The 72,089-nt window shown below is 41.4% G+C and overlaps 1 protein-coding gene and 1 pseudogene across 3 annotated transcripts; one reads left to right on the forward strand and one right to left on the reverse strand.

Annotated features, from left to right (window-relative positions):
• The window catches only part of LOC132115064 (selenoprotein K-like), a 21,435-nt pseudogene extending 17,675 nt beyond the window's left edge, over window positions 1–3,760 (forward strand).
• A 27,967-nt stretch (window positions 3,761–31,727) lies between these two features.
• LOC132115308 (interleukin-17 receptor B) lies at window positions 31,728–42,971 on the reverse strand. Of its 3 annotated transcripts, XM_059523701.1 has the most exons (11): window positions 42,611–42,969; window positions 42,497–42,518; window positions 42,268–42,393; window positions 40,758–40,879; window positions 40,074–40,200; window positions 39,251–39,399; window positions 34,302–34,379; window positions 33,559–33,625; window positions 33,400–33,471; window positions 32,847–33,110; window positions 31,728–32,748 (listed from the first exon to the last, which is right to left on the reverse strand). In XM_059523701.1, exons 1-11 carry the CDS (start codon window positions 42,695–42,697, stop codon window positions 32,381–32,383), a joined length of 1,482 nt encoding a protein of 493 aa, XP_059379684.1. In that variant the 5' UTR covers window positions 42,698–42,969; the 3' UTR covers window positions 31,728–32,380. The 3 variants fall into 3 exon arrangements, with proteins under 3 accessions (XP_059379684.1, XP_059379683.1, XP_059379685.1); XM_059523700.1 differs by having other exon boundaries at window positions 33,400–33,625; window positions 42,611–42,971; XM_059523702.1 differs by lacking the exon at window positions 42,268–42,393 and having other exon boundaries at window positions 33,400–33,625; window positions 42,611–42,971.
• Between the last annotated feature and the right edge of the window lie 29,118 nt (window positions 42,972–72,089).

Consider the following 72,089-nt stretch of genomic DNA (forward strand, 5'->3'; position numbering starts at 1 on the left):
TCAGGTGCGTGATTTCACATAGAGCACCTGTTACTACACAGAGCCGTTGTTAACTGAGAAGATGCGCAAATAAACGCTGAAAATGAAGGTGGATTTGCGCATCTTCTCAGTTAACAATGGCTCTGTGTAGTAACAGCTGCTCTATGATCGGAGCAGCCCTAATTATGACATGTAGGCATTTATAAATGTATATGTATATGTATGTATGTATTAGGGATGGGCGTTTTCCACAAATATCACATTCGAATATGAGCTCACAAAAAACGAATATTCGTATATTCGTTTATTTAAATTAAGTTTAATGAGTCAGACGTTATTTTTCAGCAACATTTGTTTCCGTCATTTTGAACAAGCTTACACACAATAAGCTTGAACATTACACATCGTGTTTTGTAGCGGAAAAACATTTAACAATGCGTGCAAACAAACAAAAGTACAGATTAAAAGCAAAAAAAAAAAAAGTGAACAAATAAAAAACGTAAAGCAGCCTGCAGCAATTAGGCTATTGTACAGAATGTAGCTTACACTTAACTTTTAAACTGTCAGCAAATCTTTTTTGCTTTTTTTCTATTGTTTCAAATGTTCTTGTTAAGAAATATGGGCATGTAAACATGATCGGGGAAAGTCGGCTCCTTAGTCTGTTAACAATAAGGCCGGCCGCGGAGAAAACGCGCTCAGCTGACGGCACAGACATGGCGGGACTCACAAATAACGGTGTGCTAAGCGAATAAGTTTTGTGAAGCGCTTCGTGTTTTCGTTTCACCACTGAATGGGATCCTCATCTGGTGGAATACATGGAATACATGGCTCCAGCAAGAACTGTTCCCACTCGTCTCGGCTGGACTCTCTGTAATCATCGCTGGAGAACTGGCTCAGCCTTTTCCAACGAGTGGGCATTGCATCCTCTTCATCATTGGTGACGCACCACTCGCATCAAGGAAAATGTTCTGATAGTGTTCAAATAAATTTTTCTTTTCTTACTTCTCTCATGTTTTCATCGAGAAACCTGAGATGTTTGTGCCGAGGGTCTAGGGCAGACGCGAGAAGAGGAGTTTTCACTGCATTCTCCAAGTTAGCGGTGTTTATGCGTTGCTTGAGGGATGCCGAAACAATGTTCTTGAATTCGGCCACTTTCTGTGATTCTCCACGCCATATTTGAAGAACTGTAGAAGGCCGCAGTTCTTAAGGGCCGTTCACATATCGCGTCTTTTGCATGCTCAAGTTCGTTATTTCCAATGTAGGCGCGCGGTATGCGCGCTTATAATGGAAGCAACGCGGTCCCGTTTTTTCCAGGCGCGTCCGCACTGCATCGAGTCTAAAAAAAAAAATCTAAACTTTTCAGAATGCCGCAAGCGCACCACAGGTCATGTGACAAGAACTAAACATTCATCCTTTCCCGTAACAACGTTGAAAGCTCAGCCAAGATGAAGGAACAGCTGCTCATAGCTGTATGTGGATTGCCATTTTGAAATAAATTTAGTAGCAGAGCTACTGAAAGCGATTTTTTTTTGTGCTGCAAATCCATTTATCCTTTGCTGAAATTTCCGCATCTTCATGGAGAGAGCGCGTCATTGTTGCTTAGAATGGAGGCTTCTGCCCGAGCGCTTTGGAAAGAAGGAGAAAGCGGCGCGCATAGCCTTTTCCACGCGTTATTAGGCGTGATATGTGAATGGCCCCTTTTATTCATTCATTAATATTTTTTTGCTTGCATAGACCTTCAAATGTGCAGTGGAGAATCACAGAAAGTGACCAAATTAGGTTTTATTGTGAACTTTTTTTTTTTTTTTTTTTTTTTTTTTTTTGCGAAATTCGAATATCATTTTTATTTATCGATTAATTAGAGCAGAACGAATATTCAAATGTTCGACTATCCGTGCACACCCCTAGTATGTATATTTAATTAGCCTACAAAAAATTCTTATGCATTGCAATCCTTTAATTTTTTTATATTTGGCATGTTTGTGTGCTGCGTCCCTGTGTTTAATAAGCAGTGTGTAGGCCTACGCTCGTTGCGGACCTGCCTATAATAACATGCTCTTTAAATAACAAAACAAAAAAAAGCATTGTGCCAGACTTTAGACCAGGTTTGAGTTGGTCTATGGCGCAGTCTATTTTCAGCTCCTTAAAACAGCATTGCGCCAGCAGTGCGCCGGAACACACCTCTTTTTACACCCCATGGGCGTACAAATGAGCGCAAATGCATTTGCTAATTACACGATGTGGCGCTGGATGGGGAAATGCGAACGCACCAGACTGAAACTAGCAAACACACTTGTGCTGCTCCTTGCGTCGCATTGCGCCGGGAGTATGATAGGGCCCCATGTGTTCAATGTCCCATTTTGATTTTGTCATTCCATGCACCTGTTCAGGAATTATCTCTAGTACTGTATTTTCCGGACTGTAAGTCGCACTTTTTTTCATAGTTTGGCTGGTCCTGCGACTTAAAGTCAGGTGCGACTTATTTATTAAAATTTATTTGACATGAACCGAGAGAAATTAACCAAGAGAAAACATTACAGTCTACAGCCGGCTGGAGACGGTAATGTTTTCTCTTGGTTCTTGGTTCTAAATAAATGCGACTTATAGTCCAGTGCGACTATATGTTTTTTTCCTCCTCATGACATATTTTTGGAATGATGCGACTTATACTCATGTGCGGCTTATATTCCGAAAAATACGGTATTTAAGTTCCTGTCTATGCGCCTCTCCTTTTTCGGGTCTACATGTTGGATGTTCTGTGTTCTCTGATGAGGATATAAAGAATGGTTTTACTGTGAAAATGTTATAATTTGTGTCATATTAAACTGAAAGGTTTTATACAGTTTATTTTTTATAATGTATTATTACAGTTTAATATTTTTACTGTAAATATATATCCATTGATGCTGATATGGCATTTAAAGGAATAGTTTGCTTGAATTGAAAATTTGCTGAAAATGTACTTACACCCAGGCCATCTGAAATATATCTGAGTTTGTTTCTTCATAAGCAATTCTTTTTTTTAGCAGCCTTGTACCTTACATGTGCAATGACAATAAAGTTTAATCTGTCTGTCTGTCTCCACAGCTTCCAGACTATCGTTCAGCCAGATCGGTCTAAAGATGGACACACCAGTGCGTCGTCTCGCTTCAGTGATGGCAGAGGGTACGTTTCAACTCTTCATCTGCAGAACCACTTCTTGTTTAATCATGATGTGATCAGGTTTTCTGTTTTGACACTATGATCTTGTTGCAGTCCTCCCGGATTCCCTGGGCGCAGACGAATGGGTAGAATAAACCACGGTGCAGGTCCCACCCCTCCTCCTATGGGCGGAGGAGGATGAGGAAGGTTAGTACGAGCGAAGAACCTGTGGAACAACCTGAGACAAACTTACTGAGAGGAATTCATTGTGAATAACCATTTGTCTGTCTTCTGCAGGTAAACGCCTGCACAACGATGCAGGCGCACAGGGGTGAGACATGCTGGTTTTAGGCTGCATACCGCTCAGATAGGGCTCCGTTGCAGACATGCACTCAGTACGTCACACTCCTCTTCCCACGGCTGCCGCTGCTTTCAAGCAGTTTCTTGACGTTACTCTGGGAATTCCTCGTCTGAGGGGCCAGACTGACTGATCATGGCAGCCAAACCCCAGCCGCCATCATAAAAAAAAAACAGGACTCTCTCACACTTTTATTATTTTTATTATTAATATATCTTCTGAAATATATGTTGTAGTGGATGTTGTATGTACACTTTGCATCAATAAAATAAGTTATGATGATGCTTTGTGTTCTGTCGAGATTTGTGGCTTTTATTACTTGAATTAATTGATCACTGATCTGTTTATTAAAATGTAACGATTTATCCAAGATTACCCCTAGACTCAAAATTATCGTCAAGCTTTGCGAACAGGGAGTCTAGCTGACCAGCAAGATTCAAGAGCTTTATTGTCATATGTACTAGTACAATGAAGTTCTTACTTTGTTCTTTGTACTTTGTTCATCATGAGAATGATAGAGTAGAAGGGGAACAAACATAACTTATCAGGACAAAACAAATTGTATAACATAAAGATAATAATATACAGTAAAGCATAAACCAGAAAAAATAATAACAATAGCATAACAATGAAAGAGAGCCTGTGTGCCAATTAGAAAATCAATTGACAATCAAAATACTTAACAGTAAAAAGATGGTGCAAGTAACAATAAAGTGAACAATGTTAAAGTGTCAAGTATTGATAAGGTGTCAGTGTAATGTCCAGTGTTTAAATTGTCCATGATTATCAGTCTAAGGCATGAGGTGAGTGTACGACGGTCCAGCAGGTAAAGTGCAGAGTGCCATTGAACAGGCTGATTTCATCCTGATGATAAAGGTGGAAGTGCCAGTGGGTTTTGACTATTTATCAGTCTAATGGACTGGACATGTAAACTGTTCTGGAGTCTGGCCTTTCTGGCCACAGTTATCCGGAACTGCTTGCCAGACTTCATGAGAGTGAATAAATTGTGGATGGGATGGGTGGGGTCCTTAATTATGTTTGAAGCACATTGGCAGAGCCTTTTATTGAATATTACCTGAAGTGAGGAGAGATTTGTCCCTGTGCATTTTATGAAGACGTTGTTTTCCCTCAATTTTTACTGGTTGATTCAAATGTTGTTCCAGGATCAACAAGGATGTTGATTCAGGAACACGTTGTACTTTGTGAAATCACGTTCACCGGGTAGCAGCACAGTCATGCGTGAAAAAGTGTAGGGCTGAGTACACAGCCCTGAGGAATTCCTGTGTTCATTATGATGGTGCTGGAGGAGTGTTTTCCAAGGCGGACATGTTGAGGTCTACTGGTGAGGAAGCTCAGTATCCAGTTACACAGTGCAGAAGGCAGACCCAGGGAAGTCGTGGCCTACTGGTTAGAGAGTCGGACTCCCAATCGAAAGGTTGTGAGTTCGAGTCCCGGGTCGGCAGGAATTGTGGGTGGGGGGAGTGCATGTACAGTTCTCTCTCCACCTTCAATACCACGACTTAGGTGCCCTTGAGCAAGGCATCGAACCCCCAACTGCTCCCCGGGCGCCGCAGCATAAATGGCTGCCCACTGCTCTGGGTGTGTGCTCACAGTGTGTGTGTATGTTCACTGCTCTGTGTGTGTGCATTTCGGATGGGTTAAATGCAGAGCACAAATTCTGAGTATGGGTCACCATACTTGGCTGAATGTCACGTCACTTTTTTTTTTTTTTTTTTTTAAGAATCTTGTTTGTGAGTTTTGAAGGGATGCTAGTGTTGAATGCCTAACTGTAATCGATATATAACAGACTGTCCTTATTTTCCAGGTGAGTTATAATTTTGTGAAGGGCAAATTAAATCGCATCCTCTCTTTATCTATTATTATTCTTGTACACAGGCTGTAAAGAGTCCAGGGTGGCTGGTATCATGCTTATAATGTACTGTATTTATTGATGAGAAAAAAAACAATTCACGAGAACTGGTGTAAGAACCACTGGTCTGTAGTCATTGAGACTTGAAACTGGCTTTTTTTTATTTTTATGGATGATGGTGGACTTGAAACAGATGGGGACTGTGGACATTGTGAGGGAAATATTGAAGATGTCATTGGTTAAGCTTGTCGGCTCTGAAGCACATAGCCTGGGTACACGTCCTGGGATGTTGTCCAGACCTGCCGCCTTTACGCAGTGACCTTTGTGGAGGTTAGCGTCTGTGTCCTTTCCCCCTCATCAGGAGTCACTTCCAGTGTTGTTCAGGGCTTCAAAACATGCATAAAAGAGGTTGAGCTCATTGGGCAGAGATGCAGAGCTGTGATCTGATGCCTTGCCACATTTTCAGTAATTGTACGTTTCCAGTCACTGAATGTAGGATTTTATGACCTCCATCATAAAAGACCCTTTCCATCCTTTACAAGGCATGTTTTCTTTTTTGCCATCTAAGAGGCACAGGAGTATTTGCTGCATATCCAGCAAGCACTTTATAAAGGACATTAAAATGAACTTTCCTATAGAGTAATAAATAACTGAGTGTGGATATTTTTGGGCCGCTTAACATTGGAAGCTGTAATGTCTTCGTATGTATTTCTTTTGCACTACAGTATGCTGGTGAGGTACGGTATTTCGTTACTGTATGTAAATACTCAAGGAAATGACAATAAAATTAAACCGAAACTGAAAAACTGAAATAGTCCTCTGTGGTATGATACTGTCTATGCGCAGGGATGGGCAGTATTTCAGATACATGTATGTAAAATTAGTATTTGAAATACAAAATAATTTTGTATAAATAAAAATATTAAGCTAACTTGTGCGCACAATTTATTTATTTTTTCTTGCATGTCATGTGCGGGGCTCCGTAGAAATTAAAGGGTTAGTTCACCCAAAAATCAAAATTATGTCATTAATAACTCACCCTCACGTCGTTCCAAACCTGTGAGACCTCCGTTCATCTTCAGAACACAATTTAAGATATTTTAGATTTAGTCAGTCCCTCCATTGAATCATCATCAAAGTAAAGAAGTTACTAAATCAGTTAGAATTTTTTGAAGCATCGAAAATACATTTTGGTCCAAAAATAGCAAGACCTCTTCCGGGTCTGTTGTGAGATAATAATAATAATAATAATAATAATAATAAAAAGGAGATTAGAGATGGGTCGAAAATTTGTTAGATTCTCAAAGTCACTGCTATTTGTTTTTGGAACAGGGTTACAGCGGCAAATTTAAGTGCTGATGGCACAACACCAGTAGACAGAGAGTCATTTATAATACTCAAAACTGCCGGACACAATGAAGAGAAGCATGACTGAAACAACCTAGATGGTATGGGATCAACATTGGAGGTGGTAGCTTTCATTTTTAAAACCACATTACACAGGGATTGAGCATCTAACGTGGAGAATTCTGAAAGATAAACACCAGAGATTTTGGGGTAACACGTATTTGTAGTAGTAATCTGATCTCTTATCCCCTCAATCTTATTACCAAAAAACACAAGAAACCTGTTACATAATTGAACAGAAGCAGAAACATTGGAAATATTATTTTTGTTTAAAAGATTGTTGGTTGAATTAAATTTTTTAGGGTTATCTTGATTACTTAAAATAATCTGGGAAAAGTGAGTAGACCTTGTCGATACAATTTCAGTCCTATATTCACCCAAGCTTTCTTTCCAGGCCTGATGATACACAGTTAAACCAGTAGAGCACCATCTGCGCTCCATTTTGCGACACTGAGTTTTCATTGCACGCAGATTACCGTTATACCATGGGGCAGATTGTTTAAAAGAGACAGCACATGACTTCAGAGGAGCAAAAGTGTCCAGGCTGGATGAAAGAATTTTGTACAGCCTTTTTACTTTGTCAATGCATCAGATGGTAAAATACCATCTGATCAGGTAGCTCAAAAATTGAATAGTATAGCTAAGTGATCGGATAGCCCAAAATCAGATACTGACAACTGTATAAACAGTGTCAATAATGCAAAAATGATAGTTAAAGGCAGTTCATCATTGGATTCAGTTATGCCATCTCTGTTCAGTTAAATAGTGTCTGTGCATTTATTTGCAATCAAGTCAACGATATCGCTGTAGATGAAGAATTAGAATTCTCTGAAATTTTAAAACCAACACAGACAGTAATTCAGCAAAGTCAGGTGTAAATTATTTGTTACCCTTGGGATGCCTGTACACAGTCAAGTCAAGTCACCTTTATTTATATAGCGCTTAAACAAAATACATTGCATCAAAGCAACTGAACAACATTCATTAGGAAAACAGTGTCAATAATGCAAAATGACAGTTGATGGCAGTTCATCGTTGAATTCAGTGATGTCATCTCTGTTCAGTTTAAATAGTGTCTGTGCATTTATTTGCAATCAAGTCAACGATATCGCTGTAGATGAAGTGACCCCAACTAAGCAAGCCAGAGGTGACGGCGGCAAGGAACCGAAACTCCATCGGTGACAGGATGGAGAAAAAAAACCTTGTGAGAAACCAGGCTCAGTTGGGGGGCCAGTTCTCCTCTGACCAGATGAAACCAGCAGTTCAATTCCAGGCTGCAGCAAAGTCAGATTGTGCAGAAGAATCATCTGTTTCTTGTGGTCTTGTCCTGGTGGTCATCTGAGACAAGGTCTTTACAGGGGATCTGTATCTGGGGCTCTAGATGTCCTGGTCACAGCTGTCTTTCAGGGATGTAGAGGTCCTTTCTAGGTGCTGATCCAGCATCTGGTCTGGATACGTACTGGATCCGGGTGACTGCAGTGACCCTCTGATCTGGATACAAACTGGATCTGGTGGCTACGGTGACCTCGGAATAAGAGAGAAACAAATATTAGCGTAGATGCCATTCTTCTAATGATGTAGCAAGTACATCGGGTGTTATGGGAAGTGTTCCCGGTTCCGGTTTACCTAATTAATGCAGCCTAAAAATCCTTTAATGGATTTGGATATTAGAAGCATATTAGTGTTAGTGTTATGTGTAAGCCAGGTTAAAGAGATGGGTCTTTAATCTAGATTTAAACGGCAGGAGTGTGTCTGCCTCCCGAACAATGTTAGGTAGGTTATTCCAGAGTTTAGGCGCCAAATAGGAAAAGGATCCACCGCCCGCAGTTGATTTTGATATTCTAGGTATTATAAAATTGCCTGAGTTTTGAGAACGTAGCGGACATAGAGGATTATAATGTAAAAGGAGCTCATTCAAATACTGAGGTGCTAAACCATTCAGGGCTTTAAAAGAAATAAGCAATATTTTAAAATCTATACAATGTTTGATAGGGAGCCCGTGCAGTGTTGACAGGACCGGGCTAATATGGTCATACTTCCTGGTTCTAGTAAGAACTCTTGCTGCTGCATTTTGGACTAGCTTTAGTTTGTTTACTAAGCGTGCAGTTGTTTACTAACCACCCAATAAAGCATTACAATAATCTAACCTTGAGGTCATAAATGCATGGATTAACATTTCTGCATTTGACATTGAGAGCATAGGCCGTAATTTAGATATATTTTTGAGATGGAAAAATGCAGTTTTACAAATGCTAGAAACGTGGCTTTTTCATGAAAGATTGCGATCAAATAGCACACCTAGGTTCCTAACTGATGATGAAGAATTGACAGAGCAGCCATCAAGTCTTAGACAGTGTTCTAAGGTTTTTACATGCAGAGTTTTTAGGTCCTATAATTAGCACCTCAGAATTTAGCAGTAAGAAATTACTCGTCATCCAGTTTTTTATATCGACTATGCATTCCATTACTTTTTCAAATTGGTGTGTTTCACCGGGCCGCAAAGAAATATAGAGCTGAGAATCATCAGCATAACAGTGAAAGCTAACACCATGTTTCCTGATGATATGTCCCAAGGGTAACATAAAGCGTAAAGAGTAGCGGCCCTAGTACTGAGCCTTAAGGTACTCCGTACTGCACTTGTGATCGATATGATACCTCTTCATTCACTTCTACGAACTGATGGTGGTCATATAAATACGATTTAAACCATGCTAATGCACTTCCATTAATGCCAACAAAGTGTTCAAGTCTATGCAAAATAATGTTGTGGTCAATTGTACGCAGCACTAAGATATAACTAATAGAGAGATACAACCACGATCAGATGATAAGAGCAGGTCATTTGTAACTCTAAGGAGAGCAGTCTCAGTACTATGATATGGTCTAAATCCTGACTGGAAATCCTCACATATACCATTTTTCTTTAAGAAGGAATATAATGCGGAAGTCTTGGCCTAATGGTAAGAGAGTCAGACTTGCAACTGAAAGGTTGTGAGTTCGAATCTTGGGCCGGCAGGAATTGTAGGTGGGGGGAGTTCATGTACAGTGCTCTCTCCACCTTCAACACCATGACTGAGGTGCCCTTGAGCAAGGCATCAAACCCCCAACTGCTCCCTTGGCACTGCAGCATAAATGGCTGCCCACTGTTCTCGGTGTGTGTTCACTTTGGATGGGTTAAGAGGAGAGCAAGAATTCTGAGTATGGGTCACCATACTTGGCTGTATGTCATGTCACTTTAAATAATTGTGAGGATACCACCTTTTCTAGTATCTTGGACAGAAAAGGGAGATTTGAGATTGGTCTATAATTAACTAGTTCTTTGGGGTCAAGTTGTGTTTTTTTGATGAGAGGCTTAATAACAGCCAGTTTGAAGGTTTTGGGAACATATCCTAATGAAAAATGAGGAATTAATAATAGTCAGAAGAGGATCTATGACTTCTTGAAGCATCTCTTTTAAGAGCTTAAGGAAGATCTATTAAGATGTAATTGGGAAAATGTTTATGTTAATGATGCAAATGAAGCGTATAGCTCTTTTCTGAATAGTTATTCAAAGTTATATGAAATGAATTGTCCTTTAAAAATGTACGTTGAGAAAAAGAGGGAACAAAAACCTTGGATGACAAAAGGGTTACTTAATGCATGTAAAAAGAAAAACACACTATATAGGGTCTTCTTAAGACAAAGAACAGAAAAAGCTGAGATGAAATATAAGGCATATAAAAATAAACTAACGAAAATACGTAGGTTAAGGAAAGAGACATATTATAGCAGTTGTTTAGAGGAAAATATAGGAAATATGAAAGGAATGTGGAAAATTATAAATGGTTTAACAAGAAATAAATTTAAAGAAGCTACATATCCTAAATTTATAATAAAAGATAATATGTGCATAGACAAGAAACAAGATGTGGCAGAAGAATTTAATGATTTTTTTGTTAATGTGGGACTGAATCTCGCAAGGGATATTGTTGAACCAAAAGAGAAAAATGGATTGGATTAATTAATTGAAAACAATTTGCAAAGTTTGTATCTAAGTGAGGTTAGTGAATCTGAAGTGAGGGGAACGGTTTTAAACCATAAAAGTAAGAGATCACAAGATTGTAATAACATAGATATGTCCTTAGTGAAAGAAACCATAGAAGAGATTATTAAACCATTGACACACATATGTAATGTTTCATTTAGGACGGGAATATTCCCTGACCAGATGAAGGTAGCAAAGGTCATACCTTTGTTTAAAATGATTTATCAAATTATAGACCTGTATCCCTTCTTCCACAGTTTTCTAAAATATTGGAAAAACTTTTTGTTAAAAGGCTGGATAGTTTTATTAATAAATATAATATTTTGTGTGAGCAGCAGTATGGATTTCAGGCCAAGCAGTCGACCGGACTTGCAATAATGAAATTAGTGGATGAGTTAAGCAAGGCAATTGATGATAAGAGAGTGAGTCTGGGTGTCTTTATTGACCTGAAAAAGGCATTTGACACTATTAATCACGATATTCTTCTGAAGAAGCTGTTTAAGTATGGGGTCAGAGGGGTTGCATATTCTTGGATTTGTTCATATATAAATAACAGAACACAATTTGTTTCAGTTGATGGAATTATGTCAAGTCCCCTGAAAATTCTTTGTGGAGTTCCACAGGGCTCCGTCCTGGGACCAAAATTGTTTATTTTATATTTAAATGATCTCTGTAGGGTCTCAAGTGTTCTTAAGCCTATTCTTTTTGCGGATGATACCAATTTTTGTTATTCTGGGAAAGAGTTAAAGGACATTGTGAGAAATGTGGAAAGGGAGATGGAATGGGTTAAGAAATGGTTTGATATTAATAAGCTGTCACTGAATATGTATATATATAATATATAATAGAAAGAGTTAATGAAATAAAATATTTGGGCGTTATATTAGACTGTAAATTGGGGTGGAAAAAGCATATTGATTATGTAAATCTAAAATCTCAAAGACAGTTGCGATATTAAATAGGATTGGGAATTTGTTAAATAAGAAGGCATTATTTATGTTATATGCATCATTATTTGTTCCATATTTAACGTATTGTCTGGAGATTTGGGGTAATACGTATAAGACATACACCCAACCACTTTTTACTTTACAAAAGAGAGCTTTACGTATCATAACAAGATCACAATATAGGGATCATACAAATGATTTATTTTTTAAATTAAACATTCTAAAATTCTATGATTTAGTGGATTACAAGGTTACATTGATAATGTATAAAGTATACTATAAAATGCTGCCTGATAAAATTTTGAGTATGTTTGAGAAACGTTATTGTAAGTATGAGTTAAAAGGAACATGTTTGTTTAAAAAACTGAAGGTAAGAACAAATATTAGATGTAGAACTATCTCTGTAAGAAGAGTGAATTTATGGAATTGTTTGCATATAGATCTTAAATTGACACAAACAATAAGTGGATTTAAACGGCTCCTAAGAAACAAGATAATACTTTCATATAGATAGGTTTTTTGGGTAATTAATGTCTATGACTTTGTTGTTTCAAGTGTTTGCACGAAGAGAATTGAGTACTGCTTGACTGTTTGTAAAAATTGAGAGGGATAGGCGTCAATAAGCCTTGAGCTTCAGCCTATACCCTTTGGTTTAATCAAAAGTTATGTATATGATGAATTGAATATTTGTTATTGTATATTTGTTAGTGATAAACCAAATAAACGAAATGAAAAAAAAAAAAAAAAAAGATGTGTCCTGGAGGGGCTTAGATGGCAAGGAGGGAGATTTAAGAGAAGACATCTCCCCCACAGAGAGATAGCTAGCCAGCGTCTCTTTTACAAGGGCATCCTCTCATAGCTGCCTTCGTGCATCTCCTTGATGTCGGCATAACTCGTATGCTGAAACTGATAGATGCGAGAAGAAAAGCAGCAGAGCACTAACTTCCGTATCAGAAAGTGTTAAAGATAAAACATCCTCCTCCTGAAGTTCAAGGGAAAGTCTCTCTAAACTTCTCAGCGAGATCCACCTGTGATCCCCATGAGCTCACTCTCCTCCGTGCCTCAGCAGTGGCGGGTCCTGAACCACGGTAAGCAGATGGGTGCCCCTCTTTCCTCGAAAAGAGAGACAAACGAGAGCAGAGCTTTTTCATAGAAAAACACTCACAATACACGCAGATTGCCCCCTCAAGGACATCGCGTGCATGCTTTTCGCCCCAAACAAATGACGCAAAGTCTGTGAGTGTCATCGGGTGTCAAATAACACCGACACGGATGCACACAATGTCTAAATGCCTTGCTAGTGGTCACCATGATAAACAGAGAAAGCTCACTCTTACCGTGTTTGTTCAGATGCACGCTTCAAACAAAACAGCCAGTGAAGACGAAGAAGAGAATGATGCCTATTTATGATGCCTGGTGCCTATTTATCCATAGTCGCGCAATGGACATTAATATCCAAAGTATAGTGAAAACATTATTTATTAACACAGTAACAAGATGGTTAAGACATTTACTTCTAAGCACAAACCACAAAGTACTCCTCTATTCAATATAGATATTGACTAATCTAACACACAAATTGCAGAAAGAGATAAAGTAAGTGTAGCAAGGTTTCAGTGATCAAAGAGGAAGGAGACCGGGGTCAGCGTTCTGAGGCTAGTGGGTATTTATTGAACAACATAAAATGACATAGAAAATAAAGTCGCGCCACGTGCACACACGTTCAAACGTCTTTCCACTCTACATTACTGCTGTCTGCTTCGAGGCTTCTCCAGCTCGTCTCTGCACTGATTCCCCACGAGTCCTCAGCTCTCTCGCCCTTCTCCGGGTGTCGTGCGGCTTAAATGCCGGTTCCCCACGCCAATCACTGCAACAAGATCCAGCTGTCACTTGTCTCTCACCTGAACCACTTACCACCGCTCGTCTCTTCATTCGCTCTGCCGTTGCAGACTTCGCTAAACCACACTTCCCCCGCCACATACCCCCACTGCCCGACTCAGGCCGGGGAGCCATCCGGCCTGTAACACCCCCCCACCCCCCCCCCCCATTCCTGGAGAGGAAGTCGGCTACAGCCATCTGCGCCCCCGGCCTGTGAATCACCTTGAACTTAAATGGCTGTAAAGCTAGATACCAACGGGTGATTCGCGCGTTGGTATCCTTCATGCGGTGGAGCCACTGGAGGGGTGCGTGGTCCGAGCAGAGGGTGAACTCCCGTCCCAGGAGGTAATAGCGAAGGGTGAGAACCTCCCACCTGATGGCCAAACACTCCTTCTCTATGGTGCTGTACTTAGTCTCTCTCTTCGAGAGCTTCCGACTAATGTACGGCACCGGGCGGTCAACCCCCTCCACCTCCTGGGACAGGACCGCGCCCAGCCCCGTCCGACGCGTCCGTCTGCAAGAAAAAAGGGAGAGAAAAGTAAGGAGAGTGTAGGAGCGGCCCGCCACACAGGGCAGCCTTAACTCGGGTTAAGGCCTGTTGGCAATGCTCCGTCCACTGGACCATATCCGATACCTCCTTTTTAGTGAGGTCAGTCAACGGGCTGGTGAGGTCCGAATAACGAGGAATAAACCTCCTATAATATCCCGCCAGCCCCAAGAACTGCCTCACCTCCTTTTTGGTCTTGGGCCTGGGGCAGGTCGCAATTGCTGCCGTCTTATCGATTTGGGGACGCACCTGCCCGTGGCCCAAGTGGAAGCCCAGATACTTTACCTCCACCCGCCCAACCGCACACTTCTTCGGGTTGGCCATCAGCCCCGCCCGTCTCAGCGCCCTGAGGACTGTCCTCACATGCTCCATATGCCGCGGCCAGTCCCCACTATAGATGATAATATCATCCAGGTAGGCCGCGGCATATGCAGCATGGGGCCGCAACACTCGATCCATGAGGCGCTGAAACGTAGCTGGGGCCCCGAACAAGCCAAACGGAAGCGTAACAAATTGGTGTAATCCGAACGGCGTGGTGAAGGCTGTCTTTTCTTTGGACATAGGAGATAAGGGGATCTGCCAATATCCCTTTGTTAAGTCCAATGTCGAGTAAAAACGAGCCGTGCCTAACCGATCGAGCAACTCGTCAATTCGCGGCATTGGATAAGCATCAAATTTAGATACTGCATTCACCCTGTGATAGTCTACAGAAAACCGCACAGAGCCGTCCGTTTTAGGTACCAAAACTATCGGGCTCGCCCAATCACTGTGTGACTCCTCGATTACTCCCATCCCCAGCATGGCCTCTAATTCAGTCTGAACTAGTTTTTTCTTGTGTTCAGGCAACCTATATGGCCGGCTGCGAACCACGACACCCGGTTCTGTCTCAATGTGGTGCTGAATCAGGTCAGTACGACCAGGTAGGGGTGAAAACACGTCCGCAAATTCCACCTGCAAACGCGCAATGTCAGTGAGCTGCGAGGGCGAGAGGTAATCTCCCCCTAGGGCCAGTGCGAGGGATTTCTCTTTAGTAACCGCCTCTGGCCCGAGATCCTCCTCCCCACTCACTGCCATCGCTAGCAGCACTGACTCCTCCCCGCTCCATTTTTTAAGGAGGTTGAGGTGGTAGATTTGCCGTGAGTCGCCTCTATCTGTTCGTACTACCTCATAATTGAGATCTCCTATCCGCCGTGTGACCTCAAAGGGTCCTTGCCACTTCGCTAGTAATTTGGAGCTAGAGGTTGGCAGTAACACGAGCACTTTATCTCGCGGTGCAAATTCTTGCAGCTTAGTCCCCCGGTTATACAGCTGGCTTTGTCTGTCCTGGGCCTGAAGCAAATTCTCCATAGAGAGCCGCCCCAGTGTATGGAGTTTTGCTCGAAGGTCCAGGACATATTGAATTTCATTCTTGCTATCCGAGCGTCCGTCCTCCCAAGTTTCTTTCAGGATGTCTAACACCCCTCGGGGCTGACATCCTTAAAGAAGCTCGAAGGGGGAATACCCCGTGGAGGCTAGGGGGACCTCGCGCACAGCAAATAAGAGGGGTTCTAGCCACCGGTCCCAATTTTTCGCGTCTTCCTTTACGAACTCCCGGATCATGGTTTTCAATGTGCAATTAAACCGTTTGACCAGGCATTCTGTTTGTGGGTGATTGACGCTGGTACGCACCGCTTTAATGCCCAACAATCCGTACAATTCGTTTAACGTGCGTGACATAAACGCAGTGCCCTGATCCGTGAGAATCTCCTTCGGGATTCCCACACGGGAGATTAAACGAAACAGGGCGTCCGCCACACTCTTTGCCGAGATGTTGCGGAGCGCCACTGCCTCAGGATATCGTGTCGTGTAATCCACTAAGATCAACTCGAAGCGATGTCCCCGTGCCGATCGTTCTAACGGCCCGATGAGGTCCATATCAATTCGCTCGAAGGGGACCTGCACTAGGGGAATAGGGCGCAATGGCACTTTTGGGGTGGCCGGTGGGTTTACCAACTGACACTCCCGACAAGACGCGCACTACCTGCGCACGTTCTCGTGAATGCCCGGCCAAAAGAATCGGGTTGTTAGTCGATTCAGTGTTGCCGTTACTCCTAAGTGTCCTGCCATAGGATTACAGTGCGCCGTCTGGAAAAGAATTTACCGACGGCTCCGAGGTACTAATAATTGGGTTGTATCTACTTTTGTCCGAGCGTCGCGATTCACTCGATACAAACGATCCTTGATAATGGCAAAATACGGATGGGCTAGCGGGCGCTCAGGGTGGAGGACCTGCCCATCGATAGAACGGACCTGCTTGAACGCATGTTTGAGTGTTTTGTCTTGGGATTGTTCCAGGGGAAAGTCATCGGGACTGGAAAGGTTTAGCCTCGCCACGCCGCTCGGATCCCCTGAGACCACCCCGCTAGGTCCTGGTACAGATTCTCCCACCTGAGCGCTCGCCCCGCCCTCCGGACGGTTCTTCCCCCCGACGGCATCCACTGTAAACACCCCAATATTTGCTGAAACGCTGGCCAATTAGTCCCCAAGATTAGCGGATGCCGGAGGCGCGGACTAACGGCCACCTCCACATTATGCTTTTGGCCCCTAAATTTAATGGCTATGGCCTAGTATTCCACTATATCCCCGTGCACACACCTCACCTTAACCATGCGGCCCGTATCCAATGCCCCGGATTGTATCAGGCTTTGATGGATGGAGGTCTGGTTACAACCTGAATCCACCAAAGCCTGATAGGTACCCCCCTTAATACTCATGGGTATTTGGTACAGCCCGGCTTGATCGGGGACGGCCTGCGGGTCGTCCGGAATCCGGACCAGTGTCCCCACCTCCATGACTGGGCACCTATCCACAAAGTGGCCCGGATCCCCGCAACGCCAGCAGGCCGGCCCAGGCCTCCCCGCCACCCTAGTGGCCGGAAGTGCCAAGGAAGGGAGGGAGACAGGGGAAGAGAGAGAGAGTGAGACAGATGGAAGGGGCTCGCCGACCCCGGAGCACGACGCCAGCTGGTCTTCCGCCAGTTGGATGGCCAGATCCAACTACGCCGGGCGGTGGCACTGGACCCACTGGGCGGTCTTCTTTGGAAGGCGGGAGATGAACTGCTCCAGCACCACCGCGTTGATGATGGTCTCGTCGTCGCTGCCTCCGGCCAGCAGCCACTTGCGGCACGAGTCCCAGAGCTGCTGTGCCAACACAAAGGGCCGGCCCGCTTCGCTCAGCTCCAGCGACCGGAAGCGCTGCCTGTGTTGTTCGGGGCTGAGGCCGACCCTCTGGAGGATGGCTCTTCTTAGGTCGGCATAGACCAGGAGGTTTGGGACAGGCAGTTGTTGTGCCGCCTTCTGGGCCTCCCCCGACAGCAGTGGGATCACCCAGACGGGCCAGCTGTCCACCGGCCAACCACACGCCTCGGCCGTCCTCTCAAATAGGTCCAGGAACGCCTCTGGGACATCTGTGGGCCCCATTTTTGTGAGCGGCATGTGGGGGGCGGGCCGGCGCTGGGGGAGGCCGCACCCATCCAACCCTCCCGGGCCAGCAAGCTCCGGAACAGCTCGCGGTCCTCCTGTTGGACCTGCATCATGGCCTGGAAGCAATGGTCATGGTCGGCTCGCAGATCCAGCAGGGCCTTGTGATGTTCCTGATGCAGGCCCGCGAGCGATGTTATAATGTCCGCAAATGGCGTAGGCGATGGTCCTGACGGAGACTGCATGGCGGAGGTGTTCTCCTTTCTCCCGGGTTTCGGCACCAGTGTAGCAAGGTTCAGTGATCAAAGAGGAAGGAGACCGGGGTCGGCATTCTGAGGCTCGTGGGTATTTATTGAACAAAATAAAATGACATAGAAAATAAAGTCACGCCGCACACGTTCAAATGTATTTCCACTCTACGTTACTGCTGTCTGCTTCGAGGCTTCTCCAGCTCGTCTCTGCACTGATTCCCCACGAGTCCTCAGCTCTCTCGCCCTTCTCCGGATGTCGTGCGGCTTAAATACCTGTTCCCCACGCCAATCACTGCAACGAGATCCAGCTGTTACTTGTCTCTCACCTGAACCACTTACCACCGCTCGTCTCTTCATTCGCTCTCCCATTGCAGACTTCGCTAAACCACGCTTCCCGCGCCACATTAAGTAAAAATGTTAAAAATCCCATGTTAAAGCAAAATATGCAATTTCATAGATCTGGATAACCATCAATTATTTATTTTTTTAAATCAATTATTCAATTATTTTTATTTATTACGTTTTTCAATGAGGCTATTGAACTTCATATGAAATGCACCAGTTCAGCTAGAATCTGGAGGTTCACTTGCGTTTCTTGTGTTAGGTGATTTAATCTGTGGATTAAATCTGTTGGGGTTCCCTTCAGTGGCATCTTCCGCTGAAAGGGGGTTTCCCAAGGTTGTTGATTGGCTGGATGTTCAGTAGTCATTTGAAGTGACTTCTTGGGGAGCCAATCGTTGGGTGTTAGCTGAAGAATGACGTGGAGTTGTTGGCTGGTTGAAGTTTTGGTGGCAGACACCGGCAAGTTTTAACTTGGAGACACAGCTTTGCGGCAAAACTTAACTCAGAACACGAAAAGAAAAGAAAATAAACTTCAGTAAAAGAAAGAAAGAAGAAAAGTGTGACGAGACTGGATGGCTTATCTCCTTATGATGGTTGAGGTAAGCCAGAGCACGCTCAAAGAGCACTTAAAACCTTATGGCAAAAAGCATTGGCAAAAGCAAAATCCTGAATTATTATCTTAGCTCGGGGTGTTATTATGTTTTTCCTCCCAACACATAAATCAACATTTTATCTTATTCATTCTAACTTATTAATATTCAGTAAAGTAGTTGTTAAGTTATGGGGTTGGATTGATGATATTTTTCTGGCTCACTTTATGTGTACTAATAAAGACCCCATACGCTAGTAATATGCATGCAAGTAAGTGACTGGTTAATAGTGAGAATTGGTCCAAAAACTGAAGGGTTTCCATTGTTTTTAATAAAAACACAATAACAATAAAACAAATGTAGAAATATTTTCAAATAGGCCATCGTCATCAAACAGATAATTTGCCATTGTCTTGTCAGTCTTGCCTCTCCTTACTCTATCCACATGATGGTGAGCTCCTGCTGCAATGAATAGACCCTTTGAGTCTAAAACATTTTTTTAAAAAGACAAAACAACAGTGGGGACTGTGTGCAAAAGTAGTGGCAAATTGTGTAAGAGCCTAACTTGATCTCCTGATCGGGTTTGTAGCTGTGGTGGTGCATCAGGACTCGGTGTGTGTGCGTTTGGCAGCAGCCTGAGTAGTTCATGTGTGGAGGATGTCAGTGACCAGAAGACAATATGAGCTGTGTTTCCTGTGTAAAACCACAACAGCTCATCTCTCCTCAACAAAACACACTGAAGCACAGACACTGAACAAATTAATGTTAGAGAGCTTTGATCAGATTGTTGAATGTAGTTAAATTGTAATAGTGCAGGTTGCCTTAGCTCATGCTGGTAGTTAAGAAGTTTGAGATGTGAGTAAAAAGTTGAGATGTTGATGAGATGCCTCAAACAGGACTATCAGGATTTGTTCTCTTGAGGACCCAGATTTATTTTCTTAAACTCCAGGGACTGTCCTAGTGTTAATTTGTATTAAAACAAATGGTTTTATTATTGTTGTTAGTAGTATGTGTTACATTATGCTGTCGTAAGGAACATGGAGCTGAAGATAAGCGAAATAAGACTCTTTATTAATCCAACATAGGGTATATCCAACATGGAACACTGAGGAAGACACACTAATGTAACTGGTATGAGGTTGTAGACCCGAAAAACACAGACTGAACAGACACGGGTGATTAAAGACAGGATAACGAAGGGCAGACAGGTGCCTGAAATGACTTAATTAACGGGGACATGGAACACATGGGGAAGAAACTAGACACACCTGGAATCAAATTAACCAAACACGAGAGACAGAAACTGGGTCACAGAGAACATGGGGAATGGAAAACACAACATAATGATTCCAGGGGTGTGATATTACTCCCCTCTCCCAGAAGGTGCATCCTCACACCGTGGAAACAACAGAGGGAGACATGGGAACTTGGGAGGAGGTTCTGGACAGACAGAGACCACTGAGGAAGGAGCCAGGGAGGAGACAGTGGAGGGAGGAGCCAGGGAGGAGACAGAAGGGATCTGGAGCAGGAGGAGCCCAGCAGGACCCAGGCCACAGCCATAATTGCCCAAGGTGGAGCCGATGGTGGGAGGAGCCATGGAGAAGGAATGTCCACCGGAGACAGAGAGCCAGGGTGACGGGGAGGACCCAGAGGACCTAGGCAGAACTGATGGATCTGGCAACCGACGTGGAGATGTGGATCCAGAAGGCCACGGTGGAAGTGAGAGAGACGTTGGCCATGCTGGAGGCTGGCAGTCCCGCGGAGCTCGCACTGCAATTTGGAGCAGGAGGGCATATTCTAGGAGCAGGTAATGGAGGACACCTTCTAGTACCATACACTGGAGGACACCTTCTAGGAGCCTGGGCTGAACTGGGGCTCAGAAGTCCATCCTGGGCTTAGCTGGGGATCAGGAGCCCATCCTGGGCTTAACCCTCTGAAGTTGATTTATGCGTATACACGTTATGAGGCATTTTCTCCTGATAACCCCTAAAAGAACTTAAATTACACTTTCAGTTTTGATCATACAGATAAGAGCAATACATCAATCGAATCTGTAAAGGGTCTACTTTTTTTGTATACAGACATAATAACAACAAAACTTTGTGCACTTATAAAATAAAGATAACAAACAAGGTGTGCTATTGTCACCGGGTGAAAACCTGGTGAATCTAAAAAGATTCCTCATTGGTCTTAAATCTGGCTCTGTTGAGTGTTGGCCATAACGAGCGCCAGCTGAAGCAAATCAGCTGCGCTTCATTGAAGCACGTGCTCAGGAAAAGGAGCATAAAAAGGGAGTGTTTGAGCAGTGTGTACAGATGGGCAGGCAGTAGTGTGTGTGCTGACAACGGCGGTGAAGTAAGAAGGCTGAAGGTTTAATGCCAGATCAGGAGTTCTACTGTGAGATTTCCCGAGGCATGCTCACTTGGTGAGTTTTCTGAAGAAACCACGAACAGCAACGCAATGAAGTAAGTGAGAGAGGAAACCACTGCAGGATATTGAGTGACTCACCGAGGAAAAGTTAAGTGCACCCTTCCATTGATTACCTGTTGAGAAAACCACATTTGAAGATTGACCATCACCAGTGTGCAACTAACCTTTGTTTGCGGGCAGTGTGTGTGATTTTGTTGACAGAACGAAGCGTAGTAATTGGAACAGCTGGGAGGATCGCTGATGTGTTCATGCTGATCTTTTGAAACCATTATTCCTCGAGTCATCCACCCTACAGAGAGAAGAGAAACGAGTTGATTAATCACTGTGGAGATGAAGTGAGTCTGCAGTGTCTGAAAGAGTGAAGTGCACAAGTGTGAAGATTTACAAGAGTGATTTATGCACAAGTGTGGTGAGATCAAACGACTGCGTTTGTGACTGTGAAGATTCCTTCAAATTGATCTGTCTAAGCTGTGTCCAGGTTCCCACTCGAGTGGACGGTGTGGAGGGAAAGAGCTCAACGCACTCCGAGTATCACACTCCACGAGCACTGTCTCTCACGTCCACGAAAGTCCAGTCTCACAAACTCTTTAAACGACGCCGCTCCGCTACGCACGGAACGAGAGCAAAGGCAGGTAAATTACCAAAGTCCTGTATCACTTGTTATTGCCTGATCCACCGTTATTGTCTGTCCCTCAGAAGAGGTGAGAAAGCTGCTGTCATTCGATCGGCTGTTCTATGAACATGTCCACAAGCCGAGTCTGAGCACCGTCACTGTCTGTCCCTCAGAAGAAGTGAGTTTGCAGTGTCTGAAAGAGTGAAGTGCACAAGTGTGGTGAGATCAAACGACTGCGTTTGTGACTGTGAAGATTCCTTCAAATTGATCTGTCTAAGCTGTGTCCAGGTTCCCACTCGAGTGGACGGTGTGGAGGGAAAGAGCTCAACACACTCCGAGTATCACGCTCCACGAGCACTGTCTCTCACGTCCTCGAAAGTCCAGTCTCACAAACTCCCCAAACGACGCCGCTCTGCTACGCACGGAATGAGAGCAAAGGCAGGTAAATTACCATAGTCCTGTCTCACTTGTCATTTCCTGATCCACCGTTATTGTCTGTCCCTCAGAAGAAGTGAGGAAGCTGCTGTCATTCGATCGGCTGTTCCATGAACACGTACACAAGCCGAGTCTGAGCCCCGTCACTGTCTGTCCCTCAGAATAGAGGTGGGGGAAGCTGCTGTTCATTCGATCGGCTGTCCTAAGAACATCTTCACGTGCCGAATACTTACCTGCTCTGTCCGTGGGGAAAGCTGAAGGCGAGAAGAAGCCTCTGTCCATCCTACAAGCACTTTCTGAAAAGACAAGAAGAAGCCATTGTCCCACCCACGAGCCAGTAGAGAAGAGAAATATCCCTTGCCCCCTCAGTTCCTCTTCCCAAACCGGGTTCCAGCCACAAACGTTCTCAGCACTGTTTTTATTGTTTTAAATTAATAAAAGCTTACCTTTTAAAAGTCATTCTGTTGTCTGCCTCTTGGTGCCCTCTGGTGTCTGCTCCTCCGGAGTGTGGTAATTGTCCCTCGGCCCTAACATCGGTTACACTATCTGCAGCCTTTGTCTGCACTGATCTTCATTTAGACACGCATCGTTAAAATGAAATGTAACTCAGTGAATACTCAGCGAAGAGACATGAGAGAGACATCTATAGAAAGATGTCATGACATGTCTACTTTTAAACTAAACAAGCGCTGTGAAAACAAATATTCTGTGATAAAGTAATCCATATGAAAACAACGCAATGTCCGTTTTTCACATCTCCCTTCAGTATCTTCTATGCGACCACGCTGCCGCGCTGAACGCTCTATTCAGATTCTAATGTTTCACTGAAGCTCGCGGCTTGAATACGCCCACAGAACAGAAGACAACGTAGCGAGACTGTTCTTCAAGTTTTTTTTATTTCAATGTTTGCTTCACGATGAGAGGAATAAGACATAATTCACCCCAAAAAGATGTGATGTGGTTGAGGATTTGAGATTTGGATTTCCTCAGAAAAAAAGAATGCACTTTATTCAGCAGAGATCATAAACATGAGTAAGTCTCTTTTTATTTATTTATATACTTGTACTAGTTTTCACATAACGTGTAAACATTCTACTAGTTAGAATTTTTCCAAAGACTTTTTCCAAACTAGAACTCCTGACTAAATGTATAATCAAGTGAAATATTATGAAGTTTCAATAACAGTATACAATACTACACAATTCAAAAGCTTGATGTTAAAAATATAAAGTCATAGATCCTCTTCTGACTATTATTGATTCCTCATTGTCTTTAGGATATGTCCCTAAAACCTTCAAACTGGCTGTTATTAAGCCTCTCATCAAAAAACCACAACTTGACCCAAAGAACTAGTTAATTATAGTCCAATCTTGAATCTCCCTTTTCTGTCCAAGATACTAGAAAAGGTGGTATCCTCACAATTATATTCCTTCTTAGAGAAAATGGTATATGTGAGGATTTCCAGTCAGGATTTAGACTGTATCATAGTACTGAGACTGCTCTCCTTAGAGTTACAAATGACCTGTGTGACTAGTGGGGCGGGGCCGAGGGACATGGGAGCGAGGCCGGTGGAGTGATTGGAGATGAGCTACACCTGTTCGACCCACCGGTCTCGAGGCCCACGGAGGAGATGGAAGGATATAAAACTGGAGCGACGACAGTGAAGGACGAGAGAGGACCAGGCCTGGGCTTTTAGTTGTGTTTTGGTTTTTATTTGCGCGCACCAGTCGTCCGTGAGGGGCTGGTGCGCTGTTTTGTGTTTGTTTTGTAATTAAAGTTTAATTTTGATTGTCCGCCGGTTCCCGCCTCCTTCTTCCCGATGACTAGGAAGTCTTTTATCATTACAACCTGCTTTTATCATCTGATCATGGTTGTATCTCTCTATTAGTTTTATTGGATCTTAGTGCTGCGTTTGACACAATTGACCACAACATTCTTTTGCATAGACTTGAACACTTTGTTGGCATTAATGGAAGTGCATTAGCATGGTTTAAATCGTACTTATATGACCACCATCAGTTCGTAGCAGTGAATGAAGATGTATCATATCGATCACAAGTGCAGTATGGAGTACCTCAAGGCTCAGTACTAGGGCCGCTACTCTTCACGCTTTATATGTTACCCTTGGGAGATATCATCAGGAAACATGATGTTAGCTTTCAATGTTATGTTGATGATACTCAGCTCTATATTTCTTTGTGGCCCGGTGAAACACACCAATTTGAAAAACTAACGGAATGCATAGTCGATATAAAAACTGGATGACGAATAATTTCTTACTGCTAAATTATGAAAAAACAGAGGTGTTAATTATAGGACCTAAAAACTCTGCATGTAATAACCTAGAACACTGTCTAAGACTTGATGGCTGCTCTACCAATTCTTCGTCATCAGTTAGGAACCTAGGTGTGCTATTTGATCGCAATCTTTCCTTAGAAAGCCACGTTTCTAGCATTTGTAAAACTGCATTAGCACCTCAGTATTTGAATGAGCTCCTTTTACATTATAATCCTCTATGTCCGCTACGTTCTCAAAACTCAGGCAATTTGATAATACCTAGAATATCAAAATCAACTGCGGGGGGCAGATCCTTTTCCTATTTGGCGCCTAAACTCTGGAATAACCTACCTAAAATTGTTCGGGAGGCAGACACACTCTTGCAGTTTAAATCTAGATTAAAGACCCATCTCTTTAACCTGGCTTACACATAATATACTAATATGCTTTTAAAATCCAAATCCGTTAAAGGATTTTTATAGGCATTAATTAGGTAAGCCGGAACCGGGAACCCTTCCCATAACACCCGATGTACTTGCTACAGCATTAGAAGAATGGCATCTACGCTAATATTAGTCTGTTTCTCTCTTATTCCGAGGTCACCCTAGCCACCAGATCCAGTCTGTTTCCAGATCATAGGGTCACTGCAGTACGTATCCAGACCAGATGGTGGATCAGCACCTAGAAAGGACCTCTACATCCCTGAAAGACAGCGGAGACCAGGACAACTAGAGCCCAAGATACAGATCCCCTGTAAAGACCTTGTCTCAGATGACCATCAGGACAAGACCAAAGGAAACAGATGATTCTTCTGCACAATCTGACTTTACTGCAGCCTGGAATTGAACTACTGGTTTCATCTGGTCAGAGGAGAACTGGCCCCCCAACTGAGCCTGGTTTCTCCCAAGGTTTTTTTCTCCATTCTGTCACCGATGGAGTTTCGGTTCCTTGCCGCTGTCGCCTCTGGCTTGCATAGTTGGGGTCACTTCATCTACAGCGATATTGTTGACTTGATTACAAAAAAATGCACAGACACTATTTAAACTGAACAGAGATGACATCACTGAATTCAATGATGAACTGGGGGGGGGCAGTTCTCCTCTGACCAGACTGCAATTCCAGGCTGCAGCAAAGTCAGATTGTGCAGAAGAATCATCTGTTTCCTGTGGTCTTGTCCCGGTGGTCGTCTGAGACAAGGTCTTTACAGGGGATCTGTATCTGAGGGCTCTAGTTGTCCTGGACTCTGCTGTCTTTCAGGGCTGTAGAGGTCCTTTCTAGGTGCTGATCCACCATCTAAAAGCAAGTTAAAAGGTGTCCTGAGTATTTAAACTGGCCTTTTGGCCACACCTTAATTGTTGTCTTGACCAATTAGCGTACGTTTCCCGCTTTTGCAGGGTATAATTCAGGACAAGATTCCTATAACAAGAATATGATACATTTGACAAATAACTGATGGTCAGAAACGTTTCAAGCAACCAGATTCAAACACATACATACTAAACATGAATATGCATTAAGTAATGTAAAGTAAAGTAATTTTATTACTCTCATGGCTTTACATGTGATGGTCAGACTGTGCATCTCTTTGATTACTTGCCCCAAATTTGACAATCTCTTTTCCGAATTGAAATTGTAAATAATTGTTCTAATGGTGTTAATGTTAAAAGCTGTTCAGTGAAAGAGTTGGTTGGTTGGTTATCTTGCCTCTGATTTGTGGCACTAGGAATTGATTTATAACATCCTGTTGCCTTTCTGAGGAGTTCGGCTCATGTTTCAACCATGGTCCTTTAATTTGTCTGGTTTGGCTCTGATATGCTAGTGACTTGACAGTCAAGTTATTAGAAAGAAAAGAGCAAGAATTTAATTTCGGCGCGGGATTGCATCTATTAATAATAATTATTTTCATTCCCGCAGGTTCCACATTTATAACGCGATGATAGATGAATGTATCATTTGCCTGTGCTTTTGAGTCATGAGAGCTCACTCGCCCGATCTCATTTTCTGTGTGCCCACACATCGCGATAAGGAGAGTGACAGCTTTTAATAATTATTAAAAGAGTTTGCAAATATGATATTGATTTAATACAACAGTTCAATAAACAAGTACTGCATGATTTTGCTCCATTTCATCAATGAAAATAGTTCAAAATAAAATAACAGCTCAGCTGCTGCGCATCTCTAAAGGCAAGCACAGCAGTTTCATTCATGAATGAAAGTGCGTTTAGAACAAATCTAGTTAGTCAGTGAGTCATGATTACTGATTCATAAAGACTTGTTTCATTGCTAAATAATAATCAGCTGTTCAAATGAATCAATTGAATGAATGATTCAGTGCTAAAATCAGTGACATACCGCCACCTACTGGCGGTTTCAGTTTTTTTAAGGTATAATTTCAGTTATTTAAATCATTTAATATTTTTGCATTCATTAAATGTTTGAAAATGTCCCTACAATTCAGTTTTGTGTTTTTCTGTGCAGTCTCTGAAGTACAAATTATTATTTTAATAATACTAATTTCATATGATTTGTAACTTATTTGTCTTATTCTACTTCATATTAAATTGTTTTAAACAGTCAATACTCAACAACACTGCAGTGACGCTGCTGACGTGTTATCTTTCTTATTGGGCACACCAGAAAACACGCCAGCAGCGTCACTACAGTGCTGTGAACGCGCTCACAACAGACCCGGAAGAGAAGATAAAGCGGAGTAAAGTCATAATTTCTGTTATTTTTGGACCAAAATGTATTTTTAATACTTCAAGAAATTCTAACTGACCCTCTGATGTCACATGGACTACTTTGATGATGTTTTTATTAACTTTCTGGACATCTCTCGGAATAAATCTAAAATATCTTAAACTGTGTTCCGAAGATGAACGGAGGTGAACTAAACCTTTAAGGAGTCACATTTCACCTCATATTAGAAAGGTAAATTTTTTGATTATTGATCAGAAGGTGCTCCTTTTTTTATTATTATTATTATTAGGACAAGTGTTCCTAATTACAAGAATAAAAACAATGCTCTTAAACTGGGTGTGTGATGGTTATGGCTGTGGAATGGGGTTCGGCCGAGGAAAGTAATTCAGTCAAAAGATTTATTACATTATTACAACTTTTGTTTAAAAGAATAATCACAGAATACGCTATTGTATTGTACTGTAAATTAAAATTAACTGAAATTTCTAGGGTCACAGGCCAAGATTAGGATGACATAAATTTTGACATTTCAATAGGATATTGAACTAAGTGTGCCTGTAAAGGGCTATTAGTTTGAAAGTTTCTTGTAAATAGTTGCAGTCTTTTTAACAACAACTACTATATAGCTATGAAGACAATTGAATTATTTACACTTATTATATAATTTTCTTAAGTTAATCCGTTGATGTAGATTAGATGACCAAACTGAAAAGTCATCTCTTGTAGATTATGATTTAGTCATCAGAAAATAATTAATGTGGAGTTATGAGAGGTTATGCTATTACACATACATTTCTAACATGTAAATTAGTGCAGCCAAATACTTACATTTCCCTAAGCTGTTTAGCTGTAGTACAGTATTCATACTTCATAGGCTTAATCATGAAGCATACACTGGCCCCACGGTGCATACAGATAACATTAACAGTAGAGCCTAAAGAATCTAGATCAAATATAAAATGTAGATACAACTATACAATAAGGGGATGTAAAAAGACATATAATAAATTTAAAAATAAAGTTAAATAAAGAAGCGCAAGGCAAACGGCAGATAGAGTGCAAATCAATGAAGTGAACAACAGTGCAGATAAAATATTTTTAGTGCAAAAAAAGCTTATTTATTCTGATTAAAGTGACAAAGGGCTCAAGAGCAGTTATTTTAGTTAAATGACTGATGAGGTAATGGAATGACGTCAGTTCCATGCTGAATGAGGTAATGAGCATGACCAATGCTGCACAAAGTGACTGGTGCATGTCATCGTATATTAATGGGGTGGGGGGGGGGGGGTGGAAGGACCTGGACATGTGGGATCTTGGGGGGGGGGGTGGTTCATAATTCAGTGGTGCCTGGGGCAGAAGAGGGAAGGGGGGGCAAGTTTGGGAGGGAGTTCAGCTTCCTGACAGCCTGGTGGATGAAGCTGTCCTTCAGTCTGCTGGTCCAGGCCTGGAGACTCCTCAGTCCTCTGTGATGTGCACACCCAGGAACTTACCACTGCTCACTCTCTCCACAGTCGTACCATTGATGGTTAGAGGAACGTGCTGAGTGTGCGCTTTCCTGAAGTCAACAACAATCTCCTTCGTCTTCTCCACGTTCAGAGAGAGATTGTTGTTACTGCACCACACGGCCAGGTGGCTCACCTTGTTCCTGTAGTTTGTCTCATCTTTGTTGCTAATGAGACCCACCACAGTCGTGTCATCCGCAAACTTAATGAAGAGGTTGGAGTTGTGTGACGGTGTGCAGTCATGGGTCAGCAGAGTGAAGAGGAGGGTGCTCAACACACATCCTTGGGGGACCCCAGTGTTCAGTGTGATGGTGATGGATGTGTTGCTGCCGACCCGTACTGCCTGAGGTCTTCCAGTCAGAAAGTCCAACAGCCAGTTGCACAGCGAATTGTTGAGCCCCAGCTGGATCAGTTTGTAAATTAGCTGTTGAGGGATGATTGTGTTGAATGCTGAACTGAAGTCTATGAACAGCATTCTGACATATGAGTCCTTTTTTTCCAGATGTGTGAGTGCTGAGTGGACAGCAGTGGCGATGGCATCATCGGTCGACCGGTTGGACCGATATGCAAACTGGAAGGGGTCCAGGGAGGCGGACTTGATGTGGTGCATGACTAGCAGTTCAAAGCACTTCATGAGAATGGGGGTAAGTGCCACAAGTGGTAGTCATTGAAGCAGGATGGAGATGGCTTCTTCGGAACTGGAATCATGGTGGTAGTTTTGAAACATGTGGGAACAACAGCCTGACTCAGTGAGATGTTGAAAATGTCTGTGAAGACATCAGTGAGTTCTGCTGCACAGTCTCTCAGTACACGCCCAGGGATGTTGTCTTCTGTGGAGTCTTCTTTGCAGTGGTGCTGTTTTGTTGCTCAAACTGAGTGAAGAAGATGTTCAGCTCGTTCAGCAGAGAGATGTTGTTGTCACAGGTCCGTGGTGGGGGCTTGTAGCCCGTAATGGTCTGTATCCCCTGCCACAGGTTCCTAGTGTCTCTGCTGTCGCTGAATTGATGGGCTATCCTCCTGGAGTACTGTCTCTTAGCCTCTCTGATGCCGCGGGACAGGTTGGCCCTGGCTGTTCTCAGGCCCACCTCATCTCCAGCTCTGAAGGCAGCGTTCCATGTCTTCAGGAGTCTGTAGACCTCCCCTGTCATCCACGGCTTCTGATTGGCCCGGACAGTGATGGTTTTTGTGACTGTTACATCATTAATACACTTGTTGATGTAAGCAGTGACAGCCTCTGAGTTCTCCTGGAGGTCAGTGGTGTTATTGCATGTGGCAGCCTGCTTAAACATGTCCCAGTCAGTTGTGTTGAAGCATTCTTGAAGAACCGCTGATGATCCTTCTGGCCATACTTTAATCTGTTTGTGAACTGGTTTGGCGACTTTAATGAGCGGTCTGTATGCAGGCATTAGCATGACAGTGATGTGGTCTGAGGCTCCGAGGTGGGGGAGGGCTTTGTAAGCTTCTCTCTGTGTGGTGTAAACAAAGTCCAAAATGTTATTACCTCATGTTGGAAAGTTAATGTGTTGGTGTATTTTTGGAAACATACTCTTTATGTCAGCATGGTTGAAATCCCCAGCTATGATGAGAAAAGCATTGGGGTGTGCTGTCTGCTGCTCACTGATGTGCTGGTACATTTCATTAAGTGCGTCGTTCCTGTTGCTGATGATGTTGATCGGGGGAATGTAAACCGAAATGAGCAGTATAGCAGTATATTCCTCGGCAGATAGAATGGCCGGCACTTAATAATCATAAACTCCACCAGGGGTGAGCAGTGTTTGCAGATCACAACAGTATCGCGGCACCACGCGTCATTGATGTAAACACAAAGCCCGCCGCGTCGTCTGGAACGCTGTTTCTGAGCCATGTTTCCGTGAACACAAAAACACAACAGTCTCTTACAGTCCTCTGAGTTGAACGTAGTAATTGAATGTAGTCCAGTTTATTGTCCAACGAGCGTACGTTAGCCAGTACGAGGGTGGGGATAGATGGCTTGTGTGGGTTAGCCGTTAGCCTAGCCCGGATACCTCCGCGCTTACCCCTCTTCTGCTTCCTCTCACACCGCTTGTGGCGCCTCCGCTGTGCATGAGATGCAGTAGTGTGGGTCGGTGATGGTGAACGCCTCCGTAGCAGACTGTGATCCCGCAGCTGTTTCGAGTGCACAGAGCTTAACTGTAAAAATGCAGTTCTGCCGACATCGAGCAGAAACTTGCGCTATGCCCGCTTACAGACAGGTAGACGAGATGATGACGTACAAAAACACTGCGACTCACTAGACAAAAAACAAGAAAAACTGTTCTGTCGGGACAGAGAGTAGCCGCTGCGTGTGGACGCGCCACCATCTTGGTTCACCACTTGTTCACCTACTCACACACACACATCTGTTGCCCATCCTGTTGGCTATTTACAGTAGTTGTTTATATGTGGCTGATGCAAGCACTAGTTTGCCATAGTTGTGTCATATCCCTGTTTCTGTTTTTGAGGCTGTTTTTGACATTTATTCAACCATGCCATCATGGTCAAAAACCCTCTTATATTAGTGTTCATGCTGGCACATACAGCACCAAACAGGAAGTCAGTTTAGTGCTGCTCCCAAATGGAGTAAATCCTCAGAGACATTCACAAAACAGTATGTTTGTTTATTTCAAATTTTTTTTGCTGCTGATGAAATTCGGACACTGAACAGTGCTGGGGGTAATGCATTACAAGTGAGTTATGTAAATTAGTAACTAGTAAAGTAATACATTATTTTTAAGAGTTACTTAAAAATAAGTAATGGCAGTTACTTTGTTTTCTCTTGCATTGACTGACAGCTCTCTTGTCCCCATGCTGAGAGAAATCAGGGGTGAGAGTAGAAGTGTGAACATTCTGTTACACTAGTTCTAAACTAAATGTGAACTTCTGTTTTATTAACCAGGGCCTTTGCTGCTGACTTTCAATGACCCAATTCAACCATACTAATAAGCAAAAATGACACATTTGCCAAAAATATAACTTTTTAATATTAAAAACTAACAAGCAAGCCCATCCAGATTACAAAAAGTAACACATAAGTGATATAACGCATTAATTAGTAAAACAATTAGTTAGTTTTTTTACGGAGTAACACAGTGTAATGCAAAACTAACTTTCTCTAACACTGACCCTGAGTAAGTCAGAAGAAATGCAAGCCAGAATCCAAGGAGAAAAAGAAACAATTTCAGCTGTTCATTTGTGACACAAACAGTGTTTGCTCAAAGCAGAGGTGTTAAAGTTAGCAGCCTGAACTTTAGCCTACAGTGGGAGGCGGCTGTGAGCGGTATGTGATGTTTTACATGAGTTAGTAGACCATCATTAGGATTCTCTATTTCAGCATAAGAACACTTCCATAGGCACAGCTGAAGAAAAATGAAAAGCTATCCTTTATTAGACCATAAAGAGATGGATCAGTTATTCTATCACAGCATTTGCAGGAGATCACATGCGTTGAAGTGGTCAGAGTCCACGCTTCACAATAAACAAATGCAACACAAGAACTGCAAACAGGACACTGCAAACCAGATAAACTAGCTCAGAGTACAACCCCCCTCCCCCACACCATGTTTGAAAAATAAACACAAAGTCACAAAGACAAAAGAAAATGATTTTTGGCCTATTCATCTGATTCAGCCAGGCTGACACGCTTTGCACAAGACGGGAAGTCTGTATTCACTTCCAGCTGCTCCAGGGTGTTTTTGCAGTAGAAGCACCTCAGCAGCACCGGGCTCTGGACCGCTCCACTCAACAGCTGCAGATGGAGCTTCTTCAAGTCTCTCGGCAGAACGAACATCCTGTAGCCTCTGAGCTCAGTCTGCACACTCTTCTCATCATGCTCCAGGCTGATGACCCAGAACTTGTCCCGGCTGTGTGGGTCATGGGCAGCACTGGTAACAAGGTTGAGCGCCAGAGCAAAGAGATTACTGGCAGAAGCTGAAACTGTGTCACCTGGCACGCCAGGAACTAGTTTGGATTTAAGGTCATCTGCAAAGAGAAGTATTACAAAAAAAAATATATATATATATATATATATAGATTCTTGAGTGTGAGCCAAATACACTGATGCTGGCATGAAACACAACCTGTGTATGTGCGTTGAGGTGGTGAGATGAGGAGGACTCTGTCTGAGAGGTCAGCCTGTGTGTTGAGCCAGCGGAGCGGCCCTTGTTCTGCTAGACTTCTTCTCTCCCACACATCGATGACGACATGTACTCCACCACGACTCTGCAGACTTTCAGCCAGGAGCATCACAGAGCGCTGAAACACACTGTCTACTGCAGGGTACACGAGCAGCACACGCACGGACGCAGAGCGCCTCGACCCACGAACCCAGCGGAAGGTTTGACCTGAGAGAGTGAACAGAGGAACATAGTAACACACTACTGACACTCTCATTGTTTAGTGTGATTAGCTTTTTACTGTAGATGTTACACTTTCACACACAGAAGCTCCAGAGTTCATCAAAGGCAGAAAGATAAGAAATTGTCTAAACTGTGTCACCTCTAAGCCTACTCTGAAACAGGCTGCTGGAGATATGTTCATAAGATCTCATATTTCAACTATTATCGACCACTTCCCCGTGTGTAGAGGTGTAACATTTGAAAGCAAGTTTTAAATCCTTTTCTTCTCACTTACAGATGATGAAGCAGCAGAGAAGCACGAAGAGAAGCGCCAGCACACATCCAACAATGTCAAAAGCAGATCTGTCTGGAATAAAACACCCCGAGAGTAAGCACAGAATTGTTCTGAACAGAGAAACCAGTGAAACGAGAAGATGAGTTACAGGATACTCACTAGTACAGCTCACTTTTTGAACCTTCCATTCACTTTCTTCCTGACAGTCTGTGAAGTGAGGCAGTATCTGCCATTATGTAAATCCAGATCAGTGTTAGTAAAATCCTTTTTTATTATATTTTTATAGCTATTGTCTATTTTAGGCAGGACAGGTCAGGTAGAGACGGGAAGTAAAAGTATACAAAAGGGATGTAAATACAGAGAATATTTTATAACAGGAAGTTAAATTGTTCTTATTCCAATGGAATTTATGTTTTCAGCAACATTTGGTGAGGTTTCTGATTTACCAGATATTTGTTTAGATTTTTGGATTGGAAAACAAACCTACTGACTGAGAAAAGGACTGAACATGTGTTACAATGCACAGAATTGCCACATATTTTGACCAGTGAGATTGGATAATGTTTAATTAACACTACATTAGGGAACACATGTTTACTATTAATTAAGAATTTTCCCTCAATAAACTCCTAAATAATGCAGTTGATGTAGTGGTTATGTTTAGGTATGGGATGGATCTAGAATATTGTCATGCAGTAAAACATGCATTTTTAAATACTAATAAACAACCAGTACACTAGTAATATGCATGCTAATAAACAACTAGTTAATAGTGAAGACTGAAGAGTGTCCTCTAATTCATAATAAAAAACTGAATAACCCTGCATGCATTCTAATAAAGCATATATTATTTTGAGGCTGTATGATGTACAAGTAAAGATTAGGTCTTATTTTATAGTTACCAATATCTCAAGGTCTTCACAGGGACCCATGTATTCCATGTATTCTAGTTCCACTTCACATTTTTCTACTTTACATTCCTGCAAGACACACACAAAAAAAAAAAAAAAAAAATATATATATATATATATATATATAAGACTTCACTTGTTTTTCACTTGTCTATACTTAAAACAAGTGAATATAATCTGCCTGGGCAGTGTATACAATATACACAAGTAAATGTATGTATTGTGTTTATGTATTATTGTGATGAGTGGGGCGGGGCCGAGAGCCGTGGGAACAGAGCGAGGCTGGTGGAGTGATTGGAAATGAGCAACACCTGCTCGACCCACCGATCTCGAGTCCCACGGAGGAGATGGAGGGATATAAAACCAGAGCGACGACAGTGACAGACGAGAGAGGACCAGGCCTGGGCTTTAGTTTGTGTTTGCTTTTTATTTCTGTTTTGTCTTTATTTTGATTATTAAAGTTTCATTCTGATTGTCCGCCGGTTCCAGCCTCCTTCTTCCCATAATTATGGAGTTTTAATTGTTACAGTGGTGCCGAAGCCCGGGAGAAGGAGGGACGTGGAGTGTGTCGCCATGAATGCTCGAGGCGGTGGGCTGGAGTGAGTTGCCGGGGACGGGCGAGCTCGCTGCCGGCCGCCCGTGAGGTGGAGGGGTGGCTGCCGTCCATGAGCGAGCGGAGGAGTCGGCGCCGTTCGCCAGGGGGCCGGAGCCTGCTGCCTCCGTGAAGGAATCCGGAGGAGCAGGGAACGGGGGACTCCTGACGGCTGCCCAAAACCGGAGGAGCCGACGCCGTCCACTGGGCAGCAGAGGAGTGTCGTGCCGTCCGCCGAGGGCCGTCCAGTGCCACCGCCAGGCACCGCGGAGGAGATCACCCAGCGGGTGGAGGGCCGAGCAGCAGTGCGTCTGGGAACCAGAATTTTTATTTTCTCCTCTTTCCCCTCTCTGGTCTCTGTCGCTCCTCCTTCCATCTCCTTTTCTCTCGCCTCGTCTGTCCTACCCCCAGGTTCCCGCAGGTCCCTGTGAGCGGTCCCCCCCAGAGGGAGGGGGGGGGGGGGTAGAGCGCAGTCTCGAGGGTACCCCCCAGGCCTGCGAGGGGCGATGTGGGTATGTGACGAGTGGGGCGGGGCCGAGAGACGTGGGAACAGGAGCGAGGCTGGTGGAGTGATTGGAAATGAGCAACACCTGCTCGACCCACCGGTCTCGAGTCCCACGGAGGAGATGGAAGGATATAAAACAAGAGCGACGACAGTGACGGATGAGAGAGGACCAGGCCTGGGTTTTAGTTGTGTTTGGTTTTTATTTGTATAAACTTTAATAACAAAATAAAGACAAAACAGCGCGTCAGCCCCTCACGGACGACTGACGTGCTGTTTTGTCTTTATTTTGTAATTAAAGTTTATATTTCATTGTCCGCCGGTTCCCGCCTCCTTCTTTCCGTGATCATGGAGTTTTAATCGTTACAATTATGTATGTATTTAAAAAAAAATCTCAGTGACACGTTGCTGCCACACATTTTTTCCACTCAATTATGTCAGAATAACGAGTGCTATGTCATTAAAATGACAACTTTTTCTTATTAAAGGACATATTTTCTCATAATAACGTTATGCTGTTAAAACGGCATAACTATCTTGTTGACACTCAAGCATCCTTCTTATAGCAGCCCTTAATAGCGCCTTAGTGGACAAATTTGGCCGTATCACTATCTTACATAAAATAAAGACTCAATTAATGCCATTTTTGTGCTTTATTTATTTCATTATTTATTTATTTGTCATAAATAATATTTCTTGTACTTCAGTAAAAAGTTAAGATAGTCAAAATCGTAAAACCTAGTGACTTTGGTGACATATGATGGTATAAAAATATCGAAATATCAAAATTATCATTAGCCACAATTTGGCTGTAGTACTCAATTACTGCATGAACTGTAGGCTTTATAAATTAATTTGTAGATTTAATATATATATATATATATATATATATATATATATATATATATATATACTGTATATATACAGTTGTGGCCAAAAGTTTTGAGAATTACATAAATATTAGTTTTAAAAAAGTTTGCTGCTAAACTGCTTTTAGATCTTTGTTTCAGTTGTTTCTGTGATGTACTGAAATATAATTACAAGCACTTCATATGTTTCAAAGGCTTTTATCGCCAATTACATGACATTTATGCAAAGAGTCAGTATTTGCAGTGTTGGCCCTTCTTTTTCAGGACCTCTGCAATTCGACTGGGCATGCTCTCAATCAACTTCTGGGCCAAATCCTGACTGATAGCAACCCATTCTTTCATAATCACTTCTTGGAGTTTGTCAGGATTAGTGGGTTTTTGTTTGTCCACCCGCCTCTTGAGGATTGACCGCAACTTCTCAATGGGATTAATATCTGGGGAGTTTCCAGGCCATGGACCCAAAATTTCAACATTCTGGTCCCCGAGCCACTTAGTTATCACTTTTGCCTTATGGCACGGTGCTCCATCGTGCTGGAAAATGCATTGTTCTTCACCAAACTGTTGTTGGATTGTTGGAAGAAGTTGCTGTTGGAGGGTGTTTTGGTACCATTCTTTATTCATGGCTGTGTTTTTGGGCAGAGTTGTGAGTGAGCCCTGGATGAGAAGCAACCCCACACATGAATGGTGTCAGGATGCTTTACTGTTGGCATGACACAGGACTGATGGTAGCACTCACCTTTTCTTCTCCGGACAAGCCTTTTTCCAGATGCCCCAAACAATCGGAAAGGGGCTTCATCGGAGAATATGACTTTGCCCCAGTCCTCAGCGGTTGTTCTGCATGCTACAGCTAGTCCAAAATGCAGCAGCAAGAGTTCTTACTAGAACCAGGAAGTATGACCATATTAGCCCGGTCCTGTCAACACTGCACTGGCTCCCTATTAAGCATCGTATAGATTTTAAAATATTGCTTATTACTTATAAAGCCCTGAATGGTTTTGCACCTCAGTATTTGAATGAGCTCCTTTTACATTATAATCCTCTACGTCCGCTACGTTCTCAAAACTCAGGCAATTTGATAATACCTAGAATATCAAAATCAACTGCGGGCGGCAGATCCTTTTCCTATTTGGCGCCTAAACTCTGGAATAACCTACCTAACATTGTTCGGGAGGCAGACACACTCTTGCAGTTTAAATCTAGATTAAAGACCCATCTCTTTAACCTGGCATACACATAACATACTAATATGCTTTTATTATCCAAATCCGTTAAAGGATTTTTAGTCTGCATTAATTAGGTAAACCGGAACCGGGAACACTTCCCATAACACCCTATGTACTTGCTACATCATTAGAAGAATGGCATCTATGCTAATATTTGTCTGTTTCTCTCTTGTTCCGAGGTCAACGTGGCCACCAGATCCAGTCTGTGTCCAGATCAGAGGGTCACTGCAGTCACCAGATGGTGGATCAGCACCTAGAAAGGACCTCTACATCCCTGAAAGACAGCGGAGAGCAGGACAACTAGAGCCCCAGATACAGATCCCCTGTAAAGACCTTGTCTCAGAGGACCACCAGGACAAGACCACAGGAAACAGATGATTCTTCTGCACAATCTGACTTTGCTGCAGCCTGGAATTGAACTACTGGTTTCGTCTGGTCAGAGGAGAACTGGCCCCCCAACTGAGCCTGGTTTCTCCCAAGGTTTTTTTCTCCATTCTGTCACCGATGGAGTTTTGGTTCCTTGCCGCTGTCGCCTCTGGCTTGCTTAGTTGGGGACACTGATAAATAAATGCACAGACACTATTTAACTGAACAGAGATGACATAACTGAATCCAATGATAAACTGCCTTTAACAATAATTTTTGCATTATTGACACTGTTTTCCTAATGAATGTTGTTCAGTTGCTTTGACGCAATGTATTTGTTTAAAGCGCTATATAAATAAAGGTGACTTTGACTTTGACTCAGCAGTCCATTCACTATACTTTCTGCAGAAGATCAATCTGTCCCTGATGTTTTTTTTGGAGAGAAGTAGCTTCTTTGCTGCCCTTCTTGACACCAGGCCATCTTCCAAAAGTCTTGGCCTCACTGTGCGTGCAGATGCGCTCACACCGGCCTGCTGCCATTCCTGAGCAAGCTCTGCACTGGTGGCACTCCGATCCCGCAGCTGAATCCTCTTTAGGAGACGATCCTGGCGCTTGCTGGACTTTCTTGGACGCCCTGAAGCCTTCTTTACAAGAATTGAACCTCTTTCCTTGAAGTGCTTGACGATCCTATAAATTGTTGATTTAGGTGCAATCTTAGTAGCCACAATATCCTTGCCTGTGAAGCCATTTTTATGCAACGCAATGATGGCTGCATGCATTTCTTTGCAGGTCACCATGGTTAACAATGGAAGAACAATGATTTCAAGCATCACCCTCCTTTTAACATGTCAAGTCTGCCATTCTAACCCAATCAGCCTGACATAATGATCTCCAGCCTTGTGCTCGTCAACATTCTCACCTGAGTTAACAAGACGATTACTGAAATGATCTCAGCAGGTCTTTAATGACAGCAATGAAATGCAGTGGAAAGGTTTTTTTGGGATTAAGTTAATTTTCATGGCAAAGAAGGACTATGCAATTCATCTGATCACTCTTCATAACATTCTGGAGTATATGCAAATTGCTATTATAAAAACTTAAGCAGCAACTTTACCAATTTCCAATATTTATGTAATTCTCAAAACTTTTGGCCACGACTGTATATATATATATATATATATATATATATATATATATATATATATATATATATATATATATAAAATGTTTGTATTGGGTGAGACTTAAGCTGACGTGGATCAAGCTTGACTGACTTGACCTGATTTGACGCCAAGCTTGAGGTTTGTCATACTTTCCAGCTGGTTGAAGTGTTGATTTGACCTCTGAATTAGTTCTAGAATGAAATGAAATGTTGAGGAGAATCATACCCCTTTCCCTCCATCTGTTCTTAGCAGTCGATGTGTGCTGTTTCTCAATATGATGGTGTGTCTGTCCGCCACGAGGCTCGTATTGAAGGTCACCACTATTTTGTCTCCATGAAGCACTGAATAAATGTCAGCATTCCACTGAATTTCAGCTAGCAAGTCAATCAAAGAGAAGAAGAGCAGTCAGTTGCCAAAACATTAAACAACATGTGATGAAACCACCAGCAATAAGTATTAAACTTCATTGTGTGAATGATGCCTCAAATCATGTGTGCTGCTGTTATTTAAGAAATCAGCACCTGATGCCTTTCCACCTCGATCACAAGCTTACCTTGAAATCAGAGCTGTGTCTGAAATGTTTCAGACATTTTGATGTTTGAAACCACAGGGAATGTTGTAATTATGATTCAAATTCATAATGCACTTAACATATTTAGAAGTGAGTTTGCATGATGATGACCCTGTGGAGCTCTAAAGATTACCCGTAGGTGTGAGAGTGAATGTGTGAATCTATTAATTGAATGAAATGGACTATATGACATTCACTAAATAGGGAATAATGAACGAGGAGATCACAGAATATTGCACACTTGAGGCCAGGTCTAACATCATGGCAGTGCGTTTTGCATGTCTGAGCACTGCTATCATTTGCATATACTATTTCAGGAAGTGCCTGTAGAATCTGTGAATCTTTAAACACAATGGGTGCAGTCTCATCGATTGGTGGCATTCCTGTCTGTCTCCAATAAGACAGATCAAATCATCAAAAGTCTGACCACATAGAAAAGAGAAGATAATAGTGGCTATAAGAGCAAATAAATCTAACCTGTTTGGGTCATCTTTGTATATTCTGTATTTGCTCCGTCGGATGGTGTTGGAATATTATAGGCAGATATGTAATAAATGGTTGAAGGACAAACAGCTACATTTGGCACAATGAAATGGAACCATAACTGTCAATCAAGAGAAGAAAAAGATTAGGACACAGAATCAAATACACCGTAAAACACACAAAAGACAACTTGGTTAACAGTACTTTTCCTTACTATACATGGTGTTTTTTACAGTGTAGGGTTTATGTCACATCTTGTGTTAATTTATTATCATTTTAGTGCCAAGTGCGCTGCCATGACAATGTGCAGCTTGTATATATTAGTTGCGGAAAAGCTTTTTGTGATGAACTCAAATTCAATATGTGGTTTTCTCTTCACCAACCGTGTTATTATGATGGTTAAAGGATCAAACAGTTCAGCAGCAGTGTGGTTATGCTTACTCAGTTAAAAAGGGCTGTTGGGGGATTTACTGGTTTGTTTGTTTTGTTCAACAGTTGTAAACTGTCTAAAGGTTTTTTTTTTTTTTTTTTTTTTAGTTTATCACATTTTCTCTGTATTTTTACAGATTGTTTTTACAGTGTAACCTTGTCTGTGAGGCTCAGTGCTCTTCGACTGTGACCTTGTAGTAAAGGCACTGATGACTAGTATTTAATTCACCATTTGTGTTTTTTCTTTACCTGTTCTTGACCAGTGAGGTTGATTCGCTCTGAGGTAAATGGAGGCTGGTACTCGCATCTGTAATATGAGTCAGACGCTTCAGAAACCGTTATCCATGTGCCAATAAGACTGCGAAAGCTGCCTAAGAAGACAATTTTCAAATTGACACATATTATGTACAACCTTCAAAATATTCACTATTAAAATGTGTAATTTATAGCCTTAGAAATGTACAGCCTTGTTCATTTACACTGGCTTTTACCTGCTCGCATGATGCAACACAAACCACATATACACATCATTAAAAGTGCTAATGCAAGATGGCCGCTATACGATACCAGTAAAACAAACTTCAGCTTAACTGCAAACCATCTGCTGAAGTCATGTGCATCACGTCAGCAAAGTGAAACTAATGTGATCAGCTGGAATTTCTGTCTGATCAGGCTTTTCTCTTTTCTGTTAGCAAGAAGCATTTTTCATGATTCTGCAGTTTTTAAATCATGTTACTTTTCAGTGTATAATGATTTACAAATTGTATTTTAACAATTTGATTAAACACGGAAAAAACTGCTTTGTAAAGTGTCACACATCATTTCATCCATATGAAAATAATATAGACACATTTTTACCACATGAAACTTTTTCTGTATGAGGGTCCTGTTGGGACGTTTAAGAGATGACTTTGAATCATGAAGCAGCATCTAATGACACTCAGCATCATTACATTAATCAGACAGCTCATTTTAAACCAGACATCAGTCGTTATCTTGAAAAGAATGAGCAGCACTTCCTGTCTCACCAACACTATCTCTGTCACAAGACCAATGAAACCCAAGGCTTGTGTTTCACAAAATCCTACCAGACATCCTACAATTAGCTGAAAATGAAAAACCCTAAATGATTTATCATTTAACAATATCTCTGACTGATGTCAAACTGATGTTCATAACAAATATTTCAACAATAACAAAACCATCTTGTGCCAATTAATTAAATAAATTAAATGAGAATATACAAAACGTTTAAACACACAAAACACAACTAACAAGTCACTCTTTCATCAAATGTGTTTTAAAATGATAACACAAAGTAACATTACATTTTGATGGTTCTTCTGTAATTCTGTGGTGCTTATTATTATTGTACTACCTAATTTCATGTAGCATCAATATTTTGGTAAATATTTAGGTCGGGTAATTTTTTCTTCTTCTGTCTTTAATTATGAAACCTTGGTTTATAACAGATTTGTTTCACTTAGTAATTAATATGGGTAAATATTGATCATGTACATAATATTGCACATCAAGTGACTCTTAGTTTCCCATAATTCCACCAATGACGATTTCTCATGAATTCCAAATAGACGTTTCTTCAGAAAAAAACACAGACAAATAAAAAAAACACATACTGTACATGTGTGCTGTATGACTGAATAAAAGAAAAGAGAAGATGTATGACTGATCTCAGAAAAGAGTCAAAACCACACAGAACTAAATAATAAAAATAATCACTTACTGTGATGTCACTTACTATCAATATTAATGGACCATCTGATAATAATAGAGGTTTGAGATTCACTCAGCTCTGCAGACAGCTTGTGTAAGGGTGAAGGGTTCGATTCATGGATTTTATACCATTCATTGGGTACTGCATGCTCTAAAAATAAGTACATACAAATAAATAAATAAATAAGAAAAAGAAATAGAAAGAAAAAAAGAAAGAAAGAAAGAAAGAAAGAAAGATGTACTTTAACACTTACCATCTTTTTTACAAGTGGCAACCTTTAAATATCAAAAGAGAGCAATGGTTTAATTAAGCTATGATCAAATGATTAATATCAAATATTTCTGCTATAAGATGACAGTGTACTTACTATACTGAGAGAACTGTTTTCTGAAGTTGTCCACTGGATTAAAAAGAAAAAAGCAACAATTTCCCTCATGCAGTCTAGAAGTTCCATTTGAACAGACCTGAACTCAAATCTCTGTTGAAATGAGCCGTGGCTCTCCTTTTATATCTTCCACAACAGGAAACGCCCACGAACCATACACACACAGCACCAGATTGTCATCAGCGGCTCACAAATCACACAACAGTTCATGACTGTACTGTTGTCTTTCAGAAAAACCCTCATAGAAAAACAAAAATCACCTTCATTTATATAGTGCATTATACAATACTGGTTGTGTCAAAGCAGCTTTACAGTGTCCGACAGGAAAATAGTGTCAATAATGCCCATTTTTTTTATTTACCAGTAAATTTGTTCCAGTAATTTTATAGCAATTTACTGGTAGTACTGTGTGAAAGGGGCTAATATTACCTATGATTTCCATGATGAGGAACACACAAATGGAATCATGGAATCCAGTCATATAAATGGAATTTACTGTATGACACGAAATGTCACAGAAGTAGGTCAGTACAGTTAAATAAAGTCAAAATATGGACAAGTGTCCATAAATATTAAGCTGCAAGAATAGTATTTAAATATTAATCAGTATGTTCTGCATGTCTCGGAGTATGTTAATTTCCCAAATGGCACTTTTGTTTTCTACACAAAGTCAAGTCAAGTCACCTTTATTTATATAGCGCTTTAAACAAAAATACATTGCATCAAAGCAACTGAACAACATTCATTAGGAAAACAGTGTCAATAATGCAAGAATGATAGTTAAAGGCAGTTCATCATTGAATTCAGTGATGTCATCTCTGTTCAGTTAAATAGTGTCTGTGCATTTATTTGCAATCAAGTCAACGATATCGCTGTAGATGAAGTGTCCCCAACTAAGCAAGCCAGAGGCGACAGCGGCAAGGAACCGAAACTCCATCGGTGACAGAATGGAGAAAAAAACCTTGGGAGAAACCAGGCTCAGTTGGGGGGCCAGTTCTCCTCTGACCAGACGAAACCAGCAGTTCAATTCAAGGATGTGCAGCAAAGTGTGGGACGCTCGCGGTGTTTTCAGCTTCTATCTTGTCACTACATGATGACATAAATACATGAACAACATCTCCAGAACTGCTCTGACTCCCTCTGACAGTCACTTCATGAGCTTTTGACAGTTTCATTTGAAAAACTATCATCAAATCATTTAAATAGGCTAATAATAATAAAATAAATATATTACTGTGGTGCAGTATTATATACATAATACTACTGAAGGATTCAAGTTTTCCATCGCTAAGATGGATTTCAATCAACTGGAAAATATTGGGGGAAAAACACCAAAAATCAATTCCCACCACAGCTGCAGATTCTCATGAGAGAATTCGTTCCCATCACCCTGCTGTAATGCACATTTTAAAGTATTGCATCAGAATCGAGTGAAGGAAACGTTGAATTTCAAATAAAAATGCCTTAATTCACAAAAAAAGTTTTTACGCTCACTTGAGGTGGTTTTTGACTTGTGCAAAAAAGGGTCAATGCGAATAATGGGAGATGGAAATGCATTTGGCAAATAAATTCCTCCAAGCGCATCAAAACAGTCATTTGACTTTGCACTATGGACGGTAAATCCGGATTAACCAGCAGACCGATCTTATTCCACAGCATCTGAAATGTTGTTATGGTCACTCGGAAATGCTCAAGGAAAGTCTGTCATCAAAGTATTTCTGTTTAATTGCCTCCCAGAACTGTTAAACGACTGCGTTCTCGAACGGCATTACCACCATCCGAAAGCAATAAGCGCAATCATTGTGTTTTGTCTGCTCATTCTGATGTTCAAGTCATTTATTATATAGAAAAATGTATATATTCAGTAGCTTCTTCTACTTTTATTAGTGATGTACAGCCAGTTTATCAGGAAGTGATGATTTTGTTCTCTTTGACTCGTTGAATGGAAATGCAGGTTCCACATTTATAACGTGATGACAGATGAATGTATCATTTGCATGTGCTTTTGAGTCATGAGAGCTCACTCACCAGCTCTCATTTTCTGTGTGCCCACACAGAGACATTCTAAAACGCTTAATGTGAAAAATGCTTAACGTGCTTTAATGTACTAATACAGTGATATTAACAGTCCAAACTCACTAAACATCATACCAATGAAGTATATTATCTACAAAAAAATCAGATGATCCCTGAATATGAATACAACATGTTTAATAACACGTTAAGCTTTTTCCTCCCATAGAAAACTATCATAAGGCTTAACGTGTTATTTTTACGAGTTGCATTCATATTCAGGGCTCATCTGATTTTTTTGTACATAGTATACTTTACTGGTATAGTGTTTAGTGAGTTTGGATTTTTAAAATCACTGTCTTAGTACATTAAACCATGTTAAGCGTTTTTCACATTAAGCGCTTTCTTATAACGGTTTTCTATGTGAGGAAAAGGCTTAACGTTTTATTAAACGTGTTGAGATCATATTCAGGGCTCATCTGGTTTTTTCTTGATAGTACACTTTATTAGTATGATGTTTAGTGAGTTTGGTCTGTTAATATCACTTTCTTAGTACATTAAACCACGTTAAGCGTTTTTCATGTTAAGCGTTTTGCAATGTCCGCCCACACAACACAATAAGGAGAGTGACAGCTTTTAGTAATTATTAAAGGAGTTTGCAAATATGATATTGATTTAATACAACACTCTATTTTATCAATGAAAATTGTTCAAAATGAAGTAGCAGCTCAGCTGCTTCACATCTTTAAAAGTAAGCACAGCAGTGTTTCATTCATGAATGAAAGTGCGTTTTGAACGAATTTAGTTAGTCAGTGACTGATTCATAAAGACTTGCTTCATTCCTAAATAATAATCAGCTGTTCAAATGAATCAATTGAATGAATGATTCAGTGCTAAAATCAGTGACATCCCGCCAACTGCTGGCGGTTTCAGTTTCATTTTTAGGTATAATTTCAGTTATTTAAATCATTTAATATTTTTGTATTCATTAAATGTCTGAAAATATCCCTACAATTCAGTTTTGTGTTTTTCTGTGCACCCACTGTAGTACAAATAATTATTTTATTAATATTAATTAAGTTCAACCCCTCATCAATCCATGAGTACCCTGTTATACACAAATCTGCCAGAGACATTTATTCTCATACCTATTGTACTGCTGACAGTATGTCAAGAAGCTAGTTTGATCCGCCTGTTAAGCTTGTGTTACGGGTTTCAAATTGAGCAACTGGAGTAACAAAAAGATTTTGACTGGGGTTCACCCCTCTCAACTCTCGATGTCAGCCTAGAAGACAAAATCATACTCAGTCAGAGAAAGAGCGAACCGCCATCTTCATTTCCAGATCTCAATATCTTTATTACAAATGTATCAAATTATAGTATAAAACAATAACATTCCCTTTGTGTAAATATGTTTCAGTTTCAGTGCAATTTCAATTTAAGCACCTCAATAAAGGTTTTCTCTTTACTCTTCACATATCAGCGGGTGGCATTTCACACTCATATTCACAAAATAATAATGTCTCTGGAAAAATAAACATCACTCTTTTTTCCTTTAAAGTGCAACAATATCCCAAGGATAGATCATATTTTAAGCTATACAGTTATTTATATATGTTTATATAACTAGTTTTCTTTTTAAACTTACTAATGAAATAATATGAATCACAAACCCTCTTTGACTGTATACAAAACTACAAATGACTTTAAAGTCACAGCATAAATATCACACATTGGGAAAACTGTTCAAATTATAATATACTGTCAGACACAGACAGCCAACTGCTTCTGTAACTTTAGTAATAACTCTTTTTTTTCTTAACATTTACAATATTTTATAACCTGTCAGGATACCTTAAAACACAAAATAAAAACATTTCTAGGGAGTGTGGACCTCAATGCACCGATTCACACATTCAGTTACAATACCCACGTGTTATACAGCCGCTAGCGCCATTGTTTACACATGCTTTCTCCCGCGATTATAAACTCGGCTCTCTTTCACACATCAAACAGTCCATCACAGTTCCAATACACTTCAGGAGGAAACAGTTCATATGATTGTTTTTTTTACAGGGTACGAACCTGGAAGACAAAATCATACTCAGTAAGAGAAAGAGCGAACCGCCATCTTCATTTCCAAATCTCAATATTAGAGAAGAGGAAGACGTCCGTCACTTAGGCGGCGCGGTGCAACAACACCCGCACTTTGGTTCCGCTTTCTTTGGTTCCCCCCTAATTTATATTGTACAACACAATAACAGTCGCAATTCTAGTGAACGCTGCATGTTATTAGATAAACTCATATCCTTTAAACATTAAATTGTACTGTCACTTAAAGGTGTATCACACACTCCCCAACAAATAAAAATGGGCTCCTGACACAAGATATTCTGACCAATTTCACTCTGAACATTCACACTTTTTTTTCACACAACACATTTCAACTCTCAATTAGTGTATCCTATATGTCCCATAAGGTGTGCCAGATCTCATCTGAGTATGGAATGTATGTAATTGTGAATGTATGTATATGATTGTCTTACATGTCTTCTCATCCACAGTGAGCTGGGTACACTACAGGTAAGTAAGGGTAAGGGGGAATGGACGGGGATTGGAAGTGGTGGAGGTATGGTGCACTGAGACGCTGGTAAGTGCACTGAACTGGCTGGATTTCAACTGCACTCACAGTAGGCCGCGGGTGATAAGCGGGTTGACCCAGGGATGGGCAAGTAAACACATATTTTGGCTGTCTCTCTCTCGTTGACTGTCTCAGTGGGACCTGATGTTCAGGTTGTGGCGTGGGGACATTGTTCTCTTGACGGAGAGCATACTGTTCCTCTTGAACAGTCGCAGGCTGAAGCTGCTCCATGCCATGTTCATCGTCACTGGATATCCCCTGTTCCTCGTCTCTAACACTCTCCCTGTCCTGTTCAGATTCTGCGTGAATCATTTCTCCCAGGTGGGTCTCATTCTGTTCAGATCTGTTTTGACAGCCAGGAGTAACATGCGGCACAGGTACGTAACTTCCAGCTCTTGGCTTCTCCACGGTATTCGCAACCAGTATCGAGGCACACCTTCCTCTTATTCAGAGTCACTTATATCTGGGTCCTGTGTGTCATGCGTAGGTTTCGGCCTGTCTGAAAGTCTCTTCTTTCTCTTTTGTGACTCAGCTATGTTGGTCGTCGGGTTCTGAGGTGGCTCTACAGGTAGGTCGTTGACTTGCAAGAGGAGGTTCCTGTGTAGAGCGCGAACTGGTCGGCCCCCCGCCTCCGGGCTTACTTTGTAGACAGGACTATCTCCAACCGGTTCTCTCACAATGTAAATAAGCTGCTCCCAGTACGGTCTAAGCTTTCCAGGGCCTCCTCGTTCACTGAGATTGCGTACAAGGACTCTGTTCCCAGGCTGAAGAACCACACCCCTGCTCCGTTTATTGTAGTATGTTTTCCCTTTGGAGCTGGACTGTTGGCTGTTTGCATTTGCTATTCGGTATGCCTCCACCATTTTTCCTGCCCATTTCTCAGCATATCCTTTTGGTCCATTAGTCTTAGCTCCCTCATCTGTTATGAGGCCGAAGAGGATGTCCACTGATAGGCGAGGATGCCGGCCATATAACAAATAGAACGGGGAGAAACCTGTGGCCTCGTGCCTTGTACAATTATATGCCTACGAGTACATGGGGCAGGTGGTCCTTCCAATTTTCCTTCTCTTTCTCTCCCAAGGTGCAGAGCATCTGCAATAGCGTGCGATGGAGCCTTTCCGCAGGATTGCCCTGGGGGTGATACGGAGAGGTTCTCGAGTGGGCGACACCAGCTAATTGCCTGAGAGTTCTGAAGAGTTCATTCTCAAACTCTCAACCCTGGTCATGGTGTAGTTTGGCCGGGTATCCAAATCTGGGGATGAAATCATTGAAAAGCCTGTCAGCAGCCGTCTTACCAGCCTTGTTCCTCGTGGGGTAGGCTTACTCGTATCCACCTCTGCAGGGTTCCAGGTGAAGGAAATCGATGCACACCAACTCAAGGGGCGAATTTGATGTTATACTTACCATTGGTGCTCTTTCATGTGTGGCTGGCTTCTTCTGTTTAATGCAAGAGCACTTCCTGGTCACATACTCCTCTATCTCTCTTTTCATGAAAGGCCAGTAAAATCGCTCCCTCGCTAGGCTCAGAACTTTTTCAACGCCAACATGGCACAAGTTGTTTTGCAGCTGGGTGAGTACTGTTCATTTGTAGGTGGCGGGCAGGACCAGTTGTTGTCGACCTGCACTCTTCCTGTAGAGAAGGTCATTCTCTATGTATAATCTGTTCCACTCTCTTAACAGTCTCCTTGCACGTGTGTCCATCCTCTCTTTGTCATCCTCTGTTAGTGGTGTGCCATTTTCCTTCAACGCCATCACTTTCCCAATAGCGGGATCTTTTCTTTGTTCCCTCACAAGCTCATCATGACTGACTTCCGGCAGAGGCTCAACTTGAGGTTGGCTGTGAGATGTTAAGTTGAGGGCTACCACCCAGGCCACGTCTCCTTGTTGTGCTCGCTGGCTTCCTTCCCATACAGCGCATACTGCCTCCTCCGATATCTCTTCCGAACACCTAGCCATGATGGTGTCAATGTCCATGGGGAAGCATGATAGGGTGTCAGCATCGATGTTGGTTTTGCCTGGCCGGTATTTGATATCAAAGTTGAAATCGGCCAGTTGCCCCACCCACCGGTGACCCACTGCGTTGAGTTTGGCAGAACTCAGAATGTATGTGAGGGGATTATTGTCCGTGAAGACTGTAAAATGAGGGGCGTAGAATACGTAGTCACGGAACTTCTCACATATTGCCCACTTCAATGTGAGAAATTCAAGCTTTCCGCTGTGTAGGTGATAATTTTGTTCCGCTGATGTTAGTGTGTGTGAACCATACCCAATCACTCTCATCTTCCCATCCTGGTTCTGATAAAGAACTGCACCGAGACCTTTTTGGGAGGCATCTGTGTGGAGTGTGCATGGGCGGTTGAAATCGGGATACGCCAGCACTGGGGGTTTGGTCAGCCGGTTCACAAGCTGTTCAAGGATCTGTTGGTCTTGCATATTCCACTCTACCGGAGAACGGGAGGACTGCTGACTGCCTTTTGTTTTTCCTCGTGGCGGTTTGACTGGAGAGGTGCTGGGCTTTGACTGGAGCAGGTCGTATAGGGGCTTGGCTATTCGTGAGAAGTCCTGCACGTATGTTCGATAATAGCTCAGGAACCCAAGCAACTGCCTGACGTCCCAAACTGTCTGTGGCGTCTTATCTTTCAGTGCCCGCACTGTTTCAAGGTCTTTGGGGTCTATTTTTACTCCCTCTGCTGACACCAGATGGCCGACATATCGGACCTCCTTGCGGAAGAGCTCGCATTTCTCCGGCTTCAGCTTTACCCGGTGTTGCAAGGCTTGGAGAACTCTGCGTAGCACCTGCACATGCTCATCAAAGGACCTGGAGAAGCACAACACGTTGTCAAGGTAAGGGATGCAGCATTCATCTCTCAGCGTGTCAAGCATACTTTCCATGATCCTTTGAAAAGCAGCTGGGGCGTTTGATAGCCCAAAGGGTATTCGGACCCACTTGTAGAGCCCCCAAGGGGTAACGAATGCGGTCAGTTACCTTGATCCTTCAGCAATAAAGCCTTGATGATAGGCTTTCCCCTGATCGAGGATCGAAAACCAGGTATATCCTCCCAGGGAGTCAGTGAGGTCCTGAATTCTGGGAAGAGGGTGACGGTCTGGCAACTTTTGTTGTTGAGGAGCCGGTAGTCAACACACAGGCGTAAGGACCCATACTTCTTTCTTACACAGATGACAGGAGCTGAATAGGGCGACTGGGACTTCACGATCCATCCTTTTACCAACAGCTCCTGGATGTACTCAACTTCCCTCTAGAGTGGCTTTGGGATGGATGCGTAGGCCCTCTGAACTGGGATGTCATCCTTCGTCCTGATCTCCATCTGTAGGGAGGGGATGCAACCTATGTCGTCACTGTCACGGGCGAATGCTCCACATTCCTCATAGAGCACTTCCTTTACCGCCTGTTGTTGTTCAGGGCTGAGGTGACTGATATCAACAGGAGGAAGCCAGGACTCTGGTCGAGAGGTGCTGGGAGAAGCGACGGACTTAACCTCAACTGATGTCATCTTTCTGAGTGTAGGATCAGCCTGATGTGATTCTGGTGTATTGGTCTCAATTACCTTGATAACATGTTGGATGGTTCCCAGAGAGGTTCTCCTCGGCAGGGTGACCTCATGCTTTGAGTGGTTGAAGATGGGCACCTTAACATAAGGCCGTCAGGTGTTATTGATTTCCAAGAGGCCTTCTCCTACACTCAACTGCCCTAAGACAACGCTTTCCTCCGTCGGTTCGTACAGAACAGGGGGGTTAGAGACATCAAAGTTTGGGGGTACCCTACACCATACATAAGCTGTCCTGCCAGGGGGAATGATGGTATGGTCTTGGCCCACTCTTATAGTGACTGGATCACAGTATGTCCTTGGAGGCACCTGGATGAAATTCACAATGGCCTCCTGCTGTTCCTCCTCTATTCCAAAGGCACTGTGGAGAAGGCTGACAACCGTTGCAACTGCATCGCCCGAGGACTCTTTCCTTCTGATGATCTCCTGGAGTACATTGGCTCCTCGAAGGGGCTGGGGCAGTGGAAGCGGGCTGACTAGGAAAGGGGCCTGTATGGTGAGATTCGGGTCTCCATTCCCGGCAAGATTGACAGTGAACTCAACCCATCCAATGTAGGGGACAGCATGATCAGTGATTGCATAGGCGCCAAGTTCTTCCTCCAATAGCTCAGAAAGAGGTCTCAGGATATGAGTGGGAATGTGAGTGTCAGTCCATTGTTGGTCAATTATGCTCACCTGCGAGCCTGAATCAAACAAGACTGTAGCTGGGTACCCACCAATCAAACATTTCAGTAGACTTTTCTTTCCAATTAGGGGTGCTTTGCAGGCGATGTCATTCTGGCTGGTCAGTACATGTGAATCTTGCTGTTTGTTTTGCTTGCGGTGTCTTGTTATTTGTTACTGTTTGGGACTGAAGCTGCTCACCGGTCTCTGGGCGTCCCTCCACAAAGACCGAGCTCCATTTCCCTGTACCCTCACTCGTTGCAGACATCCCACTGCTCTGTGTCCTGCCTCCCCACACACGAAGCAATGGTTACACTCCTGTGCATTCTGTTCAGTACATTTCGGACAACGAGCTATCCTACCTCTCATCCGGACTGCAGGTTGTCCCAACTGTGCTTGGACAGGTCTGCTAGAGGTTGGCTGAGAAGGAGGGTAAGACACCCAAGGATTTTCTGTCCGCTGTTCAATCAAAGAAGCCACCATGTGTGTCAGAGTCTCTTCCTGAGAAGTGAGTTGTTGTATTGTCTGGAGATTTTCATTGTTTGATGGTGTATCCCGTGACTTGTTATTGTTGTTATGGTCTCTCGTCTCAACCTTGGTGCTGTTTTACCTTTGCATACTTGTGTTACCTTTTGTCGGGGGGGTTGGCCCAGTCTGCGCTGGTGCTCGTTCTCATCACTAATTATTTTCATGACCTGGCACAAGATTTCCTCATCTGTGACTGTTTGAGATTAGAGGTCAAGTCAAGTCAAGTCACCTTTATTTCTATAGTGCTTTAAACAAAATACATTGTGTCAAAGCAACTGAACAACATTCATTAGGAAAACAGTGTGTCAATAATGCAAAATGATAGTTAAAGGCAGTTCATCATTGAATTCAGTGATGTCATCTCTGTTCAGCTAAATATTGTCTGTGCATTTATTTGCAATCAAGTCAACGATATCGCTGTAGATGAAGTGACCCCAACTAAGCAAGCCAGAGGAAACAGCGGCAAGGAACCGAAACTCCATCGGTGACAGCATGGAGAAAAAGACCTTGGGAGAAACCAGGCTCAGTTGGGGGGCCAGTTCTTCTCTGACCAGACGAAACCAGTAGTTCAATTCCAGGCTGCAGGAAAGTCAGATTGTGCAGAAGAATCATCCGTTTCCTGTGGTCTTGTCCTGGTGGTCCTCTGAGACAAGCTCTTTACAGAAGATCTGTATCTGGAGCTCTAGTTGTCCTGGTCTTCGTTGTCTTTCAGGGCAGTAGAGGTCCTTTCTAAGTGCTGATCCACCATCTGGTCTGGATATGTACTGGATCCAGGTGACTGCAGTGACCCTCTGATCTGGATACAGACTGGATCTGGTGGCTACGGTGACCTCGGAATAAGAGAGAAACAGAAAAAATATTAGCGTAGATGCCATTCTTCTAATGATGTAGCAAGTACATTATGTTATGGGAATTGTTTCTGGTTCCGGTTTACCTAATTAATGCAGACAAAAAATACTTTCACGGATTTGGATATTAAAAGCATATTAGTATGTTATGTGTAAGCCAGGTTAAAGAGATGGGTCTTTAATCTAGATTTAAACTGCAAAAGTGTGTCTGCCTCCCGAACAATGTTAGGTAGGTTATTCCAGAGTTTAGGCGCCAAATAGGAAAAGGATCTGCCGCCCGCAGTTGATTTTGATATTCTAGGTATTATCAAATTACCTGAGTTTTGAGAACGTAGCGGACGTAGATGATTATAATGTAAAGAGCTCATTCAAATACTGAGGTGCTAAACCATTCAGGGCTTTATAAGTAATAAGCAATATTTTAAAATCTATACGATGTTTGATAGGGAGCCAGTGCAGTGTTGACAGGACCGGGCTTATATAGTCATACTTCCTGGTTCTAGTAAGAACTCTTGCTGCTGCATTTTGGACTAGCTGTAGTTTGTTTACTAAGCGTGCAGAACAACCACCCAATAAAGCATTACAATAATCTAACCTTGAGGTCATAAATGCATGGATTAACATTTCTGCATTTGACATTGAGAGCATAGGCCGTAATTTAGATATATTTTTGAGATGGAAAAATGCAGTTTTACAAATGGTAGAAATGTGGCTTTCTAAGGAAAGATTGCTATCAAATAGCACACCTAGGTTCCCAACTGATGACGAAGAATTGACAGAGCAGCCATCAAGTCTTAGACAGTGTTTTAGGTTATTACATGCAGAGTTTTTAGGTCCTATAATTAACACCTCTGTTTTTTCAGAATTTAGCAGTAAGAAATTACTCGTCATCCAGTTTTTTATACAGACTATGCATTCCATTACTTTTTCAAATTGGTGTGTTTCACCGGGCCGTGAAGAAATATAGAGCTGACTATCATCAGCATAACAGTGAAAGCTAACACCATGTTTCCTGATGATATCTCCCATGGGTACCATATAAAGTGTGAAGAGTAGCGGCCCTAGTACTGAGCCTTGAGGTACTCCATACTGCACCTGTGATCGATATGATACATCTTCATTCACTGCTACGAACTGATGTCGGTCATATAAGTACGATTTAAACCATGCTAATGCACTTCCATTAATGCCAACAAAGTGTTCAAGTCTATGCAAAAGAATGTTGTGGTCAATTGTGTCAAACGCAGCGCTAAGATCCAATAAAACTAGATGATAAGAGCAGATCATTTGTAACTCTAAGAAGAGCAGTCTCAGTACTATGATACGGTCTAAATCCTGACTGGAAATCCTCACATATACCATTTTTCTCTAAGAAGGAATATAATTGTGTGGATACCACCTTTTCTAGTATCTTGGACAGAAAAGGGAGATTCGAGATTGGTCTATAATTAACTAGTTCTTTGGGGTCAAGTTGTGGTTTTTTGATGAGAGGCTTAATAAAAGCCAGTTTCAAGGTTTTGGGGACATGTCCTAATGACAATGAGGAATTAATAATAGTCAGAAGAGGATCTATGACTTCTGGAAGCACCTCTTTCAGGAGCTTAGATGGTATAGGGTCTAACATACATGTTGTTGGTTTAGATGATTTAACAAGTTTATACAATTCTTCCTCTCCTATGGTAGAGAATGAGTGGAACTGTTCCTCAGGGGGTCTATAGTGCACTGTCTGATGTGATACTGTAGCTGACGGCTGAATGGTTGAAATTTTATCTCTAATAGTATCAATTTTAGAAGTAAAGTAGTTCATAAACTCATTACTGCTGTGGTGTTGGGAAATGTCAACACTTGTTGAGGCTTTATTTTTTGAGGAAACAGCTCTTAGTGAAGGTTTGGGTACCACCGGCCGCAGGCCAGTGGCGGAACAAAAAGAAAACGAGAACAAAGGATTCTCCCCTGGCCCTCCTCCGGGGGAAGGAGTGGTCCTGCTACCATCTCCTGACAAGCTGACGTCTCCAACTCCGGGTCGCCCGTCTCAGGAACGCCGCTTGGCCTGGCGTTTGGCAGGCTTAGGGGCAGAGACGGGTTGCGCCACCCTTCTGCGGCCATCTCCTCGCTGCGGCCGGGGTGAAGGCTGCTGCCGCGGGGGGCGCCCTTGGTAACGAGCAGGCTGAGGCAACTGCGCCGGCGGCGGGGTGGAGGCAGCAGTGGGCCGCCGGGGCAGGATGTGTCTGATGGCCTCAGACTGCTTCTGGGCGGCAGAGAACTGCTGGGCAAAGCTCTCTACCGCGTCGCCTAAGAGGCCATCCAGTAGAGTTAAACTCCCTCATGTCTGCCAGGTTCAGCCATAGGTGGTGCCCCTGGACCACCAAAGTGGATATCACCTGACCCAAGGAGCGCGCAGTGACCTTCGTTGCCAGGAGAGCGAGGTCGGTAGCAGTGCGCGCCTCCTGCAGAATCCCTGGGTCAGCACTGCCCTCGTGCAGCTGCTGGAGCAGCTTAGCCTGATAGACCTGAAGTGAGGCCATGGCATGCAGGGCAGAAGCGGCCTGGCCCACAGCTCTGTAAGCCTTGGCCACAAGTGTGGATGAGAACTTACAGGCTTTGGCGGACAGCTTGGGACCACCACGCCAAGCAGAGGCGCTCTGTGGACACAGTTGAAACGCAACAGAACGCTCCACCGGGGGAATCCCAGCATACCCCTTGGCCGCCCTGCCATCGAGGGCAGTGAAGGCGGAGGAAGTACCAGAATGGTTTCGGGCAGTTAAAGGTGCCTTCCATGAACTGGTTACTTCCTGGTGCACTTCCGGGAAGAAAGGAACCAGAGGGAGGTGCTGGCGATCCCCATGAGCAGCCCCCAGGAACCAATCATCCAGCCTCGAGCGCTCGGGACAGGGCGGAGGATTCCACTCAAGCCTGATGCTCTCCGCTGCCCGGGAAAGCAAAGCCGTCAGCTCGGGATCGGACTCAGACAACGCTGGCACTCCCGAGGGAGGCAACCCAGGCGAATCCTCATTTCCCGAGGATTCAAGCCCGCCGTGTGATGCGACAATCGACATACGGTCCTCTTCGCGAGCCCCAAATGAGATGTCAGGAGCCTGAGAGGGTCCAGCAAACTCATCCGGAAACTCGACCGGCTGCGGCATATGTGAGGGGGGTGTGGGCCGAGGAGGTTGGCTCGTCGGGGAAGCCCACACAGTAACCCTCAGATCACCTTGGCCACCAGCCGAAGCAGCTCTCTTACGAGAAGAAGAGCTAGAACGGGGTGTTGCAGAGTGGACTCTATACCTTTTAAGGTAATCGAGTCTCGATCCCAAAGCCGAGATGGTCCCCGCAATGAGAACATGAGCCATCCACGAACGCAGTCTCAGCATGCTGGAAGCCCAGACACGTGACACAGCGATCGTGGCCATCACGAGGAGCAATGTATCGAACGCACCCAGAAACACACGGGCGAAATGACATCTTTAAAAAGACGCAAATCGGCCCGTATCTCTTTTATGAAAGAAATTTGCTCTTTCAGAGGTGTTGAAGTGCTCAGGGAAACGTGGGAGCTGTCGCAGGAAACCCTGACGAACCGCTGAATCACGCCATCACACCAACACCAGTGACTCTTGCTTGTAGCACTCCGGTGAAAGCAGCAAGCGATGTGCTCGGCTCCGAAGCGAAAGCTTGAATGCGAGTTGCTCGCGTTGCTCCTTATATACCCGCTCTGCGGGGCGGAGCTCGCGATGCAAATCCCGCAGACCAAGGTACTTTGTGTACCATTGGCTCGTTTTGTACCCCTCGAAGGTGATTGGGCTCTCGGGCAAGATCCCCATTCGTAACGTCGAACGTGACCGACTGAAAGGGAACAATGGTTTAATTAAGCTCCGATCAAATGATTAATATCAAATATTTCTGCTATAAGATGACAGTGTACTTACTATACTGAGAGAACTGTTGTCTGAAGTTGTCCACTGGATTAAAAAGAAAAAAAGCAACAATTTCCCTCATGCAGTCTAGAAGTTCCATATGAACAGAACTGAACACAAATCTCTGTTGAAATATTTAGATCTGTACTGGTAACACTTTGTATGAAGCCCATATTTATAATACATTATAAGGGTATTCTTAAGGCATTATAATGGATGCATAATGCATTATAAAAAAACGTATGTTTTATCATCTCATGAATATTCATAAGAACAGTTTTAATATTATAATATTTTCTTATTTGTGGTTATAGCTTTTAAGGATATGATTATTTATAACACAATGAATACTTTGCATCAACTTTTACAATGGAGTATACTTCTCATAGTTATAATGTAGTATAAGTCTCATATCTTGCCATTTTTCTGATGCTACTTTACTTAAAGCGTTCAAATACCACTTATAAGTAATAATAATAATAATAATAACAATATTCGAGCGGAACTGCTCTCAGACAACATCTCCAGGACACTTCGCTCCATGTGACTAGAAAGACAATTCTCAAATAACTATTATGATGACTTTTGTTCCACCCGCTTAAATTATAAAAGTACTTGCGCTGTACAATCTGTTAAGACTGTGTCTGTTCCCCGAATAGTGAGGTCAAAATATAAATGTAATGTAGGATCTAGAAAAAATCTTATCGTGATTAAACCAGAAAAATGGAAAGTAAATGAACAAAAACTATTTTTAAAGTTTGGGCAGATAAAAATTAGATCACTCACACCCAAAGCAGTTATTGTAAATGAAATGATCACAGATAATAGTTTTGATGTACTCTGCTTGACTGAAACCTGGCTAAAACCAAATGATTATTTTGGTCTAAATGAGTCTACTCCACCAAACTACTGTTATAAGCATGAGCCCCGTCAGACTGGTCGTGGCAGAGGTGTTGCAACAATATATAGTGATATAGACCACCAGGGCCGTATACAGAATTCTTAAAAGAAATGGTAAATGGACTGCATTTATATAGCGCTATCAACAGACCACATGGCCATCCAAAGCGCCTAAGTCGCTTTGGATAACAGCATCTGCTAAATGCATAATTTGAATTTAATTTAATTTCATTAAAGCAGCCCCTGTAATTCAAAAATAGAACACATGGAATTTTCTGTAAAATCCAGAGTTTAAGAATTCTGATTAAGAAAAAAAATTGTAGTGGGGAAGGGAAACCTTCTGTTAGGCATTAAGTGACATTAAGAACCAGTGTATGAATCTCAAGAATGGTGACAAACAGCATATTCAGATAAACAGATGAACTAAGCATCAAAAAACAAGCTACTAAAAATTGCATAAAAAAGTAAAAATAAAAGAAAATAATAAGAATAAATATAAGACAATTCATCTGATAATTTATTCATGCCGCAAAGCATGATGGGAGCCATAAATGAGTTTTGATTGGTGGCACCCAGAATGCAGTGCAACATGCTTTTTGGTGGTCAAGTCAAGTCACCTTTATTTATATAGCGCTTTAAACAAAATACATTGCTTCAAAGCAACTGAACAACATTCATTAGGAAAACAGTGTGTCAATAATGCAAAATGACAGTTAAAGGCAGTTCATCATTGAATTCAGTGATGTCATCTCTGTTCAGTTTAAATAGTGTTTGTGCATTTATTTGCAATCAAGTAAATGATATTGCTGTAGATGAAGTGACCCCATCTAAGCAAGCCAGAGGCGACGGCGGCAAGGAACCGAAACTCCATCAGTGACAGAATGGAGAAAGAAACCTTGGGAGAAACCAGGCTCAGTTTAGGGGGCCAGTTCTCCTCTGACCAGACGAAACCAGCAGTTCAATTCTAGGCTGCAGCAAAGTCAGATTGGGCAGAAGAATCATCTGTTTCTTGTGGTCTTGTCCTGGTGGTCGTCTGAGACAAGGTCTTTACAGGGGATCTGTATCTGGGGCTGTAGTTGTCCTGGTCTTCGCTGTCTTTCAGGGATGTAGAGGTCCTTTCTAGGTGCTGATCCACCATCTGGTCTGGATATAGACTGGATCTGGTGGCTACAGTGACCTCGGAATAAGAGAGAAACAGACTAATATTAGTGTAGATTCCATTCTTCTAATGTTGTAGAAAGTACATCTGGTGTTAAGGGAAGTGTTCCCGGTTCTGGATTATGCGCCAAATAGGAAAAGGATCTGCCGCCCGCAGTTGATTTTGATATTCTAGGTGTTAGGAGTTTTGAGAATGTAGCATACGTAGAGGATTATAATGTAAAAGGAGCTCATTCAAATACTGAGGTGCTAAACCATTCAGGGCTTTATAAGTAATAAGCAATATTTTAAAATCTATACAATGTTTGATAGGGAGCCAGTGCAGTGTAGACAGAACAGGGTTAATATGGTCATACTTCCTGGTTCTAGTAAGAACTCTTGCTGCTGCATTTTGGATTAGCTGTAGTTTGTTTACTAAGCGTGCAGAACAACCACCCAATAAAGCATTACAATAATCTAACCTTGAGGTTATAAATGCATGGATTAACATTTCTGCATTTGACATTGAGAGCATAGGCCGTAATTTAGATATATTTTTGAGATGGAAAAATGCAGTTTTACAAATGGTAGAAATGTGGCTTTCTAAGGAAAGATTGCTATCAAATAGCACACCTAGGTTCCCAACTGATGACGAAGAATTGACAGAGCAGCCATCAAGTCTTAGACAGTGTTTTAGGTTATTACATGCAGAGTTTTTAGGTCCTATAATTAACACCTCTGTTTTTTCAGAATTTAGCAATAAGAAGTTACTCGTCATCCAGTTTTTTTTATCGACTATGCATTCCATTAGTTTTTCAAATTGGTGTGTTTCACCGGGCCGCGAAGAGATATAGAGCTGAGTATCATCAGCATAACAGTGAAAGCTAACACCATGTTTCCTGATGATATCTCCCAAGGGTAACATATAAAGCGTGAAGAGTAGCGGCCCTAGTACTGAGCCTTGAGGTACTCCATACTGCATACTTCTGATCGATATGATACCTCTTCATTCACTGCTATGAACTGATGGCGGTCATATAAGTACAATTTAAACCATGCTAATGCACTTCCATTAATGCCAACAAAGTGTTTAAGTCTATGCAAAAGAATGTTGTGGTCAATTGTGTCAAATGCAGCACTAAGATCCAATAGAACTAATAGAGAGATACAACCACAATCTGATGACAAGAGCAGGTCATTTGTAACTCTAAGGAGAGCAGTCTCAGTACTATGATATGGACTAAATCCTGACTGGAAGTCCTCACATATAGCATTTTTCTCTAAGAAGGAATATAATTGTGAGCATACCACCTTTTCTAGTATCTTGGACAGAAAAGGGAGATTCGAGATTGGTCTATAATTAACTAGTTCTTTGGGGTCAAGTTGTGGTTTTTTGATGAGAGGCTTAATAACAGGCAGTTTGAAGGTTTTGGGGACATATCCTAATGACGATGATTTAGATGATTTAACAAGTTTATACAATTCTTCCTCTCTTATGGTAGAGAATGAGTGGAACTGTTCCTCAGGGGGTCTATAGTGCACTGTCTGATGTGATACTGTAGCTGACTGCTGAATGGTTACAATTTTATCCCTAATAGTATCGATTTTAGAAGTAAAGTAGTTCATAATGTCATTACTGCTGTGATGTTGGGAAATGTCAATACTTGTTGAGGCTTTATGTTTCGTTAATTTAGCCACTGTATTGAATAAATACCTGGGGTTATGTTTGTTTTCTTCTAAAAGAGAAGAAAAGTAATCGGATCTAGCAGTTTTTAATGCTTTTCTGTAGGATAGGTTACTTTCCCGCCAAGCAATACGAAATACCTCTAGTTTTGTTTTCTTCCAGCTGCGCTCCATTTTTCGGGCTGCTCTCTTTAGGATCCGAGTATGCTCATTATACCATGGTGTCATACTGGTTTCCTTAACCTTCCTTAAGCATAAAGGAGCAACTGTATTTAAAATGCTAGAAAAGAGAGAGTCCATAGTTTCTGTTACATCATCAAGTTGTTCTGAGGTTTTGGATATGCTAAGGAATTCGGATACATCAGGAAGATAAATTAAAAAGCAGTATTTTGTGGCAGAAGTGATGGTTGTTCCATACTTGTAACAAGAAGTAGAATTTACAAGTTTGGCTATATGAAGTTTGCACAAAACTAAATAATGATCTGAGATATCATCACTTGGCTGCATAATTTCAACACTATCAACATCAATTCCATGTGACAGTATTAAATCTAGAGTATGATTTCGACAATGAGTAGGTCCTGAAACGTGTTGTCTAAACCCAATAGAGTTCAGAATGTCTATAAATGCTGATCCCAATACATCTTTTTCATTATCAATATGGATATTAAAATCACCAACTATTAAAACTTTATCTGCAGCCAGAACTAACTCGGATGTAAAATCACCAAACTCTTTAATAAGGTCTGTATGGTGCCCTGGTGGCCTGTATACAGTAGCCAGTATAAACATAACAGGGGATTTATCATTAACATTTGTTTCTCTGGATAATGTTATATGAAGCACCATTACTTCCAACAAATTATACATGAAGCCTGTCCTCTGAGAAATCCTGAAAACATTGTTATAAATTAAAGCAACACCTCCCCCTTTGCCTCTTAGATGCGGCTCATGTTTATAACAGTAATCTTGGGGGTTGGACTCATTTAAAATAATGTAATCATCAGGTTTTAGCCAGGTTTCTGTCAAACAGAGCACATATATATTATGATCAGTGATCATATTATTTACAAAAAGTGTTTTCATAGAAAGGGATCTGATATTCAATTAGCCAAGCTTTATCATTTGTTTATCCGTATTGCATCAGTTTTCTATTTGTCAAACCTCAATTAAATTGTTAATCTTAAATTGGTTTGGACATTTTTTTGTATTTTCTAGTTCGGAGAAACAGACACAGTCTCTATAGTCTGATATCTAGATGAAAGAGTCTCTATGTGCTGAGAATTAACTGACCTCTGTGACGTGAGGCAGCTAGCAGATGGTCAGTTTAGCCAGTCTGTCTTCTTCCTGACCTGGGCCCCACATTGAAAAAAATAAATCTTTGATCAACCTAAAAAAATTGAAGTAATCAATCACACGAAATATTTGACATTGACTCAAAGTAAATAATTTATTTTAGTTTAACTTGAAAAGTTTAAATCCATGCAACCACTTTTTTAAAGGTTGATCAATCTAATTATTTTAGGTTCAAACAAACTAATTATTTTAAGTTAGAACAAACTAACTAAACTAATATGTATAGGTTAAAGTAAATTTATTTTTTTAGGTTGGAACAAATTAATATTTATAGGTCCGAGTAAATTAATTATTTTAGGTTGTCATTATTTGAAATGTATAATCAAATTTTTAAAAATACTTTTAATATTCAATTCAATTCAATTCAAGTTTATTTGTATAGCGCTTTTTACAATACAAATCGTTACAAAGCAACTTTACAGAAAATTATGTTTCTACAATATTTAGTAGTAGCTTATAAGTCGTGACTGTCAGTTTGTGCACGTATGACAGGATTTTTAGAAAAAATAATACAAGACGTAGTCAACCAGACGATGAACATTATTAATATTATTAATTAATAATTATTATATGATGTAGTCACACTTGTAGCAATATTTGTTAGTTCTGTTTGTTGATTCAGGGTTAGCATCATCTGGGGTCCTCTGACGGGTCAGCATCATCTCTTCTCAGGTGTTCTGGATCCAGACTGGAGCTTGTGTAAATCCTAGTTACGCAAAACATAGAAACAAAATAGAGACATCATTAGCATAGCTGCTGATCCAACAAAGTAAAATTAGTTCAACCCAAGCTAATGAATAAGAATGCACATTTGATCAGATGCAACTACACTCACAATTTAAAAGATACATTATTCAAATGCTTGGCGAAAGAGATGCGTTTTTAGATTTAAACAGAGAGAGTGTGTCTGAACCCCAAACATTATCAGGAAGACTTTTCCAGAGTTTGGGAGCCAAATGTGAGAAAGCTCTACCTCCTTTAGTGGACTTTGCTATCCTAGGAACTACCAAAAGTCCAGCGTTTTGTAACCTTAGGGATCGTGATGGATTGTAACGTGGTAGAAGGCTAGTTAGGTACGCAGGAGCTAAACCATTTTGGGCCTTTTAGGTAAGTAATGATAATTTGTAACTGATACGGAACTTAATAGGTAGCCAGTGTAGAGGCTGTAAAATTGGGGTAATATGATCATATTTTCTTGACCTTGTAAGGACTCTAGCTGCTGCATTTTGGACTACCTGTAGCTTGTTTATTGAAGAAGCAGGACAACCACTTAGAAGTGCATTACAATAGTCCAGTCTAGAGCTCATAAATGCATGAACTAGCTTTTCTGCATCAGAAACAGATAACATGTTTCGTAGCTTGGCAATGTTTCTAAGATGGAAGAATGCAGTTTTTGTAACATGGGAAATATGTTTTTCAAAAGACAAATTGCTGTCTAATATAACACCCAGATTTTTGACTGTAGAGGAAGTAACAGTACATCCGTGTAGTTGCAGATTGTAATCTACAAGATTCTGTGTAGTGTTTTTTGGTCCAATAATTAATATCTCTGTCTTATCCGAGTTTAATTGGAGAAAATTATTTGTCATCCAATCTTTTACATTTTTAACACACTCTGTTAGCTTAGATAATTTAGAAGTTTCATCTGGTCTCGTTGAGATATATAGCTGAGTATCATCAGCAACAGTGGAAGCTAATTCCGTATTTTCTAATAATATTACCAAGGGGCAACATGTATATTGAAAATAGAAGGGGACCTAGGACGGATCCTTGTGGCACTCCATATTTTACTGATGATAAATGAGATGACACCCCATTTAAGTAAACAAAATGGTAGCGATCGTACAGGTAGGATCTAAACCATGTTAGAGCCTGCCCTTGAATACCTGTATAGTTTTGTAATCTATCTATGAGTATGTCATGATCTATGATGTCGAACGCAGCACTAAGATCAAGTAAGACTAGAAATGAGATGCAGCCTTGATCTGACGCAAGAAGCAGGTCATTTGTAATTTTAACAAGTGCAGTTTCTGTGCTATGGTGGGGCCTGAAACCTGACTGAAATTCTTCATACAGATAATTTTTGTGCAGGAAGGTGCTCAATTGAGCAGACACAACTTTTTTCTAAAATTTTAGACATAAATGGAAGATTTGAAATAGGCCTATAATTTGCCAGTACACTAGGATCTAGTTTTGGTTTCTTTTTTTACATTTTGATAAATGACTACTCAGAACACTTTCCTTTATAACACATATATATTTATTGTTCAAAAAACATTGAACATTTGTTTCAAATGTATGAATATTGACAGTCTGCTTCACACAAAAATACTTTGAACACTGCAATCAGTCTCTCCAGTTGTACATAACACTTGGCCCACTTCGGCCTTTGAGGCCGGTAGCCATCAAACTTGGCCAGCCACATTTGTGAATGCTGAAGTAAAAATGCAGCCTTGTAGTGCAACTTCTTTATTAAAAACCATCCAAAGTCTTGGCTGTAAAAACACCATAAAATTTAACAACAAAAGGAAAATAAAATCAAGCAAGTCTGGTCAGTCTACTGACTTTTGGGGTCATCTTTTTTCCATCAAGTTCGATCGGGACAATCTTTTTACAAATTCAAAGTTGAACCGCAGCCTTTTCGAATATTTTAGGTTGTGTGTGTATATGAGCCCAAAGACCATGGCAAAAGCGGCAGCAACCGAGGGCAGCTCGTTAAGGACCTCTGTTCCTTCGATGACAATTTTAATGTCTTTGGGTTGATAGAGAGGATCCTTATTTCCAGTGATAAAGATCGCATGGTTGTCTGCTCCAGTTCTTCAACCTCATTTTCCTGCATAAAAAAAGAAAGAGAAAATAAGTATGTTATAGTTTCAGAAATCTCCCGGTTTCATGTTAAGATTATAATGTGCCAAGCTCTTATACACTCTAAACTTTCAAAACTTGAATAGGCGATCAAATGTTCAATACAAGTGGTCTAACTAGATTAAAGTGATGAGATTTCTTGTCTGGTTAGACGCTGTCAACAACAAAATATTAACGTAAAGAGTAACATAAGTTGTAATTAGTTTTTTTAAGGAGTAATAAGTAACTAGAAACTTATTACAATTTCTGAGGTAACATGCTCAACACTGATGATGTTATTCTCGTTATATTCCGACTTTTTTCTGGACATGTCAGAGAACATAGATATGTGGGAGAGATTCTGAATGTGCAGAAATTTTGGAACATGAGCAGAAAACCTGCTGAAATAGAGGAGCTATTTAAGTCCAGGAGTTTATAACTGAATTAAAATGTATTAAATGTATCGAGGTAAAAAGGTGCCCCAATCACATTTAAAGAGGTGACTTCCCCAAAAGACACAAAGAGGAGGCAAGACTAAATCATGCCTGCATGTGTGCTGACCCGGCAGGAGTTGATTTACAGAAGTTGTTATAGTGTTATTCATCGTAAACAGCACATTATACATCGTAAACAAAAACAAGTTTTTTTGCAGCGGCCTTGGTGAAAGTCCAGTCATGTTATGAACGGAAAGTGAAAGTGACTGAAGACTATGCTCTTCTCTGTTTTTGGTTAATTTCTGTAGCGGAACGAGAGCCACATATAGGCCTGGAATATGAAGTAGCATGTGCATATAGGTGTTAAGTCATTTGCAAATGGACACACTTTTTTTACACTGTTCCAGAGAACACAGGGGAAAAAAGATTGTTTTATTACGTCTGAACGTGGTCTAAGTGTTTTCTGCTCAAAATTCTGCATCAAAGATTTCTTATAAATAGTTTTAAAATTTCGTCTTGTGAGCTTAGTTTCTCGTCACACCCCTATTTATTAAATATGGCTAGGAAAACCTAGACTATGACTGTGTTAGTCTGTAGGTATAAACTGTGTGAACAAGTGAGAGAGAAGCCTTCACCTGATATTCTTTGATAAGGTGCTCAACAGGTTTGCCGAGGTAGATCATCAGAGATTTGAGGATGCATTCTCTTCTGATGTCTAAGTAAGAACAGTTACTATGAATTAAAATTAAAGGAGCTGTATGTAAGAAATCTATTTCAATTAATCATAAAATGGCCCTGATGTGTCACTAGACATTAAGAAATCATGTTCATTTCAAATACTTATATCAAATACACTATATCAACAGTATATCCGGCCAGGATATTGTCATTTAAAAAGTGGACTTGCAGCCCTCAACTGATGTTGATGTTGTCATTTTGTGTTTGTTGCCTGACGCGCCTCCCTCCACCTATCTACCAATCACGAAGTCAGTAGTGTTTCGGGATCCTGGTTGCCAGCTTTGTTGTAACCTACCCTAACTCCAGTCGGGTAAAAATGTTTAATGTTACTAAATCAAAAAGACCTCGTTATAATTCAGAAATTCGTTGTGACAAAGTCCGAAATAAAACCAGAATTTGTATTGGAGATGCTTTTGAAAGATGGAGACGGCTGAAAACGGAGAAGAATTTGAACACAGACGCCAATGTTGCTAATTTTCTCCTGGACAGGTAAGATTCATCTATGCTTGGCTAACTTGTACTTGATGTCAATGGACATTTCATATATTCATGACAGTCGAACAAAGTTATGCATGTTTGTGCAAAGTAACAACGTTAGCTCACATGGACGTATGCTAATATTAGCAATGCATTATAGGAGCCTGTTTCTCTGTCACTATGCTGAGACGCTGAGGAAAACAACATTAGCACGCCCATTATGGCAATTTGAAACGTAATTGAGACAGTAGCCTAATGTTACCTCAGTAAAAATGATTCGTCATTTGTTCATCACGTATATCGTGGACTAAGTTACACATGCTGCAAGTTGACCTGTATGACCATTGCTAATGTAATTTAGTTACTCTAACAATATTGAAAACAACCCTGTGATAGCCATTGGTGATATTGAATTTGTCCCGCGTTATAATTGCTGTGGCAAATGTTTTGGTTATTTGTTAGCCTACTTATGACAAAAACTTTAGTACTTGTAAATCGATTTTTTTTTTCATATTGAAAAATAAGGAATTTTTATTTTGTTGTTTATATGTTTTTTGTTTTGTTTTACTATTATCCTTTTTTCTCATTTTTTATTTATTTATTGTAATTCTATTTATATGTTAAAAAAAAGAAATCAAATCAAAAAGCTTATCTCTTAAGCTATTATGGCCCCAGCACCTCAACACCCAGTAAGAGAGACTTGAAGAAACACCACCTGACTGCACCATCACTTTCCAGTATTGTATGTGCATCATCTGAAACACTTTCAAATCGGTCAGTAGTCAGTACCACTTTTCATTTCTTTTTTTATTTTCATTGCATATTTTGAAACAATTTGGGTCTAAAACAACTACACCATTTAAAGAGAGGACCTGTCGCCTATTGAGGAAAGACTAAAGGATGAAGAGCGCACCATGGATGCCTCTGAGGTTCTGGAGGAAAGGTAGATAAAGCCTCTCAAGCTTCCTAATATGCCAAATGATAAGAAATGTTGTAGAAAATGTACTTTAAAAAAAAAAAAAAACAATCCATTGTGACCGCTGTATTGTTTTTGTTTTTAGTCTACAGAACATGAGCATCCAGGATGCTGAAACCCAGGTCATGAATGAGCAGGAGATAAATGATCTAATGTTCTAATGTCTAAGTTCCACTGGGTTTTACTGTACATTGAGTAACAAGATGTTCTGCTTTGTATTAACAAATATAATTTTCTATCACATTTGCCAGAATTGATTGGGGGGACAGTGAAGGTGTTAGTAATGAGGAGATTGAACAGAAACAGATGGTTACTGACATTCTTCTAAATATCTTCCTTTCTGTTTAGCAGAAGAAAGAAATTCATACAGGTTTGAAACACCATGAAGGCCAGTGACTATATGATGACAGAATTTTCATTTTTCGGTTGAGTATCCCTTTAAACACTACAAAAAAATGTCCCTTGGAATGTAAATGTCTTCTTCCCTCCCCTTTCTGCTTTTAATTCAGGTACAGGAGGCTGTACAAGAAGAATGCTCGCAGGTATATGCTATACACTCAGAAGACATCCAAGACGTATGGCTACATCCCAGAACTGCAAGCTATGATCCTTCAAAAGAGATTAGCTGGTAAGGGGATGCCCAGACGGAGGACACTACGACCTGATGACCCCAGAAGGTACGGCCCACTTCCCCTGTGCAGGCACCAACCATTGAGGAACTCCTGCACACCCAAGTCAGGAGAGGTCTTGGTAGGTTGAATGCCAATTTATTTATTTTGCACCTTGGGCTACATGCCACACACCAAGTCAGATGTCATGCATAACACTTCCAAGTTTGAAATAAACTAACTTCAGGTTTTATTTTGCTCTCCTCAGTGTCAACATTCCAGAATAAAGACCTGTGAAGTCCAGTTTCCAGAGCCTCACAACCAGGGTTCTAAATTAACACCCGCCAACCCGCCAAATGCGGGTTAAAATTAATTTTGGCGGGTGTTAATTAAAACTTACTAGCCAGTTTGGCTGGTGATCCATGGCATGAGGCTCTGTTCTCGGTCATTTATCCCCCTGGCAGCACTTCCTACATTTCCCATGAACACTATGCTGTAATGCTACGTGATGACGTTTCATATGCCCATTGGCTGCACGCAGTTTGCAGTTAAACCAGCGCGAAAAAACATGAAAACGAATAGAGCGTCCATCAGAAAACACAAGGAAGAAGAACCAATGGAGCCAGAGCAGGGAACATAGACTGAAAGAGGAGGGTTAGCTAATAAAGAAAAAAATTAAGACTAAACTAAATGCGGCAGTGGTTGGGACATATTTCTGCGGGCGAAAAGAGGAACGAGGCAGTGGGATGAGGATATTACGGAGCCCCGCACGTCACCTGTAGGAGAAAAAACAATCAATCCGTGGCGACGGTTTTGCAATCCGTCCCCTCAGTTTATAAACCGTACTCACGAATTCATAAACTGTTCCTTCGGTTTAACAAACCGTGCCCACGAATTTCCAATCCGTGCGCTCAGATTTTGTAAACCGCACCCTCGGTTTTTTAATCTGTACCCACGAATTCATAATCTGCGCGCACACTTTTGCAATCCGTTCCCATGGATTTGTAAACCGTACTCACAGATTCATGCAGCAAGCTCCTACGTGTTAACATACAGTTTTAATGAATATTATTATGTGGAATGTACGGTGGCCCAGTGGTGCACAACACAACGACAATAAAAAAGCAAACATAAGCTCACAACACAACGACATTAAGCCACAACACAAATACATTAAGCCACAACACAACGAAATTCTCACAACACAACGAAATTAAGCCACAACACAACGAAATTCTCACAACACAAATACATTAAGCCACAACACAAAGACATTAACCCACAACACAACGAAATTCTCACAACACAACGAAATTAAGCCACAACACAACGAAATTCTCACAACACAAATACATTAAGCCACAACACAACGGAAATGCTCCCGACCACTAGGGGGCAGTTGGTCTGCAGAAACGGGCAATAGACTACGTATTTCCTGTGAAATCTCAGTGCGAATAAAAGGTTCCTGTCTTTATTCTGCCGTAGTGTGAGTGCATTACCAGCTGCAAACTTTTATCCATAAACGATGAATATTAAATCATATTTATACATTTTGCTATAATACAACAAATTAAGTATACCACAGCAATATAATTATTTAATGAAGAGTTCCATAAACATCTGTGAGGGTGGTTTACACCGCTATTGCTGTGACCCGTTTTGTGAGGCTCCTCAAAGGTTTTTCACACTTCTCCACTGGATGTAGAAACTCGAAAATAAGTGGATTCAAATTAGTAATGTAAGATTTAAGGATTTCAACATCACTTCTGATACTTCAGTCTGCAGGCGCCTCTTCAAGAATGACAACAGCATGCGAATCTACACTAGGTAAGATCTAAACCTTTATTACTATATTAACGAGCACAATGTAGGCCTATTGTGAATTTTTTAATTGTCATTATTTATTTTTTGTCGTTGTGGTTGCCTGTTTGTTTAAAAAACCTCTTCCATGGATCAAGGCAATACCTGTTAGTAGATGATTAACCCAAAAATAAAGCTGTCATCATATACTCAACATTATGTCGCTGTAAACCCATATGGCTTGCTTTGTTCATTTGCATACAGAAATGTTGTAAATAGTTTACCGTCAGTCAGCTATCTAGATAGACCCCACAGAATAAATTCAGAACAGTTTAGAATGACACGAGGGAGAATAAGCTAAAACCCCAGCTAAAATCTTTTTACAGACCTACCTTTTTTCCACTTGTATGTCAATACCCCTTATGAAAATTAACCATGGTTTTACTACAAATAAAACCAAAAAAACATGGTTACTGTAGTTAAACCATGGTAACCACAAATTAACCATGGTTTTGCTAAATTAACCATAGTTTAACCATGGTATTTGTAGTAAATCTGTGGTTATACAAATGGTAGTCAACACGCCAAAAAACCATGGGTTACTACAGTTTTACTATAATAAAACCATGGTTATTTTTCGTAAGGGACATTATACATTTTAAGTATCCTTCAGGTTCAGTGTAGGCAAACAAACTTTTTACATTGTTTGGTGTGTATTTTCTGAAAACATGTCTCATCCAATCTAGATTTGAGAAGTAGATCCATTTAATGGCCTTTTGGAGAGTTATTGAACCTGCATTCCACATGGTTCGTGAGACCAGAGCAAGGACAGCTACAGCGAGGAGAGAAGTTGGAATAACAAGCAATGCAATGGTAAATATTGATATTGTATTGTTTGTGACAGAGAAAGAAAATGTTATATTTATTTTCACTTTTTGATGCACACGTTACATGCATGTATCATAATTATTTAACATTTATTTTGACAGTGTCAGTCTCTGCAGCCCTTCGATGAGTTCCCCCTCTTCATGGTCCACCTTTCAGTCGATCTTCCACAGAGAGATCTGGCCTTACACAAAAAACTTGGGATGGATTCATTTGGTTTTATTTGTACAGACTACAATAAAAAATGTAAATTAAATATTATGTAAGTGCAAATATATGTAACTTTAATTTGTTTTCTTGCTCACCAGTGTAATGTAAACATGTAAATATCCACACTTAAATTTTTTAAACTTTGATACAGTTTTAATCATTATGTAAAATACAAATACTAATAACTATGACGGTGTAATGGTGTGTTACTATATTTTTGTAACACTACTATATTTATAACACTTCTGCCACTTGGAGGACTGATAGGTGAGGCAGATCACTGGTGACATCACTGTAAACATTCTCCTGAGATGAAAAACAAAGGTATAGTGTACATTGACCATTAAGAAAAATAAAAAATTTCCACCATCATTACAAGTTGCATGCATAATGAATAGAGCCATAATCATTATGATTGTGTTTTTGTCTTTTTTCTGTTAGGGCTAATCAAATAGGCATGTTATACATTATGAATAAAAGCAAGATATGAAAAGATGATCAATATCAATATTAGACACTTTACTCCTACCTTAAACACTCAGCGAGTTTCCTCTCTGACAGGCTGGTGTCCTCTTTCCACTGACAGGACCTGGCTTGACTCTTTAGGCATACCAATGGGGCGTGTTAAAATTATTAATCAAAGTTTATTAATTATGTCATACATTAAAGAATTTGATAATTCTCTTACTTCCCATTGTTGTAGGTTTGTGCCAGCTCTGCTCCCTTCAGTGCAGCTCTGTACAGGAGGAACTGCACTGATTCTCACTTCTGAATAGTGTGCTGTCTGCTACAGTGCTGCAACAGTATGGATGGGAGTCCGTTAAAACAATCTGTGAAGATAATAACATTGGTTTACATATTTAATTGATTTCAGATACATTTGGAATTACTTTCAGTTGCATTTTAAAATTATTACATTGTAAATTACTCTATATTTAAAATAAATTATGACAAATAATTAATATTTTATATAATGTTAAAAACATGACAATAGACTGTAAACAGAACAGTAATATTTCAAAGGATGTCCCTATCTCTCTTAACCATTTCTGATCTTTTTTGCTTTTTACTGAATAGCTTTATCATGCTTGTGTTGGGGATCCCTGGAAAACTGCTATATAAATGTGAACAATTAATTCAAGCTTCAGGTTACAGATAATATAATTTGAAAATATAACAATAACGGTCAGACTTAAGCCCCGTTCACACAATGAATGATAACTATTAAGATAACGATAGAGTC

This window comes from Carassius carassius, chromosome 34 (assembly GCF_963082965.1).
Source record: "Carassius carassius chromosome 34, fCarCar2.1, whole genome shotgun sequence".
Lineage (NCBI taxonomy): Eukaryota > Metazoa > Chordata > Actinopteri > Cypriniformes > Cyprinidae > Carassius > Carassius carassius.

Coding starts and splice junctions, on each gene's coding strand:
- LOC132115308 (XM_059523700.1), bottom strand. CDS start 42,697: ATGGAACTTCTAGACTGCATGAGGGAAATTGTTGCTTTTTTCTTTTTA. Junction 42,519..42,610: donor AAAACAGTTCTCTCAGTATA/GTAAGTACACTG, acceptor TGATATTTAAAG/GTTGCCACTTGTAAAAAAGA. Junction 34,380..39,250: donor GAACAGATGGAGGGAAAGGG/GTATGATTCTCC, acceptor TGTGTCTTGCAG/GAATGTAAAGTAGAAAAATG.